Source organism: Gallinula chloropus (assembly GCF_964237585.1).
Source record: "Gallinula chloropus genome assembly, chromosome: 3".
In the NCBI taxonomy this organism is placed as follows: Eukaryota; Metazoa; Chordata; class Aves; order Gruiformes; family Rallidae; genus Gallinula; species Gallinula chloropus.
The window spans coordinates 24,948,395-25,016,406 of record NC_140087.1 but is presented as its reverse complement, the minus strand read 5'-3'; the positions used below and the strand labels follow the sequence as shown (position 1 = coordinate 25,016,406).

The window sequence follows — 68,012 nt, the reverse complement described above, 5'->3', positions numbered from 1 at the left end:
ATCCCTCTTTTCAGCAGGGAAAGCTAGCAGTCAGGGAGTTCTGCACTGCTCCACAAACGCTGGTACCTCTCTGCTGTGCAGCTGTGCGCTTTGGAGGCATCCAGTCCTGCTGTGGCGTAGGGCACCCTCACAGTAAAGGATTTCAACAAAAAAATTATTAAACAAAACCAAAGACCTGTGATGACCTACCATCCAGTGCTCTGCCCTGTGTAACATCTGTCTTGTTTTCTCTTCAAGGATGGGGGAGAGCAGCAGCTGCCACGTACCTCGTTGGCTTTGTGATCCTCGTCATCTGTTTCGCCCTCGCAGTCATCGCGTTCTCAATTGAGATACTCCGCTTCAACTTCGTGCGAGGAATCGGAGGCTTGCTCTTTGTCGTTGGTAAGGCACAAAGACAAGCTTATGTCAGATGTGAAACAGGCATCTGGATGGAGCCTCCCTTATGCAATAAGCTGTCTTTGGTTTGTGACTCGTTTTAATGGGAAACAAGGGAAGGATGATTTACGCTCTGAGAAGATGATGGTTAGGGATGTTCCAGTGGCCTTTGTCACTTTTCACCTTCCCAATAGCAGTGTATGGGGGCAATCAACACCTTTGACCCTGCATGTCACATGCTAAGAGTTAGGGGAGGAGGAGCGACGGGGCTGTGGTACAGGTGGGAGGCGACTGGCTCCGCAGGGAGCAGGGTGTCTGGCTGCAGGACAGGGCTGATCACAGCATACAGGTATGTGCCTTAGCAACCTGGCAATGCCAACTGTAGCTGCTGCAGTACACATAGGTGTTGTGATCTGTTTGGGCTGGAAGTCACATACCTTCCTGTAAGAATGCAGATTTCACTGTAGCATTGAATCCTTACAGGTCTTACAAGGATACGCAGTTACCTCTGGGTACCTTTTTGCAGTGGGAAGTGTAATGAATTCATTGTCACTGACTCCTGCTTTTCTTTCTCTTTTTCCTTTCTCTCTCCAGCTGCATTCCAAATCATAGGCTTGGTCATCTACCCAGTGAAATTCGCAGAAGAGATTCCACTGTCGGGCGACAATATGTTCAGCTGGGCCTATGGCTTCGGGTGGGCCAGCACTGTTGTTGTAATAGGCTGTGCTTTCTTCTTCTGCTGCCTCCCCAACTGGGAAGATGAAGTCCTGGGAAACATCAAGCCTACCTATTACTACTCCTCCCCAGAGAGAGCACCATACCTAAATTAAAATAATAAATCCAAGTACAACCATCAAAACAACAGAGGAGCACCTCTAATGTAAATTCGGTGCAATTATAGGAGACTGAAAAAAACCCACCTTATTTCTTCGGAGTATTTCTTACTAGCCCTGACAATAAATTAGTAAAAACATTGGCATCTTTAAGCAAATAGCTTTTACCTAAAGTATTATTTATGTATTCTCATGTCAATTCTGTTTGGGTGGTTTACTTGCTCCTTCCCCTCCCAACTAATTGAGTCATCTTTATTTTATTCAAACATTTGCTGATGAATAAAGATGTGGTGTTTCAAGTGTAGAAAGGAAGAGAGATTTTAAAAAACCCATTAGAGGGACCTGCAAGTTATTTTGTTTTCACCTCTGACAAAATTGCCTCAAATGGAACTAGAAAAAAAAAACAAACAGCCATACAAAGAATGCTTTTTCTTCCACCAAAGTCAGTCCCAAGGAAGGAACTTCCCTGGGGCTATCACAGTCACCTGCTGCCTAAGAGTCTCTTCTGATTCCTGTTACTGGACTATTGTTGACAATTAGCTATTTGACTTAAGGGGAAAATAAAATTAAACATTTATTTTCCACCAATTGGTGCTGTTGAACAGAGATCTCTAAAGCATGGAGCTGGTGTGTGTAACAGTGGGTAATGGAACACTGGTGTTTCTGTGGCCATGATGGGACTTGTGATGGAGCCACGTATAATTTAACATGCATTGTCACAGAGAGAATCAATGAGCCTTCAGATGTTAAACTACATACACTTTTATGTGATATTTGAGGGATGCTGATTCAGAAGATGCCTTTGAGTACAAACATACACTGTTCTTTATGTCTGCCTTTGTGAAACTGCAGTGCTTTAATTACCAGCCGTGCCTCAGAGAGAAATCTTAGCATAAGGTGCTGAAAACCTCCGGAAGTTTCTAAAGCACACTGTGGGCACTTCAGAGTTGAGAACACTCGGGGGTGCTCTGTGAGTCACTGGGATAACAGGTAAAAATAGAAAAGCAGTTCAGTGAGGAATTTACATATGCAAACTTTGTACAGACACCCGTCTCAGGGAGTAATCTGTCTGGCTCCCAGCTCCTGCTTCTGGAGCCAGCGATTCCAACCAAGCATTGCAGTGAGGCAGAGCTGTGTCTGTGTGGTCATGGACCTGCAGCAGCTTACAGCAGATTTAATTATGGTGTATAATCTTTGTCAGGGCTTTCCTAAGCTGGGGAAGAAGGTGGAAGAAGAGGCCCATTTGTGGAGTTCCTCTTCCAGCTAGGGGGGAAGCAGCTCTAGCAGAGACAGATTTATGGGCTGGGTACAGGCGGGGTGGGAAGCAAATGCTGCATGTTACGCTGTGTAACGAGAAGCTGGGGACTCATTTCTTACTATTGTGAACCCAGTACTCAGGAAAGGGTAACTCTGTGGGTATACATATTCGTGCAAGTGTACAAAATAGAACTTGTAAAGCATTAACCAGCACACTGTACAGCTGAAGTCATTTAGAACTAAGCTTTTTCAATACCCAGTATTTTTTGTATTATATGTTGTACAGCTTTTGGTTTTGTAACACCTTTTTTAATTGGTAATTCTGTATATTGCATATGATCCTGTTTGGGAAAGGCCAGGTGACTTCTGAAGGTCCCTTCCAGGCTTGTATTTTTTAACTTTACAGAGTTTAGACATCTGCAGACTTCAGAACTGTGTTACAACCTCAGTCGCAGTGTATTCAATCAACTGTATTTGTGATTCTTGCTGAAGCAGAGGATCCTGTGACAAACGTGTCGGGTTTTGTTGGGTTTTTTTTCCTTTTCTGTACAATACTGGCTGGTGGGGAATACTGCATAGACTTCTCTGTATCATGAGTAATGTTACAACCTGACTTTCTAGTGAATTCAAAATCCTAGCAGAGAATCCCAAGTCTGGAAAATCTTTGCAGCTAAAGCTGAGAAGGTGAAAAGATGTAGGAAAATGGACAACCTTCCTAATGAGAGGGAGGGTGATATGGTAATAGGGTTTAGCATAACTTAAGTCTTTTGTATGTTTTTTAATAAGCATTGTCATAACTTGTCAAGAAAGCACAAATGAAAAATGAACTTGGCTCTGACTGTACTGGGAGGGGTGGAAACATAACCAGTGTGTTACACAATTGAGATGTTCTGGAGAAAGCTATTGCAAATAGTTGTTAATTACTCTCAACTGATACTAATGTATGTGGCACTCCTTTCAAATGTGGTGGCTTAATTAAAACTGTTTTAACTGATGGTTGTAGAAGCCTGGTGGTGTTTGTGGTTCACGAACTCAAGCAGGTAGCCATTCTTTACTTCTCTTACCATGAGCATCAGTATCCATGAATTGTCAGGCTAGTAAAGTTGAGTTAAAGACCTCGTATGTCCACAAGTTTTCACCTTCATTTTCTGGTCAAATAAGCTTGCATATGCCCTGCAAAACACGGCTGTGGGCTTTTGTCAGAAGTGCCTGGCATAGAAAACTGTTCATGAAGAAAAAGCCTCTTAAATGCAGTGTAACTTGAGGGGGAACCCTGAGCACTTCAAGAACATGGTCTACAATAGGTCTCAGATGTGATCAACAACTTGAAATGAGGAGAAAAAGATGATACCTGCTATTTTCAGTGGAAGGCTGCATTTCTCCCATGATTAGAAACCTTCCTGTTTCTGCCCTCAGCTTATTCATGGCCCATGCACAGCCCTGGGCGAGGGGTATTCCGCCTCCCAGCAGCGCTTTCTCCTGCGTCCCCAAAACACTTTCTCCCTCCGTGTGTTTACAGAGCAGATCTCTCCTCAGCCACTGCTGTCTACAGCAGCCTGGGGCTTCTGATTTCTGGAAAGACAGATTCACCATTCTCCTGAGATTTTTCAGCTGTCCCCTTCCTTAAATGTCTTATTTCTAAAACACTGTTACTGCCCTGGATTCTGGTAGCTTACTTGGGTTTCTTTTGGGTTTTGGTTCCCCTCCCCCCAACACACACACACCCCTTTAATTACTCTTAAGTACACAGTTATGGAAAATTACTTTGTTCCTTTTAGATTTTCCTAAGAGCTTTGAAGGGTTTGTATAATGCCCATTTTTTTGATATGAAGAACAGTTGTACACTTGTTTACCTACCAATCTGCATTCAGCTGCAGCCTAATCCTGTGCTCACCCAAATCCCCCAAATCACAAGTCTTGTGAGGTGAGGCTGCAGGGTACCACCTTCAGGGTACCCTCCATTCCTGGAGAGAAGAGAGGGGTTCAGGAGAATCCCAGCACACTTTGCTTTCTTCTTAGGGGAAGTTACAAGCAACCAAAAACGTGTATGACTCTGAGCCAGAGACGGCTGTGTGGCCTGAATGGGATGATTAATGATTAAATCTCATGGACATGGGAAACGGCTGCCCCACCCCACTGGGATTTTGAATTTTCAGTTGACGTAACAAGTGACTCATTTTTTAGACCATTCCTTGAGAAGGTAGAATTCTTACAGAGTATTCACCTGACCTTTACATCCTTCAGCTAAGGACTTTTGGACTTTGAACACATACATAAATCAAGACACTGTAGTAAGGGATCATTCAAGGAAATTTTTCGGGGAGGAGGGGGGTTGTTATGGTGATAAAGCACTGTAGAAACAAACCCACCAACATACTAAAAGGGAAGGTTGCACTCACCAAAAAAAGAGTTCGCTGAGATTGTTGAGCACTTACTAATGATGAGCCAAGCACATGCATCAATGGAAACCAAAACACTTTACAGTCGAGAGAGCGGAGGTATTGGTCCCACAGCACAGAGCTGCAGAGGTTGCCATCAGTACAGAACAGAGGTCTCAGTGCTAGTAGGTGAAGCTGCACAGATTTTAAAATGAACTAGGGATGATAGAACCAAAACCAGGTAAGGGCGCTGAGTTTCTGAACATGATTCCTGTAACAAGTAGTAGTAGCGCTGAGTCTGCACCCCTGGGGTACATCAGCATTACAGCACAGGTGCTGCAGGTTATCTGTGTAGATGCTGTTGACCAGCCTGTCAGTTTTACTGTGCCTGTGCAATGTGCAAGACAGGACTGAGGCATCCATGGCTGATGCCTGCACTGCTACAGTGAGCAGCCTTTCGTTTCGGCTTTCCTGATATACAAAGGTGTGAGTGTAAGCTACTCCATGTGTGGAGCTTGAGACAAAAATTCCTGTCAATGTCCTGAAATTTTGCCTCTGTGAAATCATTATTGTCAGAATAATCGAAAGGGGGTTTTAGCTAGTATCTTATAAGCTGAATCTGTAATGAGGAGTGTAGTGGAAAATATGCAGGCATATCTAGGGCTTTATAACACAAATACTGTATCTATAAATAAATAATAAGGTAGGATAAGAAACATATGCATTATGTAATATAAATAATACTTATTAGTTTCCATGAATTATATTCCTCGTGGATCCACCCTCATCCAATTCCTTTGCAGGATTGGATAATATTTACTAGAAGAGTTGTTATGACTTGTGCTTTTCATTTGTTTATGGGATTGTGGGCAACACGTGCTATCTTCCGTGGGGATCTTTGAGAATATGGAAATATTTTAGAAGTATTAAAAATTGGTAAGTGTCAAGGGGACAAATAAGAATTCAGTGCTGTGCTGCCCTGGGAAATGATGACCAGGTAAAGTATGTTCATTGATTGTCCTGGAGGCTTTTAATTGGGGCAGGAGCTGACTTGTGGCCATTACAATCCCTTTTCTGTAGATAGTGTATTTTTAACCTCTTTGTGCTAGCAATCCCATAGGACAAGGAATAAGCAGAGCTTACTGTGAAAAAAGGAATTTAGATGAATCACAATACTTGAAAACTAATTTCAGTTCTGATATGCAAAAGAAAGACTAAACAACTTGCAAAACAGAACTTGGGAAAATCACTGCTGGAAAATCACTGTATCAAGTCAATAGGGAAAGTTGAAAATGTTGACAGGAGACTGCCATCTTCCTTTCAGACTGCTTCCCAACTCAATTCCATATCAAACATTTAAAACTGAAGCAGTAGTTTCCAAAGGACACTTTGGATTCAGTGAAACCCTGCATTTGGCTGGAGAATGTCAAAGTGAAATTTCCCAGCCGAAACTCTTAAAGGTATGCTGGGTATGCATGTCTTATCTGGAAATCTCAAAGCGCTTACAGAAGTAGCTGGTGCTGTTCCCAGCTGACCCATAAGGCACATAAATGTAAGTGATTTCTTTGACACAGAAATGTAAGCAGCAGAAGTTTGGCACCTGGGAGTTACCTGATAAGGCTGATTTTATTGGCCAACTTAAGGCAGATGAGCTGAATGTTTAAAGAGGAGCTACTGCTGCAATGGGACAACTGCTGCAATGGGAGAACTAGTTGGTTACCCTAGCTAGGCCACAGGGGAGATGTGGGGTACAAAGCAAGTAGCTTGCGTAAAATTATCCCATACGTAGAACAGGGCTGCACTGTGCCACGCTAACAGCTCTTACACAATTTGATAGAAACCCTGCCTGCAACATGCCTCAGGTACACCCATCAGAGAGCTTGCACTCCTGACAGCCGGCCAAGGAAGATGCAGAACACCAGGACAGCTACAGATGGCCAGGAGCCGTCTCTGATGGTAAGTGTAGTCAGCTTGATGTCAGCCATTTGCCTGGCGGGGGGTTAAGCTGAACTCATCAAACTTCTGCAGGGCATCTGTAAGAAATAACTGGGGGTTAAACCTCTTTCCAGTGTTGAGCACACCCTGGAGAAACTGTTCTTTAGCAAAAAAATGGCTGAAAATCAGATCTGTGCTTAGGTGCACAGACACTTTTGTGTTTTCCTAACACAGCCTTGAATCGAACACGGAAACAGCAACCCTGGATGCAGCCTCGTGTTTGACTGTTTAAACCTGCCCTTCTGATAATTTGGTTTTACATGGGTAGCCCCACTAAGACAAGGAAGAAAGTGCCTTTTGAGCCCAACCATTTGTCTAGACGAGGCAGGCCTGCTTTACTGACAGTCAGCGAGTGCTGAGGTCTGACAGTAAGCAGGTCCTGGATGGCTCTCACTAATGCTCTCAACAAGACCCTGTGGAAATTTCCCTCCAAGCTTAGCAGCCAGCAAACAGGTCTCAAACCTCTGCAGAGTTTTCCTGTGCTGTGTGAGGCAGCTAGAAGAAGGCTTTCCCAGCCAGGTGGCTGCAAGACCGAGCACCAACCACTCCCAGGACACCACAAGTGTCCAACCACTGCAGGATTGCCCCTCAGAAAGGCCCAGTGTGTGGGAAGTGTGAAGATCTCAACTGGCTTAATGTTTGTAGGAGAGTGTTTTTATTTTGCGGTGAACTAAAGTCAAGTCCTGTTCAAGATACATTGTGAGTATCCTTCTAATTAACTTTTTCATTTTTCAACAGCTGGTGCTGGTGTTAACCAGGAGGGACTATCCACAGAGAGTGGAAAGTAGAGAGTGTTTGCCTTCACCTGGACACCCAGCTCACACACTGCAAAATACAAAACACATGGCAGGTAAGCCACCACTTCAGATCACAACCTCTGTCACTGAGGTTTTCAAACATTTTTCTCTGGTTTCTCTAGTAGTATCAGAACTACATGAGATACTTCATTTCGTCACCTTTGAGTACATCTACTCTGCTGTTCCGGGTGATACAAGGTAATACAAATAATAAGGTAATTACAAGGGTAATATGAATGTGACAATTGCTTATAGTTTTAAACTTCTTAAGGATGACAAAGATGGGCAAGTCGCAGAAACACCTGTGATGACTGAACACCACTCATCTTTCTTTCACAGCATGATAACGTGTTCTGTGGTATCATCTCACAGATGCTAACATTTGTGACAGCATGCATTTGTCCACAGGTGAGTTCTAACAGAAACTGATGACAAACCTTTCAGTCATAAATGCCTGCCTGAAACCTGGCTGAGCATTCAAAAGCAGGGAAGAGGATTTTATTCATTGATGCACACTGGCTGACAGGTATCTGACAGTGCCTGACTTCATGCTGGATTTCAGCTACAAAATTGCTTTAACTTGATTCAGCTATTTTCTCTGAGGGGGAGAAAAAAAAAGCAGCAGGCAGAGTTTTTAGGAAACTGCAACTGTTCTTGAAGGACTGAAACTTGGCAAGAGACTGGGTATAGACAGCTGAATTGAGGCTCGGCTACAGTCTACTGCCACACGGATGAGTGTTTCTGAAGCCATCTTTTAAAAATAAGTCAACATCCAAGTCCAAATCTGTGTTCTCTCGGTCTTTTAGAGTTTATGATGTCCATTTGTAGCTCAGCTGTGACAAGAAGAAGAACCCATGTAAACAGACCCAGACAGTTTGCATGCACCAGCCTATTAGACTAAGCGTGAGCTTCAAACAATAGTTGTTTTAATGTAAATATATTTTTTAAATCACGCATTAGAAAGTATATTTATTTCAGGGTTATAGAACTAGCAGTGGCATTTTAAACATTATATGTAGGTTAACGATACCTGAATTTGTGGATAGTACAAATGTGGACTACCAGGGAAGACAGATAATATTTTAAAGAAACAATGGTTCCCTGAAGTGTCCTTTACAAAATATGCCTGAAGTTGTCCCTTATTTCCAACCCAAAACAGTAGCTGGAGTGTCTTCATAGTTGGTTTTTGCTTTAAGTGACATTCAAATTCGAAGGCCAAATCTGTAAAAATGTCTCCTGCTCTCCCAGAGACTTGTTGGACACCCCTGATGGGCCTCTCACAACTGCAGGGATATTGGGCTGTGTCCGTACCATGGGGGGACCACTGGCAGGATGCTTCAAATAGCTGGAATTGCAGCGGCAGGAGAATGAGAGGCGAAGCAGCCACACCACTGCTAATCTACACCAGGCTAGTAAGCTATCTCTGATTAGAGATACGGCACAGGCTCATATTAACCCATCCAGATTGCTTTCACGATGGGGCTCCTACCTCTTCATGGTGCTGCAGCTCATTTCTGTGGAGGCTCCACTGTGCATCTGTGCAAGCTCGGTGCCTTTTCCTGCACTCCCCTGAACAGTGTATAAATTCAACATAAATTATTAATTTATTGCATCTAGTCCGTTATTGATTTATGAATATTAATTCAGCAAAATGCTGTGGAGTTTGCAGTTCAGTATGTCACAATTCATGGTGAAAGCTGAGATATAGTAGTGTGTCTCTGCAAGTAAGCGAGTACTTGCACACAGACCCCTCCTACAAAACCCGCCGTGGGGGCAAAGGAGACTTTTGCATACTCTGTTCTCAACCACATTTCACAGGAAACGGGTCTGATCTGCAAGGGGTGCAGCTGCTTCCAGTTGCAAACATGCCTGAGTCCTACCAAAACACAACCCTGTAGCACATGCTAGTTCAAAGGCAGAGATACACAAACATGGCTGTATTACCTCTGAGCTGACAGGGATAAAACCCTGCCCACGCTCGGCTGGGTGGCCTCTCGGGCATGGCGAGACGATGGTTCATCTCTACATTGCTCTCACAGTGCATTGCAGATGGGCTCTGATGGGGCCTGGGCAGCACACGTACAGCCAGAGCCAGGGACTGTTCATAAGGTACAGCCAAATAAAAGCTCAGCCTTTGTTCTGCCACTAACGCTGTACCCAGACCGTGCTGTGTTTTTAATGGTTAAACTTGTTGTTTGTTTTCCCCTGCAGCTATGTCCCAAAAGGAGGAGGGAGGACAGTCACACACTCTTTATTGCCTTAGCTTAATAGCAGCTAGAGGAATTTCTTCTTTTTTTTTCTTTCTTTTTTTTCTTTTCTTTTATGGTAAAATGGAATCCACGAAAAGCAGCTTTCAACCTCCAGGTGGCAAGTTTCAGGAGCAACCACCCTCTAATGCAAATAGTTTCCTGGCTTGTCTCCTGTATTGGCCTGACATAATGCAAATCCCTTAGGAGATAGAAAGGTGTAAACACAGCTGTGGGATGCTCCTGCTGGTGGGGAGCAGCAGGAAGGAAAGAGTTAAATGCCGAGGGTAAACAGCACCTAGTCAGCAGGGCAGAGAGGATCCCACAGATAAACCCAGCCTGGAAGCTCCTCTTCCCCAGCTCAACTGGTTATTGCTCAGTGGCAGCTCTTACTCATCTGAATCTAGGTGGAGCTCCCTCCTTCCATCCCTCCCTCCCTCTCTGCCGTGTCCCTCCCAATTAAAAAGCTTTTCTCAAACATCTGCACGCAGGCTCTCAGGTACTGGTGCTCGCTTCCCAGGAGCTTTGCAAAAGCACCCCTTGCTTTGCCTTGTTGAAGCCGTGGCAGAGACGGCCACCCTCATCCCGCCAGCCTCCCCCTACCCCGGAAGATGGTGAAGTACGGCCTCGACTACACGCGGTGCAGATGGATCCTACCTCTGCTCCTGGGCATAGGCGTCATCTTCGGTATCATTGCGCTGGCGGGCAGGGGCTGGCTGGAGTCTCAGACCTTGCCCTATGTGCACCGAGCATCGTTATGGGAGAGCTGCAGGAGGCCTGAGCAGGGTGGGGACTGGGCCTGCGAGTCCCTCATGAATTACGGTAAGTGCCTGCAAGGGTGGTGGGGAGCAGCCTCTGAAGCTGTGGGTCACATCTCCAAGCTCACCTTTCCTCAGCTCTCCTAACCGTATTGCCTATTAGCTGGCATTTATGCACAAGGTTATGGGCGATGAGGACTGCTGCTGAAATACAGCAAGGCTTTTGCCTGATGGGGTGAAGAAGGAAAATGCCCTCGCCCCTGTGCAGAAAGAAACAGGGTTGCCTTAGGTGGCGGGTTGCATTGTACCAAAAAAACCCCACACATGGTAATACACCAGTGCAGAAAATATTGCAGCACTTAATGTTTTCTTCTTCTCTTAGAAGACACTCGTAACCTCTTCTCACTAATCACTGCTTTCAAAACCTCAACAGCTACTGCTGGTCAAAAGTCCTAGCAGCAAGCTGCGTGGGTAAGCCTGGCATTAGTGTGGTAACTCAGTCCCGAGTGCCAGCAAGAAATGGGAAGGTAAAAATGTCAGATGGTACAAAGATATTCCCAGGGAGTGTCAGGCTGCAGAATGCTGCCCTGAAACTGCTCCGGTAGGTGGGTCGTATGAAACAGCCTCCTTGTGATTATGAAAGAAAGCTTTAAAAGTTGAAAGGGTTTCTTGTTTGTACTGAGTTTTGGTTAAGTATGCTATTGAACATGTTGACTCAGGCACAATCTTCAGCTTGTAAATCACTGAGTTGAAACTTCTGGGGGAATAGGCCAAGAGAAGGAACACTCCAGACATGCCCTGTTTCTTTGGAGTTGCTTTTCCTTTCTCCCTATATATCTGTTATCTATCACAGTCTGATACAAGCTATTGCAAATTAAAATTAGAAAGGAGAACATTTTCTCTGAAGCTCAGAATCTCAGCTGCTCTTGTTGGAAATGAGTGCGAAAACACATGCAGGGGCAGTATCAGGGATCACTTATTACAGCTTTTTAATTTTTTTCCCAAAAGTTTATAATCTGCCGCCAAAGTTTACACTCTAAATACAAAACTCAGCTGTAATGAGTTCATTGTAGCAGGCTGCCCTGAGTGCAGGGCTCCAGGAGAAGGCTGGCTCCATTCAGCATGGCCCTCAGAGCTCCTGTGGCAGCTGAGTGGCTGGGCACACGCCAGGCCGTCGTGCTGCTGCTGGCACGTGGCTCTGGGGAGCAGGAGAGAGACCATGAAGTTTAGCAAAGGGCTTCTCAGTCCTGAGTTGTCATGAAAATCAAGCCCTCCTCCTGGCCCCTGGGTGAGGCTCTACCTGTGCCAGGAATGCCAGCTTTAACTAGGCAGAAAAATAGAAGTTTCACCTTGCTTCTCTTAATAATACAACACTTTGCTTCCAGGTCCTACACAGTCATTTGGCATTTCACTTCCTTCCTTACCTTGCCTCACTCTTACATGCTTAATTTCTGCAGTTGTAGGCACAGTTTCCCACTGAACAGCATCTACAGACAAACCAGAGAAGTCATTCTCTATGTGGACTATCCCACAACATTTGGGGTTACCATGAATCACATCCACAATGAGTCCAGCACTCATAACACATTAGAAATGTTGGACTTGCATTGGAGAGCCAACTGATGCTTCTGAAAGCACAAGCAGCGCTGTTCATACACCGTGTGACTGCATTATGCTCTCCCTGGGCATGCAGCTATCATCTGTCCTCTTTGAGCTTACTAAATACCCAGAGAACCTAAGCAAATCCTCAAAATCCTCCTGGCCAAAATTTCCAGATGGAAAAGGAAGGCATCTCTGGGGCAATGGAGTCATGCAGCCAATGGGAGAATGCTGAAAGACCTTATGTAAAAAATGTGAGCATAGACCAAGTTACAGTGGATCACAGTGCCAAATTTCTGCCTCTGCAAGATGATGCCATTACAATGTAGATCTCAGCTATTGTAGGGCTCAGATCTCACCATTAAGGATGCAAACCTGTGTCACTCTCCTGACCATTTCCAGCCACATCCTTCAGACACCTCCAGAGATGGGATGTGTTCAGGTCCACTCCTGACCACTGGTTTTCCTGTCATTCTGTCCTTGCTCAGCTGGTGTGAGGTTGGGATTTTTCTTCTGGAGCTCCCAGCTTTCCTTACACAGGGTGCAGGTGCCTGATGCTGGTCTTGGTCTACACCCAAAAGACAAGGCCATGAGACAGCTCCTCCCTTGTGAGCATCCAGATCTTGTGTTGAGCCTGGTTCTACTTGCACCACTGCTGAAACACAGGGTTTGAATAATTCCAGGTTTACATTTGTCCACACAGCTTGAGAAAGGTCACAGAAAACAAGCATTCAGCATCATGTTCTGCGGGAAGTTTAGCTTTGTCCTGTGCCAAGCTAAACACAGTGCTCAATAAACAAAGTGTAATTACATGCCTTCCTGAGCACAGAGACAAAAGATGTGATGTAAACCGAAAGGACAACAGTGTTTTACATCTTTCCTGAGATGAGCTCTTTCTCTCCCACACCTCTAACCTCCTTTCCTCTGGGCTCTACTCTCTAATGTGCCACAGGCTGGGCAGATTCTGAAATACGGTCCTCCCGAGGGGATGGTTTCACTGCCATGCGTGGTACTCACGGGTACCCCAGGAGCTGCCAGCAAGCATTTTTCAATGTGGCTTGGTCAATGTAGCCATCTTAATCCTCTACAGACATCTTCATCCTATGATAATTAGATATAATTGTAACATTCTTGTGCAGTTTTTCCATATAATGTGCAAATTCCAATCCAACTCCCCACCTCCCGTGTTCGTAGTTCCGCTTGAACCTCTGCTGTTTGGCTTAACCTGTGTATGTGCACAGACAGAAGACAAAAACCCTATATAGAATCGTAGAATGTATAAGGTTGGAAGAGACCTTTAGAGGTCATCTAGTCCAATCCCCCTGCAGTAAGCAGGGGCATTCTCACTAGATCAGGTCACTCAGAGCCCCATCAAGCCTGACCTTGAATATCTCCAGGGATGGGGCCTCCACTAACTCTCTGGGCAACCTGTTCCAGTGATCTACCACCCTCATGTTGAACAACTTTTTCCTAATATCCAACCTGAATCTCCCCTTTTCTAGTTTAAAAGCATTATCCCTCATCCTATTGCTACAGGCCCTTGTGAACAGTTCTCCCCCAGCTTGCTTATAGGCACCTTTCAGGTACCGTAAGGCTTCTATAAGGTCTCCCTGGAGCCTTCTCTTCCCCAGGCTGAACAAGCCCAGCTCCCTCAGCCTGTCTTCATAGGAGAGGTGCTCCAGCCCTTTGATCATTTTTGTGGCCCTCCTCTGGACACACCCCAACACATCCATGTCCTTCTTGTGCTGAGGGCTCCAAATCTGGACACAGTACTCCAGGTGAGGTCTCACCTCAGAGATATCACGGAGGTCAGTCGGTTTGGAAGGGAAGAAGGTTGAATGTTTCATTGGTTGCTCCAGTGGAGTTTGGGATCTCTGAACAGTTTCTTAAGCTGACAGAATTCAAAACCTCACAGGGAAGACAAGATGCCTGGGGGTTTTTGTTGGGGTTTTTTTGTGGGTTTGTTTGCTTGTTTGTTTGTTTGTTGGGTTTTGTTTTTTTTTTTGGAAAGCCAAGAGAATAAGCCCACCAATGCAGCAGTGCAGTTATCTTCTGTGAAACCATCTGCACATTCTAGGTCTTCTGCAAAGTTTATGAACTCTGTTAAAAGGGAAAATATGAAAATTTTATACACTCTATTATTTTATCCAAGAGTTCAGATCTGCTTTAACCATATGATTTTCATCAAGACTTCATCATGTCTTCTGCCTTTCACATATATTTAGCTCAAATAAATAGAGCTTTCTAAGCAAAATATCTCATGCATCAGGACACTTGCTAGAAACAAATGGTATTTAGGATGAGGGATTGAGAGACTCAAACTGTAGCTTTGCAATGGGCTGGCACTTGGAGTAAATAAAGGTCTCAAGCTTGTAACATGCTTGAGCCTTTACAAAGGCAGACACAAAGACTTTTGGGTGGATAATGAGCACAATACGGAATGTATCTGGCTGGGACATGGTTAAGCTTGCAAAGTGGATGAATACCTTTATGAAGCCAGCACAGCACTTCTTTGTTTTTCTTGGGTTTGGGCTACATAACTTCTCTTGAACAAGGTGTGTCTCAGAGACCTGAGACACTTTTTCAGTGTGTAATTTATTCCACTGCAGGCTTTGGAGATGTTCAAACATGTGTGAGTTTGTTTGGGGGAAAAGAACTGATTTTATTCCATCAGCCCCAATGTGATTCACAATAGGATGAAAAAGTCGTGGCTACACTTGTCCCACCTTATGCTCCACCCGGCCCTGCAGCTCTTCCATGTGCATATGCTGCCATCAAAATAACTGCAAGCATCAAGCTCTAAATTTAGGTTGAAGTGGTTGGCTAGTTTGTGTGGTGCAAACAGAGGACTTGGGGGGAGGAATATCAGGAAAAGGCATTTGCACGTGACAAGCGTAATACAGCTCTTCAGTTATTTTCAGATCACAGTATTCAATTGCAGCCTTTTCCAGGATGTGTGGAGGGTTCAGTGGCTGTGGAGGGGTGAATTATTTTGCCATCTGGAAGGGACACCTTCCTGCATCTTGCCTTCCAGGCAAATAAGGGGTAACTATGTTCTAGCTCGTTCTGGTTTTATTTTGGTCCATGAATATTACTGCAATACTACAAGACAGGATGGCTAGTATGGTGTGACTACAAGGAACAAAATTTACTTCAAGCACAGCAGCAGATGAGTATGTCTGCAGGATAAGGGGAAGAAGGAAATGCTGCAAAAGCTAATATACCCTCTTGAGAAAAGAAATATTCTGCTTTAGTCTCATGGGAACCCCATTGATGAGTAGATTTTCTTCCCTATTTTGCCGATATCATGCTCTCTGCTCCAGGAAATCTTTAACTACAATGAAGCATCATTTATTATTCTGGAGGAATAGCAAAAGGAGAAACACTTGCTAAAAATCCCCAGCTAATGATACAACAGGGAGGTACATGGTGTGGTCAGGATCACTCTCGGAGCAGCAAAGGGCCTCACTTGGTACTACACCCACCACTGGCCTTGCACTCCTGGCCCCACCACTCTTCCTCTGGAAACATGATTTCTGAAGCAGACCAGTCACACCCGGGGCACAGGACAGACCAGACACCCAGTTTCCCCACTGCCTACGTAAAACTCTTTTGCCTTTCCCCACGTTCCCATCACATTTGACATCTGGCACCTAATCCCAGGCATGGGGAAGCCCTCACTTGCCTCAAGCTGAAGAGCCCTGAGTAGTGTGACATGGGGATGTTTCCAGAGGGATGGGCTGGAGACATCCACTCCCACGTAGCAGGCTCTGGGAGAAGCAGGCTGTTCCTTTGGCATCCCAGGGTGCCTGCATGGAGAAACAGAAATGAAGCAGAGAAATAACTGTGCTTTTGAAGCAGGGACCGGCTCAAGTCCAGGGCCTTTGGTGCAGATTTTCTCTGAAGTTTAAGGTTCTGTACCTAAAGGTCCTCAGAATTTGGTAAAATTCAAGCAGGCTTGGAAAAGTGTCTGTACAGCTGGCATGTAAAGGCTGAGGGAGGTTTCAAACCAGCCCAAGGAAGCCTGTGGGAGGCCCCAGGATGGAGCCCATCTCTGTGCTCTGTATGTTAGTGCATTATTACAGGACAAACCTTCACTCCTTTGACACAGGGTCAACTAAAAAGGAAAGCTTGTCATTGTCCCTGCTGCATCATACATCAGCATGAAACAGTTACATTTGTGTTCCATGATTGCCAGTAGTTGTAATGACTGTGTATAGAGAAGCACATAATTTCCTAAGTCATCAGTCTCCTAAAAGCATAACATTACCTGGGAGCAACCAGTGAGAAATGAGATTACAAGATTAGTTGCTTCATAGTATATTCAATCATTATTCAAAACTTAGATTGGTAGAAAATACAGGCTCAATTAAACATAAGTAGTAATGAAAATATCACAGCAACAGTATGTTTAGGGAACCCTGATGCAAGAAAGCAAGCACAAATTGGATTTTTTCCCCAGCTTGTAGGAGACATTCCATTGGTACTGAAGAGGTATAGGAGAAAGGAATCAAGAGCAGAGTTTAATTGCCATGGCAATTTTCATTCCTCATCTGCAATTGCTAACTTGCTTTCCCTTGTAATTTTTGGGTTTGTCCTTTTATATGTTTAGTGGCAGATTCATTTAATCAGACTCTTCTCTAAATAATAGTTAAGCTCTTCAGCAATTAACTACAGAGAGCAATTGCAGATGGCATCCCACTGTTTATTATCCAACATCCCTTTAATAATTACAGTTAAATTGGGTGGAAAAACAGCAATCGTGTGGAGGGTTCTCGTCTCCCCATCTGGAGATAAGATCTGCTGGTGTTGAGGACTTTGTGAAGATCCTCAGCACTTTGCATCACCAGGACTTTAAGTCCTTGAGACGGTACCATTCGCTCACAGACACAAGCAGGCATCTCTGCTGAAAATGTAGGGGAACTTGTGGCTAAACTCTCCTTTCTCTTCACCTTCTCTCTTCCTCTAGCTTATTGAGGTAATCTGATACAGCGGGGCTGTAATAACCGCTCCAGAGTCTGGAAGGTGATAAGGACTGCAAGATGGATTTGGAACTCCGCTGCAGGGTTGAACGGTCAGGTTACTTACGCAGGAAAGCAGTTACGCAGGAAAAGAAACAAACCTCTCAAAACACTGTTGTGTTGGGGGGTTTTTAATTTCCATATCACTTCTCACTGACAGCTTGTATTGTTCTGAGCAGCCTTGAACAAGTTGAGTTGGGGAGTATACTAACTTCGTGTTTCCTCTTTGTCAAGTGCCATTACAAGATTTGTCATCAGCCAAAAATTCCCAGGAACTCCAGTTGGTTTTGGAGTGAAGATGTTAGCCTGTGTCCTGGAGGTTTCTGCCTTCCTTCTACTGGTGCTAAATAACACTTCAGATCCCATGAGCCCTACTTGTGTACTAATCTGCAATTGAATACATCTAATGTCACCTATTATGTTGAATGTGCACAGTGTGCTCAAATCAGGCCCCAAGTGCAGGAAACCTCTGCGCAGTTCATTAACAGCCCCATCAGCAATAAGCAGCAAGTGGTGAAGACTTTTTAAAGCTGCTTCATTCCCAAGAAGAGTAAATAGAACTCATGAAGTATTTTGTGAACACCAAGTACCATTTCTGCTTATATATTGGGTTTTTTTTAAAAATATATACCTTCCTTATATATTGGGGGATTTTGTGCAAAGGGTAAAATCTTGCTTCTAACAGAAAATGAGATCTGGATTCACAGCTGCTCACTGACAGAAACAAACTCCCTAGTGCAAAAGGCGACTTTCAGCAGGGTTTCAGAACAAAGCTTTCTCACAGTATGAAAACTGAGGATCAAGAGTGAGAACAACACTTGATGCATATGGAAATGTGATGCAAATTCAGTCTTCTTCAGCCTCAGATGATACTGGGAAAAAAAAAAGTTTAAAAGCGCATTTTGGAAAGCTTCCACTCTGCTGTTTTGAGTAAAAGTCCTAGGTCATAGCCTATGTTATCATGGAAGTTTAATTCACATTAAATATTTTAACCCTTTAATTCATTGGTAATTAGGGAGCAGGTACAACTTGCTATTGTGATTAACTGAGCTTATGTATATCTACTGAGTAATCAATACCTTACTTGTTTTGTTTACCTTAGCCTCCCAACCCTCACATCCAAGTGTGAGATATCCTGCTTTCTTTTAAATTAATAGGAAAAAATATGAAAAAATGTTACAGCATTAAAGTATGTAAAACTGAGCTTTAATCCCGAGGTGTTCTTAGTGTGTGCAACTGTTTCTGAAGATAATGTGAGATAGGGGTACTCCCTGTCTCTCTCATGAGCAAACCTTTAATTCTGAGGCACTGTGTACACATTATTTTAATAGCTAACTTGCTCCCTTGGTGTTCCCTTTGATGATGGCTCTACGCCCTCTGCCACTTCTGCTTCCCTAGTGCTAAGTAAGCATCAGGGAGCAGCCCTCATTAATACAGGATTTGCAGAAGCCAGCTTCCAAGTCAAGCTTGTGCATGTCTGGGCTTATGATGAGATGAATTTGAACCACTCCCTCAAGATGTAACTGCTCCTCCCCTCAAATTCAAGTCTCAATAGCTTCTAAGTTGAGTTGCTTACTTTGGTGGGAGAAGAGGTTAGCAGTAGTACACAAAGCCTTGGTCACAGGCTTTGCCTGTATGTGTGTGTGAGTGAGGTCAGTGCTGGGCAGTTAATTGTTTTTTGCTTTAAAGGAGTCAAAGTCCACCAAGCCAAACTAAGCTATCACCCTGGCACCAAGCTCTGGTCAAGACCAGACTGCTTTCTGCTAGCAAACAGTGTGGTTTACTGATAGACGGCATCAGCATAAGGTTCTTTCCCTTCCTGTTGTCAGCTAAAATCATTATTATGGGGTAATTGGAAATCCTAATTCTTTCTCATTTATGTGTGACCCACCACTAATGACTGGGTAACTTTTGCAATGACATTATCTTGCTGTGAACCTAAATAGGTCATTCTCTGCTTCTATGGTTCTCTCTTAAGTAGTGGCAAGCTAAAAGCTGGTTTCTGCTCACATAAAGAGGGCTTGCGTGTAATGAGATAATACTCTGTAATTAAATGAGACATCCATATTAACTGCCAGTGAATTATAAAGAAGTAATGCTAAGGAAAAAAGAACAGAGATACCAAAATGGATACAAAAAGAAGGACCAAAAATTCCATATTCCCCTGCAAATGATGCATATGGAAATACTAAACTCACACCAAAAAAAAAAAAACAAAAACCAAAACGACAAAACAATCCCAAAGAATCCCCACCGAGTCCCTTCCAACTCAGTATATTCTGTGATTCTAAAATCTTCCAGTTTTGACTTCCCAAGGGAAAGCTGTTCAGAGAATGTGGTTGTTTTAAGAATGATCCAGATGCAATATAGAAGCTCACAGAATAATGCACACCCAATTATGCCTTTGATTTTTCCACTCATTTTATTCTATTCATAAATTATCCATGACTAACACATGATTTTCTTCATTTGTATACCCTTCCTGTGAAATTATATTTTCAGTCAACAGCTTTCAGTCTGCAGATACAGTTTATTCGTAAGAAGCTGCTTTTAATAGTTTCTGATTTATCTTGGCTGTGTATAAGCACATGCACACCGAGGCCCGAATGTCAGCTCATGGGATCAGCAAACACATGCTGGGATTTTGATGTTCTTTTTTTTTTTTCCCAAAACCCCCCACACATACATTTCCCATAGTTGGCAGGTTACAAAGTTATGATTTCCAGAAGACAGGATTTTGCATTGTCCAGTGTTGCACAGATAACATGGGGGATTCAGAGTTTGGGATGAGAATGGCTTGTATCTACACCAACAGCTCACGCACCTCCAACTGATAAGTTGAGATATGGCTTAATGAGTTTGATGTGCCATCTTAGGATTCAAGCTGAGGAGAACACATGCTCCTCTGCAGACATACTTGCTTTCACACAGAAGAGAACAAACCGAAATGAAATGGATAAAACCTGGCCAAAGCAGTTCCTTTTCAAACTGAAGCATGTGCTCTGCAGAGTTCACCACACCCTGATGAAGAACGTCAGGTTGAGAAACCCAAGTTCAGCTTTGTTTCCAAAATAATGCTCTTTCCCTTTAATCAGAGAGATGTCAAACAGGTTGAGTTCTGCGAACTCAGCCTAGAAACATTCTCATTACGTACAACACAAGGATGAATCACCACCATGGCAGATTGTAGTTGTAAGAATTGCTTTGCAAGACCGGAGCTAGAACTGCAGGGTTTATGTTTCTTTCCCTTGGTGGTATGAAGGATAACAAAGCAAAATATTAGTTTGATACATTTCCTTTCCCCTCCCTCCCAGTTTCTTTGGAATTAAAACTGTCCTTCCTAAAACTGCTGCACAATTCACTGCAGTGGCTGATGTATCAAAGCCCTCAGTCAGCAAGGACCTGTAGGCAATTGTTGGTGTCTGTGAGCTGGCAATAAGCATTTCTTTCCCTTCCCAGTGCTAGCTGTGTGTTTAGCTTCAAGCCAGGAGGGAAATTTGGAGAAGCCTGTTCCTATTGATTAGGCCAAAAGAAGTGCTTCTAAACTGTCTGGGGTTGCTCTCAGGAAACGTCACCCAAAAATGGCTCTCGGTAGCTCCTGTGGTTTGAGAGTACCAGATCAAGAAAGACATGGAAACTTCATTGTGAATGTTTTGCCATGTTTTGAAATGCACCCACCAGAAACACAGAAATTTGTATTGTTCAGGGGGGAAGTAGAGTTCCCATTCTATGCTCAAGGCATGACAGCTTTTTTGAAGGTACCATTTGGAGTGTGAAACACATCAGGTTAAGGGAAGACTAGGTCTTGGCTCAACTTACTGCTGAGCAAGGAAGTTTATTGCCTTATTTATGAAGCATAAACTGTGTTTACACTTCTGCAAGCTGGAAAACTCATGAGGCAGTAAAATCAGGATGGCAGGAAACTGGAGACATTCTTGGTATTGGATCTCCAACAAAGTCCATCAGCTTCCCTATGGCTGCAGTGAGCAATAGGGTATTCAGAATGCATTAGGATGGCGCAATCCAAGAGGCAGTCGTGCTATGTCTACACTGTGTTAGCTTTAACAGCAGAGTAATAAAGCTGCATTGCTATTGTATACTGTGTCAGCTAATTATCTTGCTCATAAGCTACACTCAGCTCTGTAGTGGCATGGGTGGACTCTTTCTTGTCTCTAAATTAGCTCAGGGGTCTCCTCACACGGCAGGGAGTTTTAGAAGGCAGGCAGTTGCTCTCATTTCCCAGTAGTCACCTATTACTGCATTCACTGTGGGCAGCCTGAGCTCTCACAAGCTGATGTACAGAACTGTAACCAGAGCCACTGTCGCTGTTCTGCTGAGATGGCCATGAAGATGTGGGTTCCTTTCCCCTGTGTGGGATAGTGAGGTCTTCTGTTAAGATGAAGTTGCCAGCTAGAAGCAGTTTTCAAGTGTGGATGGTCTTCATCTGACAAACCCTTTCATAGCAATGTCTCGCATTCTTTCAGCTGATAGGGGAGCTATCAGGAAAGGGGAGAAACAGGACTGATGTACAGATGTTACAGATCCTGCTGCTATTCAAGGTCATTGATTTGTTGTTTTGTTTTGTTTTGTTTTGTTTTGTTTTGTTTTGTTTTTTCTAATAAGCACATTTTAACCCTTAAATGGACAAAACATCACTGCCATTTGCAGGGCTGAGCAAACAATTGCTGAACAGACCCAGCCTAGTGTCCTGTAACCTGCTGCTCCCCCTGTTTTTGATTTCTTAGCAGGTGGACTAGATGCTTTCAGCTTTCAACTGCTGTCTCTCAAGATCCAAATGTACTGTTGCACCTGTGATAATTTTTTGGCCTGGGTTCACATTTTCAGGAAAAAAAAGTTTCACAGTTAGAACAAATTGTTTATGCTTTGTGTTTATGTTAAAGCAAGAAAAAAAGAAACAACCCACAAACCAACACTGGCAGATAAGAAAACATTTGGGATCAGATTAAGCCACTCATTTGTCAGTGTTCTCAGATCAGTTTTGTAATTCTGATGTTTTTAAGGATTTGTATTGATTATATTGGTAAAAACACTAAGTCACTCCAGTGCTTCTGGCTGGTACAAGGAAAAATAAGTATCTCAGGTATAGAAACAGTTGCAATTATTCCTGCACATAGCTTTTGCTAGCTTTTACTCTAGAAAAGTAAGGCGTTTGCACACTGTGGTGTTAGCCTACTGGTAACTGCTACATTTTGTAAAGGGAGATTGAAGTCAGGGAACTGTTTCTCCAAAGAAATCCACAGTTACTCTTCCATGTGATCAGGTTGAGTTACATGGAACTGCCTGTTGGGTTTCTTACAACGTCAAGTTAAGTGTTTTCTGTAGAAGTGAGAGTCACAAAACTGGCAGGTAGGTGATTAAGCAATGCCTCCTGACGCTGTGAGCATCCTGCAGCAAGCATGTCTCTTCTTGCCGTGCAGCCCGTGCCCGCTGGCCTGGGTGTGCACCCGGCTTGCCTTCATACAGCCACAGCACTGGTAACACCACTTCAGGACAAACACCTGGGCGAGCCGGGCGGAGGAGGGAGGTGGTGGCACGGGCAAGGTGCCACCACTCATGGCTGCGGCCACCAGGCTCCCTCAGCCCCCAGCCCGGGTTATGCGCCCGCCCTGGGGGACAGTGCTCTGCTGTCAGCTCCTCTGGGGAAGTGAGGCTGAGCTTTGGCAGACTGTCTGCTGCCACAGTGGTGGTGGTGGTGGCAAAGGGTGAGATGAAAGCCCCAGGTTCGTGGTGCCCCAGCACTCCCTGGATCCTAGTCTGCTTTGAGAAAGGACAACCCTCTGCCCAGGAGTTTTGCAATGAACTACAGCCAGTTGTGCAGCTAACAAAAAACATCACCTCTAGATGTCCTTGTCATTTCACTCTTCTGCCAGAAGTTAGAAGGCTCCTACCCAGGAGCAGGGAGGTCACTGCTGCTGAGCAACTTCCCTTATGGCCAGGTGCCCCTTTTTTTTTTTTTTTGCTGCTGTGGAGGGGTGGCAGAGATGCTGAGAGCAGGAGCATCCTCAACAGAGTAAACTGAGCTGTGTCAGTACGAGGAATTCCTCTTCCTGAGTGTTTTCTTTGATACTCTGCCTGAGGTACCTGCTCTACCTCCAAGCATCCTGTAAACTCTTTGCTGTCCCTTTGAGTCTTCTCAGGCAAGCTGCCTGTCTGTAGGAAAAGTGTTACAACTGAAAAGCCCTACAAGCAGGCAGAAGCTTTCTGGTGTAGGGAAGAGAAAGGCCATGGCATTAAGCTGAAAGTGGAATGGAGCAGGAATCATACAGCAGGGTGGGAATGGTGAAAAGCAACCAAAAAAAGGAAATTTATTTTGATGAGCTGATGGGAAAAACAGTAGAGCTGGAAAATCCTGATCCATTTTTCTAGTCTAATAGCAGAGACTATGTGGGGCCTGGGGGAAGAGAGGTTGAGCATCAAAGTGTCACTCACCAGGAACAGGATGGTAGCTTTTACACCTTCCCAGCACTGTCCAGGGGAAAGGGAGGACACTTCACATCTTATTACTTGCATGCTCAAGGCTAACAAATTGGTGGGCTACTGGATAGCAAAAATCTCAAGCTACTCAGTTCCATTGAGAACTTTTGCCAATCAGTGTGCACTATGTTTACATTATCATCAGGGTTGTCTGAGCTGTGAGGATTTTGGGGCAATGCTGCTGTATATATTTGGTTAGAAAGCAATACAAGCACATAGTGTAGGTGAGAGGGTGAAGTCTGTAGAAGCCCAGCAGAATTTAACTGCTTACTCCATCTATATACACAGTTTTAGAAGTGTCAAAGTGGGCTTTTTACATTCAGAAGAGGAGACACTTTGATCTCTTTGAGCAGTAGTTGCCCCTCAAGACCTAAAAATATTGAATAAATAATACCCTTTTTTCAGTTGTTATGCCAACACAGTATGCTTAGATCTGACATGTTACAACATAAAGTTATATAATTTGAAAATGAAAGTACTAATAGCCTGAACAAGCTTGTCAAAATGAAATGGTTCTGACTTTAGATCAAAAGCAGAGGTCAAATTTCCTTACAAAACATATTCCAAACCTTTAGCTCCTTGTAGGACACAGAACTAAACGAAGGCTAAAAAGGCAGGAACCACTGAATTCTGCCATTTATGGATTATTGCCATACCTTTACATTTGCATGACAGAGCAGTAGTGCCTGTATAAACACTCTTTTTTTAAAGGAAGAATTTAATTAGTTTCAGGGACAGTCTAATTCTCCTTGTCCATTCAAAATGCTGTTAGTTTTATGGCATCTGCTGGGGCAATGATATTTGTTTTTGAAGGAAGGTGTCCTTTCTTTACACTCCATCTTTACAGTCATTTTAATATCAGTTTTTAATTGCCAGATATAAAGCCCCATTGCATCTTCTACAAGAGGAGAAAAAGCTCCAGTACTTGTTTTCTTGGGAGCTGACCTTCTTTTCACATTTATTTCAAATCAGCCTTTCATTATAAACAAGAGAAAAACACTGCAAAGGATTTTTGTTTTGTTTTGTTTTGTTCCTTTCTAATGTATCTTCTTTCTGATTTCAGCCTGGGGGAGAGCTGCAGCTGCCACATACCTGGTCGGCTTTCTACTTCTAGTCATCTGTTTTGCTCTGGCCATCATAGCATTTGCCATTGACACGCTTCGTTTCAACTTCATACGCGGGATCGGAGGCTTGCTTTTTGTTGCTGGTAAGGCAGCATATGAAGTTGAGTGCAGGTGCACCCAGACCAGAGCTGGTATTTCCCTCAGATGATTCTATTCTCAGCTTTTTGCCCGTGTGCACTTGAACTGTCAATGAAAAATGACCTAAAGTCTGTCACGGCAGTGGACTGATTTCCAAATCTCCCAGATGTGGGTGGGTTTAGCTGCAGGTATTGTGGAAGCAGGGAACGTGGTGGGTGTCAGTCTTAATGTTTTTGTTTTCTTCTCTTTTTTTCTCCTGTTTCTTCAGCTGTTTTCTCCATCATGGGCCTGGTCATTTATCCGGTAAAGTTCTCAACTGAAATTGAATTGACGGGAATCAATATGTTCAGCTGGGCCTATGGCTTTGGCTGGACCACCGCCATTATGGAAATATGCTTGGGATTCTTCTTCTGCTGCCTTCCTAACTATGAAGATCAGATATTGGGTAATGTGAAGCCCACATATTTTTACTCTTCCCCGTAAGCACCAAGAAAAATTCCTTCCTATTCCAGAGATATTTGAAAGACCAGCTACATTTTCCAGAATATTGTCATCGAATCTTAGTAGAAAAGGCTGGAAACTTATCAAATGCGTGTAGAAAAATGGTTCTGATGTTCTGCAATAAAGTTACCTACTCTATTTTGGACCTCCTTATCTGATATGAGTTGGTTAGATAAAATCTAAACATTAAAAAATCCTGTGTTTCCTCATTCACTCCCATAAACGGGGTGCATGAAGATTCCATTGCATCTTAAATGCATGCATAGTTCTAATTAAATTCAGAAAAGCCTTTCAAACTGTCAGTAAACAAAACATATATTATCCTTCTGAATGAAAGCAGCTCACAAAAATCCCATTTTGTATGCATCATTTTTAACCTGAAGATTTTTGCACATTTTTTCAAGAAGCAAACACATTTACCCACTGACTGCCAAAGTAGTACATCAGTCAGCCAGCACTTCACAGCTTTGCTTCTATTTTTCATTTATTCACTTAAGCCATAGGGACATAGTAAGAAAAGGACAAGAGAAATCGTCCTACCTAGGCCAGCTTCTTGACTTATACCCACCTATGTGGAATATGTATTTATTTCTAAATATTTGTTAGAATAAGCAAGAAGCATCAGTAAAACCTTAAAAATCACGGCATGGCATTGCTGGGCCAGCACAGAGCAGGCAGAGGCAGAGGCCATTTCAAGCCACCCCTGCAAACCTACAGACCTGGTTTGAAGAGGCTCCTGCTGTGGCTTTCTTCTTTGTGGGCATCTGCCTCTTTTATCCACCGCATCAAAATCCTTTAAAATCTCTGTTATAGCAGTCCATCTCTCTTATCCAGTGTAAAAGGGTCAGGAAGGATTTAAGCAGAGGTACGTTCCCCTACACATCAGGATTGGACCTGAAATGGCATGAACGTAGGAATCAAACATTTGTTTAAAGGCCCCATTTTCACTGGCTTCCTGTTCCTAGGTATTTTTAAAGTGGAAACTGCATACACACATGTAAGTGAAAATGCATAAATAGCCCTTACCATCTCATTCTCAGGCTCTCAGAGAGAAAAATCCCATCATAAAACGCCTTTCAGCATCTTACACTCCCCCGTGCTGCAAACATGGATATACTGCAAGCAGTGAGCCAAACACCAGGCTCTGCTGGTTTCTGCCTTGTTAATCCTAACTTTATAATGTTCCTTTTCTTCTCTTAAGCAAAAAAAATTGCTACTTCTGCTATGTGGAAAAAAGAAGTCTCACTGACATCCTTAGATACAGAGGCTTATTAGCTTGTAACACATCTGCAATTTTCCCTTCACTCTCTTCACTCTCAACTACCTGTACTTAATGTGAAGTGCCCGGCCAAATGTTCCTGACTGCAAAGATAAAATTAATTAAGGCAAAGGACTTAACCTTTGGGGGGGGGTGGGGGGGGTGGGGGGGGGTTTGAGGGGTTTTATTCTGTTTTGTTTTGGTTTGTTTTTTTAAAGCAATTAATTCCGTTCACTTCTATGGTGTGGCTTTTAACTTTGGTCAACAAACACAAGAGGTGTATCAGACCAACAGGGAGATTATATGCAACAGGGAAGAGTTAGACAAGAACTTGCAAATACATTGAGAAGATGTTTCCTAATTGAACAGAAATTAAAATTAAATGGAGTTGGGAAAGCAGTTTGTATAAAATGACTTGCAATTCTTTATGTTGTGTTTAGGGAAAAAAAAAATCCTAAGTCTTTTCATTATGCTTACTGTACCTAATAAATGATGGTAACTGTGTATTGTTTCAAAAGAGAGTCTTAGCTTTTGTTCTCCACTAACAGCAGGGAAGTGTGGGAGCCCCCAAACCCTCCTCTTCTCAGGCACCATCTTGGAGAACCTGGCTGGGATTTTAGAGGGAAGAGTAGCTTACAAACCCAGCATCATGGCAGCTTATATCATTCTCCAGCCCTACTCTGGCTGTCTCCTGAGGCCTTGTCACAAGCGCATGACAATGCTGGGCTTGCTCAGCTGGCCTTTGGGCTAGTACAGTACCTACATGCATGATTTTGTGCTGCAGAGTGCTACAGCTCGCTTTGGCGTGGAGGGTAACACTCCCGTTCTCCATGTGGGAAGGCAGTGTGGTCCCACTGGATGTTTTAACTCCAACTGATGTGGCAAACCCTTGAGCAACCATGGATTGTATTTACAATGTCTTTAACATTACCTGGATACTGACCCAACATCTGGAGGTGGGGGAAGGTGTACAAAACAAGGTTGAGTGTGACTCCAACCTTGATGAGAGAGCAGAGCCTAATTAAAAGGCAAAGAAAATCACCAGTGACAAATCATCTCCCCTCCTCCCTCCTCTCCCTTGCTGCTCTCAGCAGCTTTGCCACTGCCTCCTCCTCTTTCTCCTTCTTCTCCTCCTCTTCTTTCTTCTTCTTCTCCTCCTGCTCTTTCTCCTCCTCCTCTTTCTCCTCCTCCTTCTCCTCCCTAAAGGTGACAGAGCAGTGTCAGGGCTGGCTGTGGCTCTGCGGGGTGCATCGACAGGCCCCATTCCCCACTGCCACTTTCCCCTTCCTGGGAGAGGAAGCAGCCGCAGGGGCCGGAGCCTGGCTGCCTGTCCCAGAGACGCTTTCTCTAACAAAAGGCAGGGGTCAGGTGGGTACCCAACAAGCAGAAGCACCACAAAAGCTAGAGCTCAAGTGCCTTCCTCCAGGGTAGTTTGCTACCAGCCACACCCTGCGGTTAGAGCTGTTTGCTTCCAGTCATGCCAGGCCAGTTTACCACGGATCCCTAGGAAAACACATCCTAAATCTTGCAGCGGAAGAAATCCCAGTGAGTAAAACTATGAAGGTGTTGTACAGATCCCACTGCTGATTCCTGTGACTGCAGCAAGCAAAATGCAGTAGGTTCTCACAGAAAAGGACGCTGACTCCAGAAGTGAAGGATGTGCATCAATTAAATGGTTAATTGACTAGGTTATCAACTGACAAAGTTACCAACACAACTGTTCAATTAGTCTATAGCCAGGTTGGGAGATTATTAATTAGACTGAATTGTTAGATTAGCTTGGGCCATGAGAGCATCAGAATTCAACTTTTTAAAAGAGCAGATAATGGCAGGACAAGGGGGAATGGATTAAAGCTAAAGGAGGGAAGGTTTAGATTAGATATTAGGGGGAAGTTTTTTACAGAGAGAGTGGTGAGGTGCTGGAACAGGCTGCCCAGAGAAGTAGTGGATGCCCCGTCCCTGGAGGTGTTCAAGGCCAGGTTGGATGGGGCCCTGGGCAGCCTTGTGTAGATCCAGGCCTGGAGGTTGGTGTCCCTGCCTGTGGCAGGGGTGTTGGAGCTCTATGATACTTGGGGTCCCTTCCAACCCAGACCATTCTATGATTCTATGAAAGTTTGGATTTTCAAGCAAGGAATGAGTTGTGCATGTCTGTTTGGCAGGATTCTCACTCCAAGTCCTGCCTGTAAGAGCAAAGGACCCTTAACCACTAAAAGCAGCAGTTTCATTGTGCCCACTGGCAATGCTGAAGAGAGATCAGGGAAGAGCAGATAGATGTCTGCAAGGTTTGGCTTTCAAGAGCATTAGGTCTGCTATAGAAACAGAAGTAAAGACTTGACTGCCAAGGGCATTGCTGCTGCTACTGTAAGATTAGGAATTAGGGAAACATCCTTCAACAAACACATTTTATCTAATTAATTCAAGTATACCACTGAAAAAGAAAGGGAAAATTGTGCTGAAAACAAGTGGAATGTCAAGCAGCACTACAGGTACAAACTGAAGCAAAAGAAGCTGGTAAATTAATATGTTCAATGTCATTTCTACTGTTTCTGTCAGAGCTTGCATAACATGTGGACATCTTGGGTTTTTTCAGTTTTTCCTGCAAATGTGTTCATATTTCACTACCCATTTTTCAGGCACCTGCCATTTGGTCTCAAAATACATCCTGCTTAATCAATAATTCAAATGTAATCTAGTTTGCAACTGTATTAAAGTTGTACATATTTGGTTGTGTGAACTAATGCAACAAGTGAAGTTTTGACCCCATTGTCATCACATTCATTCATTTCCTTGAGGGTGACATTTCATCCTTGACATGCAAACCCTTTTTTTACATGTGCTTAGAATCAATCTATGGGATGTTCCATTGATTTCAGCAGCTCTGCTTCTGGAGTAGGACACTGGTCTGTATGAGATAAGGAACAAGAGTTACAGCAGGCAGGATCATTCCCAGAATAGAGGGTTCCTTAAGTGATTTAGTACATCAGGGCTCATATGCCCATCTACACACTCTGGTTAGCTCCACAGATCTCTTGCATCTGGAGTGACATAGTAGGGTTTTTTTCCAATTTTGCCTTTTGTTTTTCATGATCAGAGTGCAAATGTGGGTGCATCATAGAATTTTGCATGTGCCTGCTGAGCATCAGAAGAATTGACATGAACAACTTGCAAAACAGTTTTACTGTTTGTGATGAATGTGGTGAGAATAGACCGACCTGCCTTCTCTGGGAGAGCTTTCATGACACGTCCTTTCACTTGTGCCACTGTTTCCCTGAGCGACCTGTGCTTCTGTAAAAACCGTTTTGTGAAAACCTACTCTAATGACCACATCATACTGAAAAGAAATTATATTAGGTATCCATGGAGAACCCATCATGAAGAACTTTAAACAGCCCTTGATTATTTAAATGCCATTCAAACAGAGACAGATGTTGTCTGTAGGATTTTTCCACAGGACAGTGCAAACCCGAGAGAAGCAGATGTGCTCAACTATTGACTGTGGGCCAGGGTTCCACACCCAGATCCCCATTTATTACTAAGGAAATAGTGCCCTAGAGCCTTGTCCTTAGCAAAATGTCTAACAAATAAGTGCAAATCATAAAAACAGTTAAGGAAAAAGTGTTACATAAAGGCATGTACATATATACACACTTTGCATCACCGATTAGTCTACAGTTGACCTCAATGTGAGTGGGGATGGACCAGAGTTTTGCAAAACACACTTGGGTTTACACTGTTTTTTCCAGATTTTTTTTTTTTTTTTTTTTTGTCACTTACAGAAATTTTCTCTCCTCTTCTATACAACATAACTGCTCCTAGGTAAGCTACCCCAATTTTACCACACACTGTCCTGACAAGCACACCCATGCTTGGCACACTCCTATCTGAGCCTTATGCAGAGTATTAATACAACCCTTAATCCTCCCTCTCTGCTTCTTATACAAAAAGGGTTTGAAGTAGTAAAGTCTTGCTGACATTAGGCGAATTAGAAGAATGGAAGATCTTCTCAAACCTCATTGGAATTAATCCTCAGAAGAAGAAAGAAACAAGGGTTGATATTCAAGAGAAAAACTCAGGCTAGTGCAAAAGTGCTATCCCAAAATGTACTTACAGTCCTGATGGTAAAAAGGTTTGGGGGGATTAGCAGCCAAATTACCCTTGCAATTTCCCCCCTACATTTGAGTGTGTACTCTCTGCTGCCCTGCAGTTGCTCACTAACTTCACTGCATCTTCTGGGCACTGCTTCCTGAGTTCTCCGCTACGCAGAAGGAGGAGCTGCCCATCACCTCTGCCTTCTGCAGTGCCCACAGGAGGGAGTTTAGGGAAAGCCTGAAGGACTCGTGTGGCCCTTGTGTGATGTGGCTGGTGCTTTCACGTCAGGACAGGTTGGTTACCCACCTCAGCGGTTACCTCCTTCAGTCTTAGCCAACAGTGCCAAACAAGTTGAGGCTGCCATTTTATTCAGAAAATAACAGGGTTGTGTGTGGGGGCAGATGCAGGTTAGGTTCTTGGTGACTCTTGGTTAGGCCAAAACAGAAAAATATTCTTGTAAAAGTATTTACAACCTTCCTTAAGATACTTCCATGAATAATACACGGACAAAGGGAGGGAACAGACGCACCTGGTTATCTGTGTAATTGTTAGGCCTGGTGCTTCCACACCAAGAAATGTTCTTTGGATTAGTAACAGGAGGAAAGAGCTGAAATTTCACACTGCCCTGAGTCACAGCACAGGTAAGGAATCTCCTGAGTCACCAAGTGCTGTCCCTGGCTATCAGAGAATACTTGTTATCATCTCGATCATTAACTGACCCCAGCTCTGCTTTGCCATCCATCTTCCATTGGAGGGTGTTCTGAAATACCATCTGAGAGTCAGCCTCTGATTTCCACCTAACACATATGATTACCCAGAGAAGGAGAGCACCTCTCCCTATGGCACCACCTATGGCAATACCCAACCTCATCCTGGGCAGCATTGCTGCCTCTGAGCTTTCCTCCAGCACAGTTTCTGGTTTCAACTGCAAAGGCTGGCATTTTGTCTGCTCCATCAGCTTCAACACATCCTTCCCCAAGCAGCACACTGCTTTCCAAGTCTGTGCTCCTGTCCCAGCTCCTGCCTTGCTTCCCAGACTGACACTCTGGATAATTACCATCTTTCCCAGTAGTTCCTGGGCATCCTTTGGTCCCTCCTTTCCCTTGCCCACCCTACAGCACTATTCTTCTGAGTTGACCATGCAGCAGCCAGATGAGGAGGACTCCTCACCCGGTCTGTGTGAGCAGGCTGTGGCAGTGTATGCTTAAACAGCATCTAGGCCAGCACAAGGAAGCATTACAAAAATAAAAATTAAAAAAAAAAAGGGAAGAACAAGGTTAAAAGCAAACTCCTTTAGTTCTCCTTCTGTGCAGTTAAGACAAATAAGGATACAAGAACTATTCGCTAAAACACTTTTTGCTGCAGTGGACTTGAAATGACATGTTCTGCCTTCACCTCCCAAGCTCCTGAGGGCACTTGGGAACCATGGTGCTTGCAAGAATGAGTCTTCTGAAGGTTCAAAGAAAGCTGGAGGGCTTCTCCACATACATTTCTACCTCCTCCTAGTGATACAACTCAGAGATCATTCTGGAACCTGCAACTGGAGTGTAACTAACATAAAGCAATCAAACCAAAACAGCTCTGAGGAGGAAAGATTGCTTCAGGCATCACAGTGGGTTATCACCTCCTATAGATAACATTAGCTTACATAGAACATTATACAGATCATATACATTGAGTGTTTTGGGAAAGGATACTTTGTCCTAATGTATGAAACACTGCTCGAGGTGGGGAACTAGTTTGGATCAGCATTAGAACTGGGGGGCTCGGAAGCCTCATGTCACCAAAACAGCTTTACTATGAGCTATGCTTATTTGTACCTTACTATGTAAAAAAAATTCCAGAAGTTTGGAATTAAGCCTGCCTAAAGGATTTATTCTTTAGGGCATATTTTTTGTTGTTTCTTTTTATTTGGCTGTTTTTTCCAAACCAAACTATTTATTTCAGCTTCCTTTTTTTCCCAGATTTTTGAACAGTAAAATTTTGAAATTAAATATTTAAACTTTATTTCAAAGTTACACAAGTGCAGCATTTAAGTCGCTTCCTTATTATTTTCTAGTGCATGAAAACATTCCCAAATGGCAAACCTGAGAGTTTGAAGTCAAGCTGAGATCTGATTTGCTTTTCTAGAGAAGAATCTGTTTGCCCCAGAACCAGGCTGGCTCTGCCGGTGTAAGTACAGTAGCTGCTTTGCTGTTATCAAAGCCAGAGGCACAACTAATGTACAGCTAATGTAATCTGAAGAGATTCTTTCTTTCAAGTCGCTAGTGATAGTGCACAGACAGAGGGACATGCAGAGAAAGGCAGGGCTGTGCTGGTTATCCGATGGGAGATCACAGAAGAAGACTAAGCCAAGTTACAGAGGACTGGGCTTGTACGTGGGCTCCTCCTTGCCTGGTTTGAGTCTCCTTGCCAAGCCAAACGCAAACATAAAGACGTGTTGACAGCCTGTGAAAAGCACCTTGAAGGCAGGGAGGCACTGCAGACAAATGCCAAATAATTACAGTCCTGCTGCCCTACGCTCTTGCCACTAAAAATGCATTCTTTGCCACTAAAAATGCAATCTCTGCCACTAAAAATGCAATCTCTGCCTTGCTACAGCCCTACAGATATTTTGGTTTCCTTGCATTAGGAAGTTCCATTTAGTCTGTATTAATTATGTGATGTTGACTGACCTAGTGTTTAAAAAATGAGTGTGCAGGGGCTGTCTGAAAAGGGAGTGCTCCTGTTCTTGTTACAGAACTTTGCCATTGTGCTTCCCTCATGGCTATGGTAATTTGTGCTGTACTCCAGCTCTTGCAAGCAAAAAAATATGGATCAATACCCCTCAAGCCCACCCATCAGGCTTTGGGACTGCCAAAACACTGTACAGATGCAAATACTGAGGATCTAGAATACCTCATAGGAAAATTAAACTCAGTGTTAAACAGTTGACCTGAGCAAGAAAAGGAAAGCCTCTGCTTCAGCTTTTAGGGCAGCTCTTATTTCTACTGTCACATCAGATTAAGAAATACACCGCGAGTCCCAAGGAACTGAATCGGCAGAAAACCCTGGCAATGAGACATTCAGTATCAATTCTTGGGCAGAAGATGTCCCTCGGGCTAGGGCTGGGCTGCTCCCAACCTCCTGGGCAGAGGCAGGAGGCACGGGCGGTGCAGCCATCTCCCACTTGGTGCTGGGGAGCAGCTCCTCTGCCATCGCTCCAGGGCAGTGAGGCACTTGGCAGAGAAGCCACCACAGCACTGAAATTAAAGTTCCAAGCTGCTTTCCCATGGCAGTGCTGGGACATAGCATGGTGCTTTGTAATTACGTTTTAGGAGCCTCCACCCTCTTGCCCCAATTTCCAACTAACTGTTGTACCCTTCCCAACAGCAATTGCAAACATCCAGCAAACAGGGGGAGGAGGCCAGGAAGGACCAGTAGCAGGCTACAATCCAGAGAAATTACTTCGTGTTACCACCACCAGTGCCTCAGCCCTGTCGCCTAATTAATTTTCTTTTGTAGGCTCACTGACAGGTTATTTAAAGCCCCAGGGGGAAAATGGCCAGTGAGTGGGATGGAAATGTGGTGGGAATGGAAGGAAAGAGGAAGCTGAGGTAAGGCAGCAAGGCAGCAGGACACAGACTCTGCAGTGCCTCAGCCTGGATGTTATTTCTGTTCTCACCCAGCTGTGAGTCGTCTGGGGTGAAACACTAGGCCAAGCACAGCAGTGAGGGATGTCCTTCTTCCTAGTTTCTTTTCCTTATTATACCTGGATGTTAGGCTGTGTCTTCTCCAGGAGGGTTCCTCTGCGTACCCCCGACTCATCCTAGGAGACACAGAAATTGCACTGAGAAACCAATGCTGTTCAGCAATGTCACCATCTTTTGAAAGGTGGAAGAGCACAACTGTACAACTAATGGTAAATGGTTTCTTGCTTAGGTGTTGTGAACTGTTTCATAAGGCACTGCAGGCTTCTATGCAGATTTTTCAGATGTTTGAAACTCCCAATTCAAATTCAAAATGTGTAAGATGTTTTCATCTCCAAAAGTCTGTCACTTGAAATTACCTGGGGACTTTAAATGACAGCCAAATGGCACACACAAAATTGGGACACTTGATTTGTGATGGAGGCCAGCAGCACCTACTTTAGCGAGGAAGAAAGGCATAGGTAACTCTGGTTTACCACAACTGAATAGGTAATCCTTCCCTGATGGATTATGTTACTTGGTCAGTAGGTTGCAATGGTGATGAAAACATCACTTGTCCATCACACAGATCCTCCTCTGACACTCTCTCCTCCTCCTTCTCCTCCTCCTCCTCCTTGCTTGTTGGTGGAAGGAGGAGGGTGCTGCTGCTGTCCGCTCTTTTCATGTGGGTATAAATTAAAGAAAGACAATAACGTCATGACAGTCATTTAAAGCAACAACTTTGCCCATGGTAATGACAATATAGAATATCTCCAGTAGGATGGTAAAAGGACGTTTCTCCCTTCATCTGTGTAATAAAGACTTTCCGTTTAACTTCAATAGTCCTTGCTCTATCATCTGTTACGAGCACAAAGTATTATTAACAACAAATATAATTTATGTAATTAGAGATTTATGGGCTTATATTGAACCCTTTACCAGCCTATTTCTGTTTCTGTACAGTGCCATTGTTTGGTTTTGCACTAGGGTAAGAGCTTGGCTGGCCATTAAAAAGACAATTGTGAGAAGTTTTTATATAGAAACTTTTCCCCATGGAAAAAGCAGATTTGGGTTTAAAAAAAAATCAAAGCAACTTATATGAAACAGGTTGGTTTACTCAAAAAGTTATTAGAGCAGATTGTAACACCTCATTTACAGACCTAGGCACTTTATTTTGATATTATTTTTATTCATGTGAAACACCAAAAATAGCATTTAATGAAGTGCCTTTTTTAATCTTATCAAAACAAAATGACTATGAACTTATGAAAATAACCTTAGTAAATCCTTAGTTTATGTCTTTAAATAGCTTTTCCTTCAGATCTTTTAAATCTATCTCACCACAGTTGGAAATATTAAAATGTAAATTGCCGAAAAGAAATTTCTTTATTGACCACTGTCAATAAATGGAATTTTTGTGGATGAATTGTGTTGTCCATTTGCAGAGCAGATACCAAGCCTCAAGCTCTGTCACTGAGGGTCCGGCCCATTTGGCTCGGTCAGTTGCTGCCTTACAGTGAAGCCACATTGACCCTGCCACCGCAGCAGGGCCTGTGCTCCTCGCCTCCAGACATCGAGCACCTGGCAGGCGCATTCCTCTCCTTAGACTTAGCTGAGGAAAACTCTTGAAACAAGGGGAATGCAGTTGGACCCAGAGACAAAGCTGAATAAGAGCTTGCCTCTTTCTTCATGATGGGAGGAGAAGTTGCAACACAACCAGTTCATGACCAATGCAGTTGCTATTGCTGGGGATGATGTGTTGTACAGTATTAGCTTCTGTTTCAATCCCAGGTGGCATCCATGACATATCCTTTGCTCCCTGTGTAGTACAAGATGGATTACAAGCAAAGGGAAGAGTATTAATTGTATAATTAGTGAATGATTTAAGCTGAAATGTTGCTGATTTACTAAGAGCTTTTACTGCAGCACAAACAAGCAGCCACATCTCACATAAAAGACAAAGCTTTTTGTTCAGGAATTATTAGTGTTAAAGCTTTTTCAAGCCAGCCTGGACTAAAAGGTTGACTGAGCGATCAGCTGTTGCACTAATGGGAAATCTTTCAGACATCAATCAAGGAGGAGGCAGAAGGACAAATGGAGATGTTCATGTCAAGGGTCTTCATTCCAGTTCTACAAGTCAGTATTAACTCACATTTTTGTCCACTCTTGTCCAGTCACATTTGAAGTCTTCTGACAGCAGAAATTCAGAGCAGCTCATCTTTCCATAGCCCAAAAAAGACTTTCCCTAAGTATCCTAGGGAAAGAAAATCCTGAATCCACACAGAAATGATAAAAAGGATCAGGGATTGCCTTTTTATTTCTTCCCTCCCGGCCCTGCTCCAAAAATGCAGTGACCGTGACTGGTTGGGTCTGTAAGTGAACTACAGAAGGAATGAGTAGTGATGATGATGATGATGAAAAGGAGGAGGAAGACAAGGCCATACTGAGAGCCTTTCTTAAGGAAGATGTGACAGTGAGGAAGCAGCTCAAGAGGAGCTTGAAATGGCTGCTAATCCTAATGTTTCAAGTACCACAGTGGATCACTCTTGATATTTTTCAATTACATCTCGCTACTACTGCAGCTAGTGATCCATGTGGAGCACTGTGGAGAAAGATTCTAGCGAGCTGCATGTACAAACCAAGATTTCAACATCAAAATTTGCTTCAGCAGTTTGTTATGTGTGAAGGTTTGGGAGGAAAGGGGACCTACAGAGGGTTGAGAGTTGAGCTTAGCTGTGAGTTATTGAGCGAAAACCTCCATTTTGCCTACACATGTGGATATGAGGGATGAACAGAAAAGCATGGCAAATAATCCAGTCAGTTCAGGAACCGAGCACTGTAATCCTCCAGCGCCACTTACCGCCTCTGACCATCTGTTCCCACATAAAATAGGCACAACAGCATCTTTCAGAGTTGTCAGGAGTATACATATGCAAAGGGTACCGTGAAACTGGATGGGTTTGTTTTTAGCTGTAACCGATTGCTAAAGCTGGCAAACAGTCTGAGCCTGTTGTTTCTCAGGATGCCAACGCAGCCACTCCTCAAAGGCAACGCCCACGGCAACATCATCACCACCTTGATCTGAAAAGAAATTAAGAAGCTTCTTTCCTTCCTCTTACCCTTCTGTGTCCCAAAATCCTAGTTTGCTCACATCAAGACACTGTGGTGATTGAAGCAGGTGAAGCAATTCTGCCCTTTGAGTCCTTTCCCATGTTTTAGAGAAAGGGCAAATGGTGACAGCACAAAATAACTACATTAGAATCACATTCAAAATCACAGACTCATAGAATGAGTTAGGTTGGAAGGAACCTTTAACGTTCATCTAGTCCAACCCACCTGCAGTGAGCAGGGACATCTTTAACTAGATCAGGTCACTCAGAGCTTCATCAAGCCTGACCTTGAATGTCTCCAGGGATGGGGCCTCCAATGCCTCTCTGAGCAACATGTTCCAGTGTTTCACCACCCTAATAGTGAAAACTTCCTTCCTAGTGTCTTATATAAACCTACCCTTTTCTAGTGTAAAACCACTGCCCTTTGTCCTGTCCCTACATGTCCTTACAAACAGTCCCTCCCCAGCTTTCCTGTAGGTCCCCTTCAGGTACTGGAAGGCCGCTATAAGGTCTCCCCAGAGACTTCTCCAAGCTGAACAAGCCCAACTCTCTCAGCCTGTCTTCATAGGAGACGTGGTCCAGCCCTTCCATCATCCTTGTGGTCCTTCCCTGGACGCATTCCAAAAGGCAAAATGTCTATGTCCTTCTTGTGTCGAAGGCTCCAGAGCGGGACACAGTACTCCAGTAAAATACTCAGTGTTGCTGACTCTGAACAGACTGCACACTGTTTGCAATACATTGAAGAAGAATTCAGCATCAATTTTTTTTTTTTTTTTTTTTTTTTTTTTGGTTCAAGCTTTCAGACTTTGCATGGAGGTTGAAGCCAACGCAGACTCACAGACTGGAGGGTTGGAAGGGACCTCTGGAGATCACCAAGTCAAACCCCTCTGCTGAAGTAGGGTCACCTAGGGTAGGTTGCACAGGATTGCGTCCAGGCATGTTTTGAATATCTCCAGAGAAGGAGACTCCACAGCATCTCTGAGCAGCCCGTGCCAGTGCTCTACCACTATCAGAGTAAAGAAGTTTTCCTCATGTTGAGAAGGAACCTCCTGTGTTCCTCTTTGTGCCCATTGCCCTCTGTCCTGTCACTGGGCACCACTGAGAAGAGTCTGGCACCCTGCTGTGATGTGCAGCAGTGACACTCATGCTGGTGTTACTCCAATGCACCAAGATTGATCATCATTGTATTGGCAGTGCTGGTGTTGTTCTCCTCACAGTTTATGGCATGGCAGAGATTACCGTGGGTGTCTTGGAAGTCACCGTGTGACAGAAGTCAGTTTGTTCTTGTAACTGAGCAACACATTGCTGCTGCATGGGGGGATGATGAATCACAAGGGTGTTGGTTCAGGCTTGGCAGGGTTTGGCTGGGAGAAAGCACTAAACAAAGGAGCCTAACAAATCTTGTACAAAGCCAGGAAAACACTGATGTTGTCATTGTGCAGGACGGGGACTGGCCCGTGCAGCAGATCGCAGGGTATGTACAGGAAAATTCCCTGGCTGCACAGCAAGAGGTTCCAGGTACCAGAAGCAGCCTCATCAAGTGGCCAGAAAACAAATTATATTTACTCTGTTTTGGTTTTGGGGGATTTTTTTTCTTCAGGGATTATTCTGTATTTAACAAACGCAGGGCTCTGATGTGTCTATGTGTGTGTGAGGGTCAGCACAGACACTAACAGCATCCAGGCAACAGCTTTTGGAAGAACAGAGAGAGGCTTTGATGGATATTAGGGATTCTGGAAGAATTAGAAGATTTGGTACAAATTTTAGAAACACATGCAGACTTAAGCCATGGACTCTCTTAATTCTTCTTCTGACTTTGAATGGATTCATGAAAGTTTAATATCCCATAGGAAGTGTTATGCAAATTATCCTATTTCCTGCAAATACGACAGGAAATAATGAATGATGGAGCTGTAACAATTACACAGCTTGATAAGAGTAGTAAATAAGCAAACCAACCCATGAAACACAGTTCTTGAGTAGGCATGTAAATCCTTAATTTCACTAATGAGAGGATGTGCAGTAGTCATACATTTGGTCTAGGTTGTATGTGAGCTGTGGCACAATTAGTCTTTACCTTCAGAAAAAAACCCTCCTTATCACAGAGCCTCCAAGTGGGAATGTAAACATAACCAGCTGAAAGCTTGTCCTTTACTCCAGGTACCATGGGGCTATATGTTGACCCACTAATTTTCTATTGTTTATTTTTAAACAGAAATCAACCTCCACTGAGTTTCAACCCAGGCATTCAGAAATCCCTGTTCTTGCTTGAGCTTGCTTGAGCCATAAAGATTTTTGTCCATATCAGAAGATGTCTAATTCTCAGGTTTTCTCATTCATCAATATTGGAAAGATCAATTTTGTCTCTTAAAACATGTAACCAGAGCTCCTGCTTTCCCAAAGCTGGCAATGTGACAGTCTTTCAAAGCTGCAGAGCAGGATCCTCTTCCACTTTAATTTCTTACTGCTCCCTTCATTAGTTGTACAGCCTCCTGCCATAGTTTACATGTCACCAATCTGGCTGCAGAGTGACTTGTGTTAAAGTTCCCTAACTTGTTTTGGGCACAGCCAGTTAGATTATTTCAAACCTTTTGGTCCACCAAGTCTCTGCATTCCTCTGATTTACGTTGTTTAACCTTGTTAATTAACAAGTGACTTGAATTAAATGCTTCTGCAATTGTGTTGACAGAAAAGCTGTGGAAGAAAAAGTAGCTGGAAACCCCTTTTTTCTGCTGTCACTGGGCCCAGAAGACAGTCCCTGTCCTTGCAATATTAAGTCCATCTCTGAGAGCTTTTCTAGCTGGGCCCAATAATGTTTTCACCAATGTCTTTGGCAAGCCCTTCTTTAGGAGAACATGGATGTGATTTATTTTTTCAGACTATGCTTGAATCTCTGCCTGCTTCCTTTAAAACCCCACAGACCTCCTTTACCCACACCCACATAAAGTAACAACATAAAGCACTTCTGTGTAGCCTGAACGTATATCTACTTATCCATTAATGCTTTTGCTGGTTTCAAAGGAAAAATCCATTGCACCCTGGGGAAAAATAAAGATACAGCAGCACATAAAAGGTCAAGATATTTTCAAGTGAATGTGTAAAATATTTACAGGAGCTCAGGATCTTCTGGCTTTCTCAGGACACACAATAGATAACCCAAACTAATCAAGCAAACGCAAGACCATATTAATACTACATTAATACTCCAAGTCATACATTGAGCACAACAAATTTGTATTTGGTTTGTGGATTCTATAATTTTAAGATAAATTCTCCTGTGAAGAAAAGAGACAAAATTAAAATTACTTTTTATTCCCAAAAAGCTAACAGAGGTAGTCGATTGGCACCATCAGCAGGATGGATTGATTGAACAGAACTACCTTTTCTCCTTTCTTAAATCAACAGTTGAATCACATTGATAATGTAGCATTGGGGAAGCTTTTATTGTTCCTTCTTACATTGTACCTGATGGCAAACAAAGGCAGAATTGCATCTTCCACCACAACTGGCAGGTGGCTGCATTCCATGTGAAATAAATATACAGGAAATGTGGAAATAAGGTAAGTTAAGAACAGAGCTTTGAAATAGATCTGAGGCAAAAATTAAGACAGGTGCAGTGCAGCCTCAGTTGACAGCAGTTTTATAATCAGCAAAGTTTATGCAGAACATCATCTCATTAACTTCTCCACCGAGAGGCTGAGCCCAGCCTGAGCAACTTCAGTGTAGACATCTAAGATAGGTTAGCCTGTTTATATGTCTCTCACTTTCTCTTGATTCATGTATCAATTTCAATTATCTCTGATTTTAAGGCTGTAAGGTACTTCTCACTACCTCTTGCATGATGCAACCATGTTATTTTTTAATTAATAAAATTCCAATACAGACAAACTCAGCCTTCATAGTTTATCTGTCAGAAGAGCAAGATCAGTTTTCCAAATTTTTAAATGTTTACTCATTTGAAAGGTTAATAGAAAAAAGTTTTAAAATCCAAGCAAACTCCCTTTGCCTGTTCTAGTCCCTGGATCATCTTAATGCTGCTCAGAATTTACAGTTTTCGTGTGCATTTTCCACACTGCTGAGTTGTGGTTAGCATGATAGTAATCTCTCAAACAGCTCTGGGGCCCATATGACTCAATGTTTTGCTGTTGTGACTGGGCACCTTCAAGTGCTCGTACCTGTCTTAATTAAAATAAAAAACCCAAACAATAAAAGGATTGTTAGAAAATAAACCCAAACCCGAAGATACTAACTTTAATTATGCCCTCGTTACCTATGTTCCCTGCATTTTGCACCCTGCCCATTACAGCTGGGTGGAATCAATCTCCCTGCCTGAATCCGTAAGTCTGAATCCCTCAGAGATGGTGACATTGGTGGAAGCCAGCAGAGTCACCTCTACAGTGCTCCCTATCAGATGGTTTGAGGAACCTTACTTCAACCAGGCTGCCAGAAAGCACAGGAGTGCTAACTACTGTAAGCTACCATTGGGCACATTTTTCTTTATTTGTGGCTCCTGCAGCTTCTTGTGAACCTCCTCCCTGTGAAAGTGAACGGCAAACCCCCTTCTGACTATGTTTATAGAAGGCAGTTCAAGCACTGGGTCTGTGTCTGCATTTCTAGTCTGATGAACCATCCAGGGATGATGTGACCCTGCCTTCTGCAGTCAAAGCTCCATGATTTAACTGAAGTTAAACCTACAGCCACAGCCCAAGCTCAGTCTGGAGCATAGCATCTCTTACTTCAGTTCTTTGCTTTACACCCCACTGAGCTTGACCTTTACCATGCAGATGTCTTAGAGAAAAGATTCAATTTATTCATGTGGCTGGATGTTTCCATCCACCACCCAAAAAAGGAAAAAAAAACCAACCCTCAGTGCAATCTGCCACAAATGAGCTGGGGACGGTACACACGGGAGGAAGAGTTAACCGCAGCCTTCAGAAAGGCTACCAGAGCTCAGTGGCACTGTTACAGCCTGATATCCCTACAACAACCTTCATGTGCAAAGTTGTTATTGAACAGGCTTACCAGTGAACCTTCTGCAGCTGTAACAGAGTATCTACATGCCCAGTCCACTTTGTGTGGAAAATAGTCACAAGATAAGTCTTTTAGGGGCAATGCCTTTTCACTGGGAAGACTCACAAGTTCAGCTGCAGCTTATCATGCCCGAGAGCTCTTTGAAGTTTATCGTAAACAATTCCAAGTAAACAATAATTAGCTGTGGGTGGGTGTGGGTCTTAATCAGAAGCCGCAAAGGATTCATATTTATTAATTCTCTTGTACCAGCTGACTTCATCTCTCAGGTAAAAAAACAAAAAGTGTTAGAAGCTTCAATGGCTCTCTTGAAAATATCTCACAAGGATGTCACACTTTTCAAACTCCTGTAGAAAAGGCTGGCTGGTTTCTCAGGTTGAATGTGACAGCCAGAACAGTGGCTTCTAGAGTGAACCTTGAGGTATCAATGACCTGCTTTGCACATTTCAGTCAGGTTTGGGTTTTTTTTACATCTTTATTTGCTTGTTCAAACCACAAGAGCAGCTTGAGCTTTTCTGTGTCTGTGACAAGAAGGAAGGACTTCACTCTTTTAACAGCATTTTGCAAGTAAGAAGTAATTTATCACAGAGGAAAAATTATAAGTTGTAATGGAAGGCTATAATAACTTTAAAAACTGATTAGTGAGTCCTCCCACATAAAGCCTAGTTAGTGACCACAACTTAGTTTTTGATGTGGTGGCTGGTTAATTTTTGAAGTTATATTTTTCTCAGTGGCTTGACTTAGAAGGCAACCTTAGTCTTACGTGGTGTTAGTAGCTACACTGACATCTTAGGTTTTGGAGTAAAAGGGTGGCAACCCCTGCTAGGGACTACCTGGCAAACTATGACGTCAACAGTTTCCTTAATGGGCAGAGCCAGTTGAACCTTGTGCTATAAAGGTGTGGTGTTTCTCAACAGGAAGAGCCATTAACATCAGTACAAATGGCCTGATGGTCTTAGAAAGCCTTTTACTACACCATCCCCAGCCACAGCAATTACTAAATTTAGTTGAAAATGTGGAAAATTTCTTAGAGGTTTCCAGTAGGCAGGCACTATCAATCTGTCTTATGTCCCTTCTGGCATTAAATCAAAGGAATGTTGGCTCAGGAATTTGAAGTGGGAAGATAAGGCTGAAATTCAGTCTCACAGATATTAATATGTCTCTTGTTAATGTGTTTATTTTGGAGCTGATCTAATTTACCACTTGACACAGCAGTAAAAGATATTTCTTTGAAAAGAGAGGAAAGGTGCATTTTTAAGCAGAGATTTGGAAAGATCCTTTTTTTTTTTTTTTTTTTTTTTGACAACTGAACACCCAGGTCCCTTCAGCTCCTTTGAGAAACCCAGATCCAATGGTACAATTTGTATAAACCATACATATGTAAAGTAAGGGCCACATGCACTTTAACTGTCCTGGAAGCTCTATTACATTTATCTACTCTAATAGAAAGTTTTGCCCTTTTTTCCCCATGGAAAAATGCACAAAGGACCTTACACTGAGATCTTAATAAGGAACCTCGAAGAGTCAGTGCTGTGATGTGTTTGAACTTAAGGAGTAAGTTTGGTACATAGTTCAGACTTCTGTGCCCAGGTTGCAGGTCCCACAACCCGAGAGCTTTTTGAATATGACCATGGTAAGCAAGAAGGCTCTGGGGGCTAAAAACTGCAAACAGAGCTGTTGTGAACTCTACATTTGATCTCATGTTGTCCACACTCAATCCCACAGGAAAAGCTCAGCTGATTCAGCCCAGAAGCAGACCACACATACAGTGCTGAGATACATAGGTTGACCGGTTAGACAGAAACATATAGAAATTCCCTGTTCCACTGAAATGTTTTCCAGTGTGGGGGCCTGTTCAGATGACTTAAACCCTTAGATTGAAACCAAAGCTGAATTTCTCAATCCTGACTCCACATTGCTGACAGTGAATCATTTAATGGACTGGCCGAGTCCTGTCATCATATGCCACTTGGTGGGCATGTGTCTGTGTTGCTTACAAGGTTGCCACATGTCTGCAACAGGTGTGGTGATCATTTCCCTCTTTCATGTCACTTTACAATCACACCGTCTGCACATTTAGAGCTATTAAAGCTCTTGGGGGTGGGGAAGCTACAGAGCCATTCAGCAGCCCACTTACATTCAGCAGATTAGAGAAGTGAAGGTTCCATTTTCCAAAGCTGCTGATGCAGAACATGCTGTATGTGAGTGTGTGGGGTAGAGTGACCTGTAAAGGAATAAACACACAAGTAGTGACTGGTGCTGCTAATGAGCAGGGTGGCATTAGGAGGGTGCCGTGCTCAGTAAGAGCGCTGGCTGCACTAATTACCAGAGGAAGAAAAGTGGCTTGTGTAATTCAGTGTCACTGAGGTGAAATAACAAAAGTAAGAATGAAAGCACTTAGTCTAGAAGAGAGCATAACCCTAAAAGACTAAGCTACCCTGCTCAGCTGAGCTCCTTGCCAGGCATGTGGACAACAGTGCTCCTCAGTGCCTGATGCTTCCTTGAATCATAGAATCATAGGATTGCTTAGTTTGGAAAAAAACTTTAAATACATATTGTTCCATTCTCAGAAAATGGTGAGAGGTATATTCAGACAACCAGCCTGTGCCTCAGGAGACCTAGATGAAGTTCAGTGTTTTGCCTGCTACTCATGAGCCTTGGGATGTCACTTTGGGTAAATCACTAACAGACAGCTATGCTTCTAAGGATGCAAGATAGGAAATGTTTGAAGCCAAGAACAGTTCTTTAAAACTACCTTGGCTGGAGGAGTAGATACTCTTCAGGGCTGAGAAATGCATGTTTCTCCATGTGGGACCTACAATTCAATATCATCTCCAATAACACAGACACCAAGAACTACCTGAACTAAGCAGTGGTCTTTTGGACACTGAGGGAGCTGGTAACCCCCTTAAATTCATAAATTCAGCAGGGGGAAGTGCTGCTGGCATTGAAGGTGGGAAGCCACATGCAATTGCTCCTGCTGCCTGGGGTATCTCAAACCCACTGTTCACCTCTGCCAGGTGGGGAAGAGGTAGCTATAATCCAGTTTCCTGCATCTTCTCCCTTCTCTTTGTCACTGTGCTGCAGAGCTGTGTTACCCCTGTCACCGGGTGGGATGTGAAGCCATGAGACTCGATGTAAGGGAAGGGACTATAGGCATGTTTTTATGGGAAACAGCTGAACCGAGGACTCCCGTGGCCTCCTGACTACCCTGTCTGCTGGTGCCTGTCAAAAAGCCAGGCATCTGTGGTGTGTAGAAACTTTCAGGAACAGACAGCAGGCAAACAGGAGTTTGCTGACCTGAGTCTGTGTACTTCTTTCTGGCAGTGCATTACTGCATTACTGATGTTTTTTCAAGTTCTCCATCTTTCTGCCCAATATTGAAAAGCAGGAGAATATCTATGAGCAAACTGCAGGCATAAACATACTGAATGGTTGTGAAACTACAGATATTAGAATAATGAGCAAAAATACTTGACATGTCATGCCCTCTGAGTTAAGGATAAAGTAGCTACCTGAGTGATTCCTTTCCAACCAATGCAAGACCAACATTAATCAAGTCTAACCATGTAATTTCAGCTTGTACAGATAAACTCTGGCTTCCGTCCAGCTACTGAAAAGCTTAACTGTGTTATAACCACATTTTGATTATCTGTTGCTTAGGGAATCAGCTTCAGGCTTCCCAAAGGCAGAAAGGAAACATGAACTAATGCTGTCAGTATCCGGGCAGGCAATGTCTTTCTTTTAAAAGCACTTTAAGAACCATCTCTTTTGGACACATCCGTTCTCCTGAAGCTGACATCTTCTCCAGCTGCTGCCTATGTTCCAGGCCAGTTCTGTACTAGTTTTGGGGTGAGGAGATAGTACCATTTCTGCCAAGTCCACAACAAAAGCCATTGATTTGGGAGAAGAGTCACTGCTCACGTGCTTGCAGGAGGGGCAGTAAGCTGTTAGAGATCCATGTTTACAGCTGAATAACAAATTGTTCAGGAGTTCATGCGGCGTTAAGGAGTTAATCAGCAGCGAGGCAGAGATTAATGTCTAATTGTAGCAACTCCAGACAGTTTAATTTGCTTCCCTTGGCCTAGTGACAGAGCAAAATCATCAGCTGGAGCTGTGTGAAGCCTGCTCCACCCAAATTGGGGTAGTTTCAACCAGAAAGTGCCTGCCAATCTGCCCATCCTGCCTCCCCGTGTGCACAGAAAAGCAGAAATCATGCATGACTCTCCAACTCCTAATCTCCAATTCCTAAGATCCTCTGCACTGAGGGATTTACCCCTTATTATATCCTCGATGGAAGCTGCCATCTCCTCAGATTAGTTAGGCAGTTCATACACCAAAGAAAAGCTAAAGTGGATGAACGATTTGAGATTACTTTCTGTCTCCTTTTGTTGGAACCATATTCACAGCACTCAGCCTCTGCCCCCACACAGAAGAGTGGTATCAGAGGGATTATTACAACAAGATGCAATTCTGCACTGAAATACTGTTTCCTTATCTCACTTTTCTGTCAGTCACACTTCACAGTCCTGACTCTGGAGTCAGACCAGACGCAGGGAAAGAACAGGGTGGCCTGTATTTGGGACTGGGGATTAATTTTGTATCTGCACGTCTCTTGGAAAAAGACTTGCAGAAATGTGCTCACTGTAGCAGCTTTCTTTCAAAAAAGAATCCATTATCACCACTTCGTACAGCAATTTTTTTCTCACCTCTCGACTCTCCCCAGCTCCTAATAAAACACTGTATGTTTTATAGCATATCAGATCAGTGGACAACTACTGGGAAAGTACCTAGTTGTGACATTAGCAGCAGCAGCAACAGTGGTTGAACCTGCAGGGGAACTTCAGGAGGCTGGAAGACACCTAGACAAATTCTGGCAAAATATCTGGATTATTTCCTTTACCTTAAGAAACATATGACTGAGATCCTAAGGCTTTCATCTAAGTGAAAAAATATGGTTTACCTGATATGGTAAAAACATTCACCAAAGTAATTTGAATCCCTTTTCCCCATGCAAAGCCTTGTCTGCTTTGGGAGAGTGTCCCCACCAGCCTGAATTCTTATGATGATGTTTTCTAGAGAAATAATTACTTTGGGCTCCCAGCTCAGAGTCCTCAATGTTAGTTGTCATGCAAAAGCAAGGAGAATATTTATGAGCAAACTGCAAGCATAAGTATACTGAAGGGTTGTGAACTTTATGTGCACACGGTGACCCCGAGTTGTCGCAGCGAGGCACAGAGGTGCCGAGCTGCTCTAAAGGTGTCACAGATGGCAGCAAGTGCTGCTTTCAGCCGCAGCTGAAGCAGTCGCTGAATCCTGAGTGATACCACGGGGAGATCTGCCATGCAAAATTACTTTTCCTTTTGGATGTGAGATAATCACTATCGTGTGGTGGCTGTTTCTTTTTGGGTGATAAAGACAGGGTGCTTCTGTCAAAAGAGTGAGACCCCGGGGACTAAAACTATTGTGGGCCACTGCACACAAAAATCAGAAAATGCGTGAGCTGGGCAGAGGCCTTTGATGCCAAACGGTGCCATAGTGCAAAGATGGCATTTCTCTTCCTGTCTCAAGACCTAGGATCAGACTGCTTGCTCTGCCCAGCACTGCAACAGTCAGCAAAACTCAACTTCCAGACACAATGAAGCTGCCATCCCGAAAGGAGGGCTGGGCTGGGCAAGGCCTGGGAGGAAATGTCTCTGTGCCAAGGAGAAGGAAGAAGATAGGGGCCTGACTCCATCTGTCCTGCTGGGCGGGAGCCTGGTGCTGTCGGCTCTTGGGAGAGCGGAGTTTATTGGTTGCCAGAGACTCTGGCAGGTCCTGGGCCCATCCTTGCTCTTTGCACCCACCCGGAACTGGGAGCTCCACCTCGTTCCCTGTGAGCAATAAAAAAGTTAAACGTTGACTGTCCCACCGGGACTCCATCTGAGGTTAGCAGTGCCCAAAATATTCTAGCTGTCATCTCCCTGCTTAACCCCCCACCGTGCCCTGACCCAGGGAGCTTTACTGCCGAGGGAAGGCGCGTCTGTCTGTCTGCAATGAGGACGGAGCACCGCTTTCCTACGGACACTAGGAAAATGCCACAGCAAAAGGGCCGCCCAGGCCGCTTCCGCTCCCCCTCCGGCGGGATTCCGCCTCCGCCACTGGGCCTGCTCCCGCCGCGCCGGCGCTGCCCGCGCCCGCCCCCTCGCGGTGCCCGACGGCGCTGCCGGGCACCGGGAGCCGGGGAGGGGCGGCACCGGCGCCGGGCCAGGCACTCCCCGGGGCACGGCAGGGCAGGGCAGGGCAGGGCAGGGCAAGGCCTCGCCAGTCGAGCTGGTCTCAGAAGCAAGGCAAATACCGAGGAAGCGGCCATAGGGACTTTTCCGCTTTGGGCAGGGCTTCTTCCAGGCTGGGGATTTCTCATGGCGCTCAGCAGAGCTTCACACTTACTGTCAGGTGTGAAACCACGTGAAGGGACAGGCCATGAAACTCCTCTTGCGGAGCAGTGTGGTAGCCAGGCCCAGTGCAGAAGGAGCTCTGTGCCTGCGGTACAGCCTGTGTAGGTAGAGCAGTTCTTCCTCCATGGTGGTGTCTGCCTAGCCCAGCTTCACACTCCTCATCTTCCCAAGAGAAGGAATTTACAGCAGGCAGGCAACAGCTTTAGGCTGCCTTCTTGCCTCACGCAGCTTGGAAACTGCCTTCTCCAATTGCAACATGCTGTACTGCTAAAAAAAAATCCTTGTATGAAACTTTGGATAGGCTCCCAGAAGTACCTTGAATTTAAAGCTAGGTCTGCTCCAGATGGGGACGGGTGGATGGCTAGGTGGTCTCTGGCCAAGAAGAGAAAGATGCGAGAGGCTGGCTGCATGGGAAAGGCTCAGCCTGATGCATGGAAACCCAGCAAGCCCACCCCAGCTGAACCTTGTCCCAGGAGCTGCAGCCCTACCGGCTGCTTTGGGGTGTAGCTGAGCACACACACACACACCTAGACACAGAGCTCTGTGGGCTCAGATCCCAGCCAGCTACTGGGAGAGTAAAGAACAGTTTTCCTCCTGTCTTCACTTTTACTTCTCTTACAGTGTACGACTTCAGCTGAAGTACTCCCCCACAGTTCATCACTGTGGCCTCACTAAAGCTGCACCAAGGTCATACAACCGTGCCGTGCAAACCTGTGCCAGGGCTTGCAGGCACCTGAATCCCTGGGCTGTGAGGCTGTGGGTGGCAGCAACGAGCCTGACCTGTGAGTGTGTGAGCTCAAAGAGGGAGCTCAGCAGGGCCAGCCTGTTGCCATCCTGCAAGGCAGAATAATATTTGTGTGAAACAGCAGGTTAAACCAGGGAACTGGAATTTTGACTCTGCCTCTTGATGCCTACATTTTCCTCACAAATCTGTATAAATTAACATATTCTCATATGTTTGATAACACATGCCTGAAAGGTCTTGCCTTCATGATGGGTATAACCTGCTAAAGTAGGTTTTGCCTCATTTGTGTGCATTTCTCATTGAAATGCTGGTTTGCTTCTGTAGGCAAGTTGCCACACAAGGTAGAGCAAGCCGCATTGGCATGAGAATACACAGGTAGACGCTGAGGGTTGTACTGCTTCATTTTATTTTTGACGATTTAATGGGCTAGACTATGATGTTTATTCCTAGTTGAGGCAAGCACCATTATGAGATGGAGAGGAGGGGGGAATCCTGCCCCCTCTCATGCACTGCTCTGAGATGCTACAGCTACGTGGTGCCCCTAAATAGCTCATGCAGTGCACAAGCAGCATAGCACTAGGGGACCTACAACTGGGTCTAAATGACCAAAAGTGTTTTTTCTTTGTATGAAATAAACCCATAACATACTTGTGCCCTTCCTTTTTGTTTCAGTTTTCATGCATTCTTTAAGACACTTGAATCAGCATTTCTCTAGACCAAAGTAGAAATGCTAAAATACTCTAGTGTTTTGGGGTGGGTTTTTTTCAGAAAATAAATAACAAAATATTTTATTGTTATGTGTAAAGGAAAAGGACCAAAAGTACACCAGGAAGTGTTTGGGTATGGGATTTTTATAGACCTGTAGTCACATAAACAAAGAGAAGGTTGCAGGGGGACCTCATTGCAGCCTTCCAGTACCTGAAGGGAGCATACAAACAGGAGGGGAATCAACTCTTTAAAAGGGTAGACAATGGCAGGACAAGGGGGAATGGACTAAAGCTAAATGAAGGAAGGTTTAGATTAGGTATTAGGGGAAGTTTTTTACAGAGAGAGTGGTGAGGTGCTGGAACAGGCTGCCCAGAGAGGTGGTGGATGCCCGGTCCCTGGAGGTGTTTAAGGCCAGGTTGGATGGGGCCCTGGGCAACCTTGTGTAGATCCAGGCCTGGAGGTTGGTGTCCCTGCCTGTGGCAGGGGGGTTGGAGCTCTATGATCCTTGGGGTCTCTTCCAACCCAGACCATTCTATGATTCTATGACAAACACTGCAGTAATACAAGAAGCAATGGAACTGCTGCCATTTCTGTGAGGAATTACCCATCAGGTATTGCCAGGGATTCAATGCCCAGATCCTTACCATGACTCCTTTTTTGAAATCCTGCCCATCACTACAAGTTGAGATGGCCGAGTGGCCTCTTCAAGTCAGACCTCGAGGGTAACTCTTGATGCGCTGGAAAAGAAGAAAAGGAGTTTTCTTGCTTGCGCACCCTCCTTCTTTTGGTGTCTCTTCTCAGCACTGTTCTGGTGAAAGCTGGAGGGCATAAACAAGAGGTAACCACTAGATGGCTGTATTCAGTAACGAAAGGCCCCACGTACCCTCTGACAGCATTCATACCAATAGGCACGTTATTATTTTTATAAGCTCAGTCAGGCTTTTCATGGACAAATTCATGTGGACAGGCCAAAGAGGTAGGACAACCGTGCCTCACAACTTTATTGGATTTATAAGCAATCCCTGTTATTCTGTGCATTGGTAGTTGGGGCTACTCCATGTAAGGGGGCTATAGGGTACAGTGCAGCAGAGTTTTGCTCAGTAGCTCTTCATGAAATCACTCTAAACAGGGTAGCCTTGCCAGCACTCAGCCTGGACGTGTGAGTCCTGAACTGGCCTCTAGTGCTTGACCCAGCCTAATTCTAACAAAGGTCAAGAATGGTATTTCCTGCCCGGACTATGGGGTGACACTGCTGCCTCAGTTCGAGATGTTGCTAAAAGTCTCAGATATAGAGTGCTGGTCAGTCTGTGGCTGTGCCAGTCATGCTTTTGGGTGGCAGAGGAAGAGTGAAGGAAAAGGGTAGCATGTCTCTACCACTTCCACCATCAGGGAAATCCACAGATCCCAAAAGAGTTCTGTGGTGGGCGAACGGCCGAATGTCCACCCAGCTGCTCACCCCCTCTTTCCCCTCCTCCAGCAGGACAGAGGGAGAAAACAGGATGAGAAAGCTCGTGGGCCAAGACAAAAGTAAGAGCACTGCTTACCAATTACTGTAGCAGGCAAGCCAGGTCCAACCTAGGCAACATCAGTGTTAGTTATTGCCAATTAAAATAAATTTGGGTAGTGAGAAACAAACAGAACATCGAAGTATAGCACCTTTCTCGCCCCTTTCTTGGATTATCTTTACTTCTTCACTCCAGATTCTTCTACCTGGTGCAAGGGATGAGAGGGAGTGTGGTCAAAATGTAGCGCTTTCTCTCTGCCATTCCTTCATCCTCACACCTTTTCTCTGCACCGGTGTGAATTGCCCATGGACTGCAGCTCCTATCAGGAAAAATTTGCTCTGGTGTGGGATCTCCACAGGCTGCAGACCTTCAGGAATATTTATCCATCTGCTTCAGAGTGGATACTTCATGGACCGGCAGGGATATCTGCTCTTATATGGAGCAACTCCTCCTCCTTTCTCTGAACTTGATCTTCCCTCTGCTGCTTCTTCCTCTTTTTTTCCTCCTCCTTAGCCTCAGAGGACCCTCTAGAAATCATGGAGGTTAAATACCTAGCATGTCTACTTGACTTTGAGCCTTCTTTCAATGATCACAGAATCACTAGGTTGGAAAAGACCTTTGAGATCATGGAGTCCAAACATACCTGTCCTCTACTAAATCATATCCATGAGTACCTAACCTACCCATCTTCTAAATACACCCAAGGCTGGTGACTCAACCACCTCCCTGAGCAGCCTGTTCCAATGACCAACAACCCTTTCAGTGTTTTTCCTAATGTCTAAGCTGCCCTGGTGCAGCTTGAGCCCATTCCTCCTTCATCCTATCCCCTGTCACTTGGGTGAAGAGACCAACACCCATCTGTCTACAACCTCCTTTCAGGTAATTGTAGGTGGTGATAAAGTCCCTCCTCAGCCTCCTCTTCTCCAGGCTAAACAACCCCATTTCCCGCAGCCTCTCCTCATAAGGCTTGCTCTCCAGACCCTTCACCAGTCCTGTTGCCCTTCTCTGGACACACTTAATGTCTTTCTTGTAGAGAGAGGCCCAAAACTGAACACAGCACTAGAGGTACAGCCTCCCTACCCTCAGGCAGATCAACACTTCCTCCTAGTTTAGTATCATCTGCAAACTTACTGAGGGAGCATTCAATTCCTTTATCGAGGTCATAAAGATATTGAACAGGACTGGACCCAGGACTCAGCCCTGGGGAACACCATGTCTGACTGGCCTCCAGCTGGATTTAGCTCCATTTACCACCATTCTTTGGGCCCGGCCATCACGCCATTATTTTACTCAGCAGAGAGTGCATCTGTCCAGGCCAGTGGCAGCCAGTTTCTCAAGTAGAATTCTGTGAGAAACAGTGTCAAAGGCTTTGCTGAAGTTGAGGTGCACTACATCCACAGCCTTTTCCTCATCCACTGAGAGGGTCACCTTGTCATAGAAGGCGACCAGGTTAGTGTGGCAGGACCTGCCTTTCCTAAACTCATGTTGACTAGGCCTGATCACTCAGTTGCCACGCATGCGCTGCATGATAGCACACATCAACTGGGAAGGACCTGCCCTTGGGTGTACTGGGATGCATCCAGCAGCCTGGTCATATCTAACCTTTCTTCAGTGTCTCTGAGAGGATGTGCAGCAGTATTAGACTGGCAGCCCCAGGCTCTCGCAAAAGCCTAGCAAAGCCATGACACCCAGAGCAGGTGCTCTAAGCATCATGCCAGCAGAAGCTAGCTGAGGAGCAGATGGGAGTCGTAGTCCAGGCCAGTGGAGAGGTTTCCCCAGTGGAGAGGTTTCCCAAGGCTGCTGGTTAACCATACTTGCTGATGAAGATCCCAAGTTTATGGGGAATTCATCCAGCACTGACAATAGGGCATGGGAGTCATTGGGTATGTCACCTACTATCGAAGCCCCACTGATCATCTGATGGCTACTACATGCCTCTTTTTTTTTTTCTTTCATGGGATCCTCTGTGTACATGCATAATCAGACAGTGACCAAGGATACCTTTTAAGGCATGGCTTTACAATGCAAAAGCTAGGCTTGTGTCCTGAAATGTAGGTCAAAGAGAGTTAGTTGTTTGCTTATTGCATGTCTGTGGGCGTGAGTACACCAAAAGGGTACCTTTTTTGTATTTTATCTCAGTAATCCCATTGTCAGCTTTACCAATCTGCCATGTATCTAGGGGTGTCTGACTTGCATCTTCTGCTATTTCTAGTCATAAATTCACAGCCCTAGTGCTAAAATGTCAGGCCAGCCTTGTGAAGGCCTCTCTACCTGAACTTTTCCTGAGTTTAGTACATCACCTCAACAGAAAAGGCAGCTGAAGGCAAGGCCACTTGTCTGAGCAAGACTTCATGAGCCACCGGATATGAAGATATGTCTGATGTGCTTGAAAGAAGCCCTGAGGAAAAGGACTTGAGAGTACTTGTGGATGAGAAGATGGACGTGAGCCACCAATGTGCATCTGCAGCCCAGGCGGCCAACCACATCCTGGGCTGCATCAGAAGAAGTGTGGCCAGCAGATCAAGAGAGGTGATTCTGCCCCTCAGCTCTGGTGAGACCTCACCTGGAGTACTGTGTCCAGCTTTGGAGCCCTCAGCACAAGAAGGACAAGGTGTGTCCAGAGGAGGGCCACAAAAATGATCAGAGGGCTGGAGCACCTCTCCTATGAAGACAGGCTGAGGGAGTTGGGCTTGTTCTGCTTGGAGAAGAGAAGGATACAGGGGGACCTTATAGCAGCCTTACGGTACCTGAAAGGTGCCTATAAGCAAGCTGGGGAAGAACTGTTTACAAGGGCGTGTAGCAGCCTGACAAAGAGTAAGGGTTTAAACAAGAAAAGGGGAGATTTAGGTTGGATATTAGGAAAAAGTTGTTCAATATGAGGGTGATGGATCACTGGAACAGGTTGACCAGAGAGGTAGTGGAGGCCCCATCCCTGGAGATATTCAAGGTCAGGCTTGATGGGGCTCTGAGCAACCTGATCTGTAGAAGATGTCCTTGCTTACTGCAGGGGGATTGGACTAGATGACCTCTAAAGGTCCCTTCCCACCTTATACATTCTATGATTCCATGATTGTGGGGTTGGTTAGTATGAAGGAAGGGTCTTGTCAAAGGTGTCAAAAAGTTTGAGCACTGGGTGTAATTTCAGAGACGACTTCAAGTGGACATTTAGGGGAGGAAGGGAAGGGCTTACAATGTGGATGCGGTCAGTACATCTCTGTTAGCTCCTGTGAAATCTGGGAATGTAGAAGTAGTATTTCACTAGCCACATCTGCACTGATGTTGAAACACTTCATGCTCAAGACTGACCATGGCTTGTTCCACTATAGCCAAATCAAAGTGAAGATATCTTAGGGGTGCTTCCAAGAACTGCAGTGGTGTATCATCTCTTCTCCACAGAGTATCTAGTTACTCATGCTTGGAGAATCACAGCAAATTTTTGTTCTCAAAGGAAAAATTCATTCCACCAACAGAAAAGGTTTAACTGTGTAATCAATCGGGGTCACAGTGAAAGTCAGAAACAAGAGATAATTATGTTGTCCATACTTAGCAAGTCTTTGAAATGCTTTTGAATGTTAATTATACTGTGACAATCCTGTCAGTCCCTGGGTTCTAGATGGCATTTAAATTAGGACCTTAATAAACCTAAACCATCTGCAGTGAAACTTAAAATGATGCAATGATTTCAGTGCAGATAGAAAGTTAAGACCAATGAAAATGAGATTGTGGGCCTTCCACATAGGCAAGTTACCTGCAGAAGGGTTATCTCAATGGTTCCCAACAGCTTGGCAGCATGTCCATGCAGCTTTGAGCTGACCACAAGCACAGCGTGGGGCACAGCACCCCAGAGCAGAGGAGGTGAGCATCGGGTAGGGATCGCACCTCCCAGGCTGGGTCAACTAAATTACAACAGTCCCATTTAGCTGTAACACAGTCCAGGCAGAATAGTAACACCATGGCCCTGGACCACTGGATGAGGATAAGAACCCCAACACACTATTTGACTGCAGCAAGGTGCTGCCATCTAGCATCCTCTGAACGTTTTTTCCTCTGCTATTTAATTTTTCAGGAATTAGCAGCAAAGGCACTCCTCTCTTCAAAGCATTTTTCCGGCTCCTGGTACCTGCTGTGGGAGTGTGAAAGCAGAATTGCCTGTGTTTTAACCAATGTGAATTTCTGTGCCCAGTAATACCCACTATTACCTTTTTACATAAATGCATTCATCCATCTTGAGGGAAATAAATGCTAATTTTGCATTCCCAGAAGTTATTGGGTGTGTATGCATGGGTATAGGTACTTAGCTTTAGTCTCCTGTTGATCCAGTCTGAAAGGAAATATGGCACTCATGGGGTAAGAAACATTGTGTATTTTGTTTCTTTCACCACCTTAGAAATCAAATTGTTACATTAAAAATCTTTAAGAAAGCAAATTAAAATCATTAAAGGGGACTGAAGATTTTCTGTCATAAGGGATTTTGACATTTCTGAAACACGCACGTTGAGCTTGTCCCCAACGCTGCGCTGCCAATGCAGCAAAAAAACCGAGACCTACGATGAGCCTAACTTGGACTCGCACGGGAATTTCACTTGAACAAAAACCTGTAGTTTCAGTGTTCTTTATTTTCTTAATGAGAAATTTAAGCAGAACATCTGATTATGTCAGTAATGTCTCATTTCCTCTGAAATAGAACTGACGTGATATTGTGAAATAGTGCTTTGATGGTACTGCTTTTTTTTAAGTCAGCAGTGTTCTGTCAGGGCTCTTTTTTTTTTTTTTTCTTTCCAATCCCTTTGGATGTGACTGACTTTTGCAACGCATTCTCTTCCTGACTACCTGCTTTTTATAATCATTATGATATCCAGGCTGGTTTCAGAGGCGGAGTTTGGAAACCTGACCTCACAGGCAGGCAGAAGGAAAATCTGTCACTGCATGGCAAGTTTTCTCCACCTACAGTTCCTGGAGCTATCTCATTCTTAGCTGGGCAATTAAATTACTTCTTTTAGGGATTTTTTTTTTTTCCTGTAAAGCAGCTTTTTGGTTTCTACATAAATTAGAAAGAAAGGAGTACTTTTTTTTAAATAGAAAGGTTTTAATAGTTTCTTTTACACGTAAAATGTGAATGTTAAGAGAGGACCAAATGTTCGTGGCAGTTCTGCCTGACCCTGAAGCATTGCTGCATCTGAGTTGCCAGGCATTCTTTCGAGTCCCCAGCATTAGCAAATCTTTGATTCTGTATCTGTTTATGATAAACCATTTTAAATCGATTCCTATTTCTTGACACAAAGCAGTGAATTTTAAGCACTCAATAAAGCACCATATTAATCACTGGGGTATCTTGGGACAGTACTGTGGTACCAAAAAACTGCTCTGCCCAGCTAGGATGGGTTCCTTATTACTGTCACTTGGTGGGGGGTCGGATATTCACTCCAGATATTTAGAAGAAACAGTGATGGACAATGGCAGGCAGGTCAGGCAACAGCTGTTGAAATAGCTGGCCCACAAGGAGGGATCGGTGTGTCTTGTTGACTGTGACAACAGTCTTCAAAATATTACAGCAAATTCCCAGGCAAAGACTATAGGTGTTTTTTTCTACACATTTTCGCTGCTCCAGCAGTGAGATTTGAGTTTAGATTATTAGATAACATATTCAAAATGAAACTCCTGGGGTCAGCTGAGAGTGTCTGAGATGAGATTTAGCTGGTGCTGAGATGGTGTAATCACATTTTTACCTTCATCTTGGCCTTTCAGTAAAGGGAAAGCTCTTTCTCCAGAGCAGATCATGTGAAAGTGGTGACCGCAAAGTTATTTACGAGACTTCTTAAAAATTGTGCAAACCCCTTTTAAAAAAAAAAATTCATTAATATCATGGCAATAGAAATCAGTATAAGTTTCAGATGATGCAAATAAGGACTCATAAAAGCGTACTGTAGAGACTACTCTTATGCTGAGTGGTGATTGATTTATTAACTTTTTGCCCATTTATGCCTATTGCCAGTAAGTCTCTGGAGTTGTCTTGTTAATTCTAATAACAGGAGCAGGACTCACGTAAATTCAGAGAAAATACATGTTTGCTGCTTTCTAAAATGGGGAAATGAGTGATTTCTTAACAGACCATCAAGCTAATCTTGGATCCCTGTTTAGTCAGTCCTCGATGAAACTGCCCATTGTGATGCCGAACAGAAAGTGAGTTGTGATCGGGAACCTCTTTTTAGAGCGCGTTGTCTGTAAGTGTAGCTCTGACCATCAGCTCTTACAGAAACACCGCACCCTCACGAGCTGTCAGTGTCTCTTGTGTGGCCGCACCAGCGCTAGGTGGCAGGATTAGGTATGTTTCTATACTACACGTTTTTGTAGAGTACCCCAAATGCCTGATCTAGTATACGAAAAGCAGTGTTACTAGGAAAAAAACCGCAAAATGAAACAAAAGCTTTGCTAGGTTAAACGATTTGTCTAGGTTATATACAAAAATTGTGGGTGAGTCAACTGCCTTGAATGCCCCCAAACCCACAAAATTATCATATCCACGGACAGGCCTCTAGGAAGGATTCCCCTGAATACCAGGTAGCTGAAACTGAATGCCAATGCTCTTGTTTCCTCCCTCCACTTAACGAACACTTTGTTCACCTTTTCCTTCTTTCTCCGCCTGGCTGAAAGTAGTGCATGTCCTGTGTGCTGCAGCAGCTGTGCCTTGCTGCTGGCGGGTACGTACTGGTTGTTCTGCATACCTTTAGCAGCTGTCACAAATGCCCATCAGCAAACGTTGACATGAAGTTATTACTTAGTTAAAGATGTGGCACATAACATCAAGGATGAACACTCACGAAAAAGTGAGCTGTCAAATACTGATTCAACAGGCTCAGGATTGCTAATCTGGAACCCAGGGCACCACGAGGTCAAGTACTTCCCCTTATTCAACCACACACAATACCCTGGCTGCTCTGTATTTTTAGTTTCAAGTGTTTTCTATCTTTGGTATTGGATTGTTCCACCAACAATCACAGTACGAGAAAAGTTTTGCCGTGAAGAGCTGCCAGGTTGGAAGGCTTGTGGCGGTAACCCAGGCGCCAGTGTACTTCGTGCACTCAGATTTGAAGGCATGCCAGTGGAAGATTTCAAGCTGCAGACGTGAGGCACCCCTGAGCTTCTCTGACAGGCAGGCAAAGCTATGTCTGTTCTGTATGGCTTTCTGTAAGCAGGTGGAACGTGACACCTTCCTTAGAAAAAGGACGTCAAGTCGTACAAATACAAGTAGAGAGGCGGTGAGTAGCGGCGGGGTTTTCTAGGGCTTGCTTTGTGTGAAAACTGAAGCGTGTTGATGAGCAGCGTCTTGCCCCACTGGTGGTGCCCCCTGGGACAGGAAGAATATTAAAGGCTGTTCGCCTCAGTTTCAGTCTTGACATTGAAATTTGCATGAGGGTCAAGAAGAAAAGACGCTCCTCCCTGATCTTCTCCTTTTGCAGTTTTAATCGAGGCGTGAATGTGATCAGGTAGACAGGCTTTCCTCTGCTGTGCTGGTAAACCAGCCCTCAGAATGATGGGTTTGGTACCTTGGAACCTCCAAGTGGCACTAGTCACGGGCAAAACTGTCACTGACTCCTTCAGGCTGAGAGCAATCCTGTCCATAAATAAAGCCCTCAGGCAAGTATGGGTTGTTTACCTGATTAACCTGAAGTGCATTACCCCTCTTTTTTCTTTTAGAAAGAAACATAGGTTAACTCTCATGAAGCTCTGACCGGTGAGCCCACATAGCTGTACCTTGTTCAATGCTGCGGTATTTGAATCTTTTATTTGACTCTGTGATACATAAAGGTCAGCCACTGAAGCCTGTGGGTTTTTTTCTCTACCTTCAAGAGACACTGGAAAGACCAGGAAGTGTCATAGAACCATAGAATCATAGTTTCTGAATTTCCTTTTATAAAATGGATGGGACACAGAGAAAAAAAATGAAGAGGGAAGAAACCTTTACAAATAGTAGCTATGTGACTTCTCAAGAAAAAAAGGGTGGAAAAAAGCACATAGTTTATTGGAAGAAGGTGGTTCTTCAGGAAACAATTCTCCCAAGCTATTGTGCCGTTTTTAGCCTTGATCACCTAAGCAGAGTGCAGCAGCTCTCAAAGGACCCATGCAAGCTGCTGGCTTCAAGAGCTTATACAGGCACGCTGCTTGTTAGTCCGAAGGGAGGAGGGCGAGAGGGCACTTGCATGCCTCAGAAAGGGAAGGCACAGAAGTAGTCTATAGAGGACTACAGGTGACTAGATTGTTTCTCTGGAAAGTCTAAAAGAATATTTTTTTTCTTTCATTGCCCATTAGGTAACATCATAGAATGGTTTCGGTTGGAAAAGACCTTCAAGATCATTGAGTCCAATCATTTATCCAGCCCTACTAGGTCCAACACTAGACCATGTCACCAAGTACAACATCTACTCTTCATTTAAAGCATCATCCCATGCTTTTGTCACAGTTAGAAATAAAACCTCATCTTGCACCAAGGTGGCTGGTTGTTCTGGCTAGCAAGAGGCAACGTGAAGTTATACATTGCATTCTCTGAAATGCAGATGGTGCATTCAGACAGATGGTGCAAGAGCCAGCCCTGCCTTACCCAGCTGAGGTAGAGCCCCTTGGGTCTGCCCTGTGTGGAGTGAGAGAACAGATGCAGATCAGCTGGGGTCAGCCATTCCCCAGACCTTCGCATGGCTCTCCCCAGAAGAGGAGCACGTCTTCATCCCTTTCTGCTGAGAACAGCTGCAGCAAAAAAACGTTTAAATAGCTCAGCACATAGCAGAAAGCCTGGGTGTGCTCCCAAGGCCAGGGTGAATGCAAGACACTCACAGATGGGTAGGCTGCTAATCACTTAGTGGGAACATTTCTTAATTATGCAACAGGAAGCCTTAAATAACCTTCTGGAAAAAAAACCCAATCACTTCTTCCCTCCTGATGCAATACCTTCTTAAAGAGGCAGAGATGCACTGAGGGACAGTGGGTGGATGTGGTGTGAGGGGCAGGCCAGCAAGAACTGTCCACTGGAAAGCCAGGTGTTTGGGCCAGGACAGGTTGGTGGCTGGTCACAGAGCAATGTGCTTGGCCGTGGATGGGAAAACAAAATGCATCAGGCAGACAAGCTGCTGGACAGCCAGGCAGGAGGAGGTTGTGATGAACAAGGGGGAGACAAAAAAATACCTAAAGGAGGAACTGGGGAAGAGAATCTACCCACAAGGAAACTCTTCTCAGCTGGCAGTGTGACAGCACTCTCACTGCACAGTGGTGGCCATGCGTACTGCGGGCACTGCCCTGATGCTCTTGCTGGCTTGGGGTCCCTACCCAGCATGGGCAAGCAGCAACACACCTCTGCAATTGGAAAGCATAGAGGTGGAGACATCGAGATGCCAGAGCAGGTGGGAGACCATGCATGCAGTGAGGCTGTGGAGATCTGCCAGCCCCTAGAAGACAGTGGAGTAGTGGGGACTGAATGCATCATTTAAGGACATCAGATGAGTATGTATGATGTGCTGCTCCAGCCATCTGACAGCTTCTGGCAGCAATCACTTTTGAAATGGATGGAAGTATTTGTGATATTTTGGAAAAATATGACTTTTTTTTTTTCAAGTTGCTGGAAGGGATGTGGCTGGAGATAAGAGCTGTGTCTAAAACAATTCATCTTGAGATTACATTAAAAAAATCTGAGACTTATGTAAAAACATTTGCATCATATGTGAAAAGCACCTAAAATGTCTGAGGAACAAGAAGTATTTTCATGTGGGAAAGGAGGAGGTTGCATGAATCGTCATATGTTTCCAACATAGATTTTACAGTAGTGAAGTTTTAGGGAGGAGAGATACCATCTAAAAGTCGGCAGAACTTGGTTTTAAAACATGTAGAGGTGGAAAATCTAAACTTAGAGCAAAACAAAACAAAAAGAAAAGTTACAGAAATCACAGAATCATAGAATATACTGAGTTGGAAAGGGCCCATCATCAAGTCCAACTCCTGAAATCAGAATAAACCATTTTGTTTAGCAAAATATCTGCATAATGTCTCAAACCCTGTCTCGTGATGACAAGCCACATGAAATCTGTGCAGATAAGCCACCAGCGGTGGCTCGTTTCCTCTGTGTTTCACTGAGAAGGGCTGGGGAGGAGTATGTGTAATTAATACCCAGGGGACAAGTAGGGGACATCTGTTGAAGTAATCGCTTATTACTCTCAAGTAGGTATTGATCACAATGAAATCAAATATGCTTTTGTACTCATATTCCTCTGGATAGCAGGATCTGGAGATAGTCCAAACAGAAATAGTGGAGGAGCTGCTAGGTGGCCTGATGGTGCATCATCCCACCCACTGATGCATGCCTGGAGGCATGGAGGAGGTGGGACACTGGGGAGACTCTGCTGGGAGGAGCCCTTGCACCACACTGCCCATGGGCATAGGGGACAGACTCATCCCGTCTGGGTGAGTATTTAAGGGTGAATTAATTTTTTAAAAAAAAAGATTTTCATGTGTTTTTTTATTAAGCTAGAAGTAGGAGGACAAAAATGACTATTTGACAGTTAGAAAAAAATCACCTGTCATTTGTTCAGGAAACTCAGGTTATTCTGTGACTGTGCAAGAGACGTTTCTGGGTGTGGTGTGACATATCTTTTCCTGTTTCTTGCTGTTATTCAGTGAGATGGTGGCTTTTTTAATTGCACTTATTATCTTTATGTGATAAACACAGTTCTGGTGACAAGATAAATACTGCTACAAGCAAGACCTCATTTTCCTCTCTCTGGTTTCTTTAGTTAAGTAACTTACATTAGCTATGGAGGAAAGCAAGGTACAATGTAAATATACATTGACCTTTTTCATCCAGCCTTTCAGTAATACTGTATCATGCCAGGTAACGACTTTATGTTTGGTACTGCAAAAGGTTTATGTGATTTTGAGATTTAGCATCATTTTACAATGGTAAACTGCAATGTTTACACAAAAACATCTAACAAAACTCTCTGCTTTCATTCTTCACCCTGATCACAATTTTTCAGGAAAAATCAGTTACACAGAAGTTTGCCTTTTCATTTGTAATTTGAAATTTCAAAGCCTGGAAATATTTAGAGCACAGATACCTGGGTTCGTTTGCTGTGAGCAAGGCAAAGTGCAGCTCTGCACATCAATCTGTCCCGAGTGACTGGTGCCATATAAATGAGTCCGTCCACCCTCATGCCTCCAGCTCTCTAGAGATTCATTCTAAGGAAAGGTGAGATGGATCAACCAGAGTTTAATGGCAACAAAACCCTCACGTCCTTGTGGGTGACTGAGGTGGTGCCAGTGGTTAGAAACCTACACCTCGCTCATGATTCATTGGGCAGTTTGAGTAGGGGTGAATGGCTGGGATGGACAGGAGACACACTACTGAGGTTCTTCTTTCCTTCCATGCTGGAAATACGCTTATCTGGGGACTTTCTGAGGCATTTTTTTTTTCAAAATTAACAGAAAATATGAGAAAAACTTAACACACACACACACCCCCCCATATTCTTCTAGTCTGTATTTATGGAAGAAGCAAAGATATTTCAAGGGGATTTGCTAAACATCCTAAAGACCCTGGGCCATATTTTACATGGTGTAGGGGGAACTGGTGGAGGTTGAGTTGAGCTTAGAATCACAGAATCACAGAACCGTAGGGGGTTTGAAGGGACCTCAAGAGATTATCGAGTCCAACCCCCCTGCCAAAGCAGCTCCCCAGCTCATATTGCACAGGTAGGTGTCCAGACGAGTCTTGAATATTTCCAGAGAAGGAGACTCCACAGCCCCTGGGCAGCCTGTCCCAGGGCTCTGTCACCCTCACTGTGAAAAAGTTCTTCCGCATGTTGGTGCAGAACTTCCTGTGCTCCAACTTGCAGCCATTGCCCCTTGTCCTGTCTCCACAGAACACTGAAAAGGGGCTGGACAATTCCCCCTGTGTCCACACTTGAGATATTTATAAACATTAATAAGATCCCCTCTCAGTTTTCTTTTCTCAAGGCTGAACAGTCTCAGCTCACTCAGCCTTTCCTCATAGGGGAGATGCTCCAGGCCCTTAATCATCTTTGTAGCCCTCCTCTGGACTCTCTCCAGGAGATCCCTGTCTTTTTTATACCAGGGAGCCCAGAACTGGACACAGTACTCCAGGTGGAGCCTGACCAGGGCAGAGTAGAGGGGGAGGATCACCTCCTTCGACCTGCTGGCTACACTCCTCCTGATGCACCCCAGGATCCCATTGGCTCTCTTAGCCAACAAGGCACACTGCTGGCTCATGGCCAACCTGCCATCCACCAGGACCCCCAGGTCCTTCTCTGCAGAGCTCCTCTGCAGCAGGTCACCCCCAGCCTGTACTGGTACAGTATCATGGAATGAAAACAAGCTGCAAGCAATGACTGTTTAGACTCTCCCCAAACAGAGCCTCCAGAGAGAAAAATTCCTCTTCAGACCTATCAGGTCTGAATCTGTTGGAAAAAAATGTTTCTGTGAGTTGTAACCTGGAGTTCTCAAGCTGGAAAATGGGAAGTAACAGATATTTCTCTTGAGAAAAGGCCTTCACAGGCTCCCCTTGGGCTATCTTCAAAGCCAGCTCCAACATCAGCCCACCACCGAAGGTGACCAGGATCCCCCAGGACAGAAATATCAACAAGGAGTTTTAGTTTCTCCTTTACATTTCTCCTTTCATTTATCCTTTGGGAATGGGCTACTCAGTGCTCTATCCAGGTGAGCTGACACATGTGGCAGCACCACACCTAGGATCCTGCTAGGAAGGGGTGCCAAAGGGAGACTTGACATTTGACTACATCCTGGATCTGGGCTGGGCTGGCTTGCAAAAAGCCTTGGAGCTGGACAAGGCGGACCCAGGAATCCACCCCAGGAGTTGGCAAGCATGGACAAGTGTAGGTATGGTCATGCTGACCTCCAGTCACCACAGAGCACCCCATGGCACTGCAAAGCACAAAGACTGACGATAGTTGGTCTACTGTAAATTTACTATTTTCATTTCTTTTAGTTGGAAAAAAAAAATCTCAGTTCTTCATAAGCTTTTGGTTTTCCAGAATATAACCAGAACTATTTCATTCTCAATTATATGGTTCTTTTTATTCTGATAACAGATATACTTTTAAGTTCTCTTACGTGTGTTCCTATGTAGATTTAAGTACAAATATGTTACTTATGGTTTCTTAATTTTACACTTTCCTCTTAAAGGTTTTTAGTGACCTGATGGAGGGAACCAATAGCATATTATTTTATCCTAGTTAATATAGGGATTTTTATTTTTTTTCATTTTGTGTTTGCAGTTTGTTTGGCCCTTGTACAACACAGCAGTCAAGTAGAATTACAAATAAAGACCATCACATTTTCCATACTGAGAAACCAAGGTGCCCTTTCCTCAGCTGTGCCAGAGCAGCTCAGCAGCCAGAGGATGGCAGTGGAGCTGGGTGGAGGGTGCAGACACGTAGGAGTAGGAAACTTTTTGCATTGCCACATAATGCCAAAACCTGACGGTTGAACTCTGACCCTGGGTGTCATCCATTTGTTCTTTTGACATCTCGCTTGTTCACAGCATGACCGCTCCTCTCCCACATACAGGGATTGAAACTCCCCAAAGTCTAGCACCAGGATGCCAGAAGATAAAGTGGTTTACATGTTTTGAACAGAGGGGAGGTAAAAAATTTTACCTGGTAAGAAACTTTTTCCAAGGGTTTGACTTTGCTTATTTTCCATGTGGATTAGATGGGTACATGGGTTACTAAAGGTTAATGACACTGGAAAGCCTTTGGGTACTGTAGGTTATCTCCCTAGGTCAATTTATGTCTCAAATCAAAAGTTTCTTGTGGTTCAGAACTGACAGTCAATGAGCTGTGCAAAATAATTGGATCTTTCAAAAGGAATTCCACTTCATCAAAACTGAGCATGAACATTTGTAGTAGGATGATTTTAGGACCGTTTTGGACATCTTCCCGAGTTTGAGTTGCACTCGCATCAGCAGAAAATCAGAGGCTGGCAAATCTAAAGGCAATATAGTACTTTTTATCAGCGAATTAATCTCAGTGGCAGTAATTTCTCTGAATAAATTACTTTTATTATTTCCTCTGGAGATAATAAAATTCTAAACATAGAGGGGGGAAAGTGTTCAGTAAACAGCCACGTTCTCTATCTAACATTACCCTTAAATATGAATGTAATGGAAAGTATTGTTCTTATGCAATATAAGTAAATAACATCACTTCTTCCTGAATGCAACTTACACCCACAAATCCTACAACATTCACCTGAAGAAGAAGGAAAAAAACCAGTGTCATTACATGTTAAGTATCAGAAAACAAGGCTTCTTAAATGAACCGGATTCCTTGCTTTGCTGATGTAATTTACTAGCTGATAAAAGCAATTACATAGACTTTTGTGAGGTATTCATTTCAGTATTGTACAATGTTTGGAAAGAAAAATCTAGCAACTCTTGCTGGCAAAAAACCCCAACCCATGCCCATTAAACTGAGACCTGATGCCCCAGCAGAATTACTAATAGGTTGGCAATACGAGACCTTCATCACATGACTGCTCTGGTTATTTTCTGTGGAGATCAGTGCCAGATTTGATCTCACTCTGCATTTTCATCTGCGACCAGGAAGAAAATACTAAGTGACTGTGGGAAATGCACCTAAGAGGTTAAAAACACAGGTGTTTGCTTATCTTTCATGCAAATATTGTGGACCATGATCCGAAATTTTGGTGTGAGAAGCAGCCAAAGGACTGAGTCTTATGGCAGCAGGACGGCCCTGTTTTGGCTACAGACTCTGGAATGAGGAGACAGAGGGTTTCTACACAGAGTTTGAAGGCCATGGCGCCTGGAGCAAGACCTTTTGCTTCATTAACTGCAAAATTAATATTAAAGTTGACACCCATAAACATGCTAATGAGCAAAAAGCAGTACATGCTAAACATGGATGACTACAGTACTCGACCCTCCACCTAAATCATGTTAATTGTCACCCCTGGGAGGGCTAAGGGTATAAAGGGTATTGAGAAAGTTACCCCTGGGGAAGGGAAGAGAAGACTACTCAGCCTCTCAACCACACATCAGACTCTTAGCCTTTACATGACAGTCACTACTGGTAAAACCCAGAAGACAGGAAGACTGGTAAAAGAGAAAAAAAAAAGAGGGAAAAGAGAAGTCAGACACTGTAAAATGGATTAGAAAACCAGACCCGCTGAAACAAATGCACTTTCATATAGGCAGATACAAGGTGGGGTATTACATCCTAGGAACAACAAAGAAGGTCAAAGGCACAGTTGGCAAATAGCTCAATAGGAGTTCACAATTCATTACAGGGGTAAAAGGAAATTACACAACTCATGGATGCATAAGCAAGCTAGGAGAAGAGTTCATTCTTGCCACTGTATTTCTGATCACTGAGGGTTTTTTTCCATGTTAGTACTTCTCAGTCTGTTTACTGGTACTTCCAAGGTCTGTGAGATCACAATTTTATTTTGATTACAAATATTTTTCCACTGCAAAGATTATCCCTTCATTATGGCAACAAGTTACTGCAGAAATACATAAAAGCCATCTAGATGAACTTCTCAATTCACTTCCTTATTCATGCCACAGTGATTTATTCTCATCTCCCTTGATAACCTTGAAAACCTCAGACTAAACAATTTTCCCCAATTAAAGGGTTAATCATGGTGTAAGGCAGATACAAATTCCCTGGTACATCTGTGCTGTTTTGCTCGGGATAGAGTTAATTTCCTTCCCTGTAGCCAGTATGGGGCTGTGTTTTGGATTTGTGCTGGAAGCAGTGCTGATAACATAGGGATGCTTTCTTTACTGATGAGCAGAGCCAAGGCTGCTCCTCACCTCACCCCTCCAGCTGGGGGTGCACAAGAAGTTGGGAGGGGACACAGCCATGACTGCTGTGACCCCAACTGACCAAAGGGTTGTCCCACACACATGACATCATGCTCAGTATAGAAAGCTGAGGGAAGAAGAAGGAAGCGGGGAATGTTTGGAG

At 44.1% G+C, this 68,012-nt stretch overlaps 2 protein-coding genes across 2 annotated transcripts in view; both read left to right on the top strand.

Moving 5' to 3' along the window:
• Positions 1 to 1,320, top strand: part of LOC311189965 (p53 apoptosis effector related to PMP-22-like) — a gene marked incomplete at its 5' end in the record, with an annotated part of 8,670 nt that extends 7,350 nt beyond the window's left edge. The window contains 2 exons of the mRNA XM_084261781.1: positions 238 to 381; positions 970 to 1,320. Coding sequence (XP_084117907.1) covers positions 238 to 381; positions 970 to 1,205 — 380 coding nt within the window. The 3' untranslated portion in view covers positions 1,206 to 1,320. The remainder of the gene's footprint in view (positions 1 to 237; positions 382 to 969) is intronic.
• Positions 1,321 to 10,492: 9,172 nt separating this feature from the next.
• LOC311190185 (p53 apoptosis effector related to PMP-22-like) lies at positions 10,493 to 25,439 on the top strand (the record flags this gene model as incomplete). Its single annotated transcript, XM_084262044.1, has 3 exons — positions 10,493 to 10,703; positions 24,818 to 24,961; positions 25,225 to 25,439. The coding sequence occupies 3 exons, from the start codon at positions 10,493 to 10,495 to the stop codon at positions 25,437 to 25,439; spliced, it is 570 nt and encodes a 189-aa protein (XP_084118170.1).
• Positions 25,440 to 68,012: the final 42,573 nt, after the last annotated feature.